Genomic DNA, 72,089 nt, shown 5'->3' on the forward strand with positions numbered 1-72,089 from the left:
CCTCTTTAATGTTTAAGGTGTATTGACCTCATAGGATGAGTGGTCTGCTGATGAGCTTGATAGTTGGGTGTTTTGTTTAGTATAAGTGCATGCAGGTCCATAAATGTACCGCATTTACACATTTGTAATATTAAATGTAGCTTAAATGTATGAGCCCTTGCAAGTTATTTTTGACTTGAGAACCTTCAGAAGATTAACTGGATGTCACTTGACAATCTCCCAAAAGTGAGGAAATGTGGAAAACAAGTTTTGTATAATTACTCTCATGGGCCAGACCCATTAATAAATTTGTATTCAACAAATGAAGAAAAATTCAAAAATCCAATTCCGACATAGTCCATCCATGGACTTGGGCCAACAACAATGAAGTGGTTAAGTGAAGAAAGAGTGCATAAACTAGTATGCATGATTGACATCACAGGCAATGTAATACTAAATATAAATGTCTTAGTCGGTTGAAACCCTTATCTTTATTGCTTTGTTAAATTCCTGGCACCTACAATCATACTTGTGTGGTTAAGTAAAAGTGTAATAGTAAAACAACTTCAACCAAAAACAATATCAAATCTAAGTAACTTCATTGAATCCATCCTCAAAATCAATAAGACAACCTCATATTGATAGAGAGAATAAACTAGGACGTTAAATTTAACATAGTCTTCCCCTAAAAACAGGAGTACATATATACCTATCTATACTTATAATTAAGAACTAAGAAAATAAAAAATTGAAATTCAGGAAAATTAAAAAAAATAAAAAATACAAAGAACGCCTCAAAAATTGTGTTTCTTCTTAGACATCGTGTATTGCAACAGCACTTCACAACCTCTAGAGAGACGATTTTGGATTCAAGAACTCAAAAAAAAAAAAATTTGATAGATTGAATTCGTAGGTTCATGTTGAACATTTGATTCAGTACGTACCTAAAAAAACATTATAAAAATGATTCAATAGATATCTATTATTAAACATTATAAAAAACAGTGTGTAGGAACATATCCAACAAAAAGAGTTGCCTGTACATATAATATGTCTCATTTACAATTCTTGTTCAATACATAAAGCATGTTTTACTCATGCAATGGCCAAAAGAACACGAGACTTCATACGATTACATATACCACACTCCTGTTTTAGTATCTCCCTTGCTTCTTTAAACAACTCAACAGCCTCATCAATCTTGTATACTTGTACACAAGCTAATCCCATCTGATTCAGTACAACCCCAAAGAATCTGGCTCTAAGCTTTGCTACAACACTTTCAAAAGAGCTCCGAGCCTCTCCATATCGTCCAACCATGTAAAGCATCACACCCATCTATGCTTCTATCCCTGCAATCGTGCTTCGTTGTCCCGGCATTGTAATTACCACCTTCCCAATAGCGGCAATAGTGCTTTCAACAGCATCAAGGGCATCAGTTCTTTCTCGAATTCTGTGTCTCATGCCTACCATCTTAGAAATGCATCTAGCATTGTCACTAATTGGATCATATGTATCAATGGCCAACCCGGTAGCTATGGTGCTCAGCATTCCAAGGGCAACTACTACAATACCATACATAATGACTCAATTACTTAATGACTAATTATAACATTTCATTTTATAGTGCAAAGATTAAAATTGATTATACATTTTATTTTATAGTGCAAATAAGTAGAAAGCCTAATTACTTAATGACTCAACTTCAATGCTATTGTAAACTCCTGAGAACTAAAATAGATATCCTAGCAAGATTGAGGATGTCATGTTTCATTCTAAGGGTATTTTTTATCAGTTTGAAAAGACTCGTAGAGAAGTGCAAAGTTGGTACCCAAAATGATTTCCATCAAAATAATATATTGTTCAGCGAAAAATTATTCTCAAACCAAAAAAAAATTAAAAATTGTTAAAGAAAAGGAGTAAAGTCTATCAACCAACTTACAAGAGGCATTAAAGTAATTGATCTGCTTTCAACTGCTCATTAGGTGCTCCACACATTGATACAAGATCCTTGAATTCTGAATGAATGCTTTCACACATCATACCTATCTTTTCAGATATGACACTTCTCAATTCCACAAGGATTGGGTTCTGAAGTTCAGACATCACCTGCCAAAAAAGTTGATAAGCTTTAGTTCAATAGGATATATGACAGATGTTCTCAAATATAATACTAAAACTGCTGCTGTAGCCAAATAATCTAATAACAAATACTAAATGCTGCATTATAAAATTATATACTTTGCCACAGTTTTTTGAAAGAAAGAGCTCTTAAAATCCATAAATAAATTGCACTCGCTTGCCTAGCTAAGCTCCTCAAGCACCTCAACCACGAAGGTAGCTAGATTCATTTACATGTATAGGGATTTTATCTCACACTTTTTTTTGAAGACAATATCTAAGGTACTGGCAGCAAAAACCTATGAGTCATATGCCAATCCCATACACATGAGAGAGCCATTCCAGTAGTCACATTAAGGAGATCTCCTACAGAAATTTGTGAATGATCATAACCCCCAATTTCTATAGATAATTAATTACATTTACACTATGTTCTCTATATTCTTGGAAGTCCAAGACATTTTGATGAATCAAAGTACAACAGATCCAATCAGAAAATTTTTACCAATTCCAGTCAAGTGGCATTCTTTATGGTTAAAAAAAACATAGATGGCATTAACAAGTACAAACAAGCTACCTTTAGGAAACCGAAGCCATTTTTACTTATAGCACAATTCATTCATTAAACAAACTTCGGATTTAGATGTTTTTAAACAAAAACTTCAAATTGAATTTCGTTAGAAAATGAATCATTTGCATCAATTATTGAATCTTAATCAAATACAAGTAGATTCAAGTAGACACAGTGAATAAGTCAGTATCCGATTTGAGAATATTTAAGGAAAAATCCTTAAATAAACACCATAATTTTGCACGATTAAGGGTAAAAAATCATCAAAATCGTAAATTTAAGAGTTTTAGTTCAGATAATATATGTAGATCAATAGAATCATCTAATAAAATATAGATCCCCAAATTGATAAAGAAATCAATGTATATCAAATGCATTAGCAAACGACATGGATCACTGAGAGAACAGATGCATCAAATAAACCCCAAATAACAATCGATTAAGAAGATTAGCGATTTTGATACTTGTTTCAGTGAAGAAATTGCAGAGAGAATACTTGTCTTCGTCGAGAGGGCGTTGTAGCCGTTTGTGTGTAGGAGATGGAGTTGTAGCAAGAGAGAGTGTTGCAGCCATTCGTGGGAGGGATATGCAACCATTCATGTTCATGCGAGAGAGAATGAGATAGGGTTTCAGCAAGTGTTTCAGGCGAGAGCAAGAGCGAGAGAGATTGAAAGAGTGAGAGAGAGGGCTTGACAGAACTTTCTATTATTTCGTTCGATCAGGTCTAAAGGGAAGAGGGAGGAAGCACTAAATATTTTGTTATTGAGGGACGACGTTGTAAATAAACATATAATTTATAACTTAATTCAGTTTGTCTGTTGTTTTTAATCTCGTCCGTCAGATCGCGTTTTATCGAATGGTCCCAAAACGTTTGGTAAACAGTGAGGCGCTGAACGCCTCACTAGATATATATCAACTGAAAATCGCTATATAGCGATTATTGATTTTTTCTGCAAAAATTCCTCTTCAATTTGACAATCTTCCACTCCTTTCTCTTTCTTCATGGCATTTTCACAATAGTTTGACTACCTTGAATGCTCATGGCTTTGGTCATATGAAAAAATGTCCAATTTCCAGATAAAAGATCTGTGAGTCTGTACACTTCTGTGGGTCTAACTTGATGTATAACAACAACAAAAATAACATCTTTTCCTGTGTATCCCGATGAAAAAGATCTAAGATTCTATGCCTTTGCCATATCAATCGTGTACCCAATTGCGTACATTCATCACTACTCAATAAATAAAACTTTATTTGCTTATTTTTTTTGTTTTATTTTTAAATATTTGTACTGTCATGGTTGATAGATCAATTTGAAGGTGATTCAGAAATTGCTTTCACGTCCTGAGCGTATGGTAGAGGAGGGTGTCAAATTATCATGATTTTTACCAGAACTCCATCAAATAAAATATTGAATCAATTTCCCTACATTTTAAAAATACATCACCAAATATTTCCTTGTTCCATATGTACACTCTAGAAATTAGCTTGATTTGTAATTTTTGATTATTGGATTTGAAAATTTTCTGTTATGGGGCTGGTGAACTAAGGTGAAAAGAAATGTAAAATAGAATTTCCAGCCCATGATATGAGAAATATTAAATCCAACACAAATCTTACCTATTTGGGCTTTCGTCCACACTCCACAAAGGGATTGGTGGGATGGATGTTGGAAGGTATTTTTCATAGGGGTGCAACTTGATTCGGTTTGAGGCCAAATCGGAACCGAACCAACCTACATTGGTTCCATTAAACAAGAATTGGAACTGAACCAAATCAACCCGAATTGAACTAAGGTCAGTTTGGTTCAGTTCAGTTCTATGGATTGCCAATACCTTCAAAATCTAATTGGATCAACATATTTTTAATAAAAATAAATAGATAGGAATATGAAATCTCATATAATATAATGAGTCATTAATATATTCATCAACAAAAAAAATCATTAAACTATCCATTCAAGAAACAAAAAGTCAATAGCTTTTTCATCAATTAAAGGAAATCATTTATCCCATCCATAAAAAAAATCTCATTAATCTATCCATAAAAATAAATAATCAATTTATCTATAAAAATGGGTAAAATTTATTAAATATATTAATAATATTTATTTATATTTTTATTAATATAGGGATTTGATTTTCAGTTTGGTTCAATTATTACAAGGCATGAACTAAAAATTGAATCAAATTGGTTGGTTTTGTATTTTGTTTAGCCGGAATTGAATCCAAGTTCATTATAAATCGAATCAAACTAATCCAAAGCTTTCGGTTTGGTTCGATTTTGGGTTTGAGCCAGATCTAATTTTTCACGTGAGATTTTTCAATGACCACCTCGTACATCGTGTCCACCAACGAGACGGGTTGACAAGCCGTTTCAAATCTGATGTGTCCCTCAAAAATCAGTCTATTTCGGTCATTGTTGAAGGAGACGAATAAATTGGATGACTCGTTCGAAACGAATCGGTCTCGTTCATGGACGGGACGAGACGAGACGTGAAAAGGAGTTTTAAAACCACGAGTTAAAGAAAGAGAGAGAGACATGAAATAATTAAAGTATCAAACCATTCTGTCGGATCGAAGGAATTTTCATGCATTTGAGTTGATCGACATGGGTATTTGCTAAATCTTCCCCAGAAGAATGGGTTATATTCTTTTTAGCTTATTTTGAACAATATTGGTTGAGATTTGGGTCTGAAAGTTGGGATTTTGTCATCAATGGAGAGAAATGGAGATGAGGTTATAACAGAGAATAAACCTCAACAAGAGATGCAGATGGATGGAGAAGGTTTGGTTTTGAATTCGAATTTGTTCTTGGATTATGTTGGAGAGGTTCTTCTTACTCTCAATTCGGATGGGTTGTCTTGGAAATTAATAGAAGCCATGGATGCTGTACGTTTACAAACTTTTAATGATTTTGTTAAATTTTTTTTTTTCATACATTGATAATTTCTTACTTCTCAGAGTAAACTTATGAGGCAAGTTAGATGATTAGTTTATTTTTATTTAATTTTTTTTCCTTATTTGTTGTTGTGATATATATAAAATTTTGGATGGGCTATGTAATGCTGTTATTGTTATTTTGAGATGCCGTAGAGGTGATGGTGACATGGCATGGAAATTTATTGAAATCATTTAAAAATATGTTATAACCAGGTTAGGAATATTAATTTCTTACATTCCTGTAAATTTTAATAGAAATTAAACAAAATTCAATCCTGGCTTGAGGCAAGGTCATGGTTTGAAGAATCCAGATTTTTGGGATCAGCATGGAAGGTGCCAAGCCTGGTTTGGATTGGCTGAGTCAATCCAACCCAAACCAATTTGATTCAACATCAATTGGTATAAATGAGTTAGATTTCAAAATATATATATTTTTCCTTTTACAAACTGGATTAATAGATGCTAAAATAACAAAATCTCATTTTTATCTGCATGAAAGGGATATTATGACTAGGAGGATGTTTCCCATGCAATTTAGGCGACCATATGTTTCGTCTATTTGTGCATAATAGGTGGATAAGGGAGTAGGGATTCACTTTTTGGTATAGAATTCAATTATTTTTTAGATCTGTTAACGTATGAAATTACCACAGTTTTGAGTTTCTGTTGCTTTGATGTCATTGGTTAAGTTTACTCATGTAAATCAACTAAATTGGGTTTGCGAGATATTCTCCAATTTAAAAAAGAAATATGCAAAATTCTTTGGTAGTGACTTGAAGTGGTAACAAAATAAGCTCCCATCAGGTCATGGATAAAGTATTAAAACTATTACTCTACAGCTTATACATTCAGAAGCTTTCAGTGCCAGCAATAGGTTTCCATCCAGTTGACCCGTTAAACAACTTGAGTACATAATGTTTTCTTTTTCTTCCACTTGTGATTGTAGATTGGCTTTGTGCAAATTTCAATTACATTTAAGATGCAATTGTTACAATTTTATTGAGCTCGTTTAGGTAATTTAATTTTCAATTTCTAATGGATTGTCTCTTTGACTAGGATCGGAATGAATCTTCTTGTTTTGGCATAAAGCTTTCCTCAAAATTTGAAACTGAAATCAAAATATCAGATATTTATGCTGTTGAGTTCATCAACTGGGGTTTGATTCATGAATCAGCTCTTCCAAACACTGGAGGATGTCTTTTGGGTCGTGAGTCAGAGGTTATAATCTTTTTTATTTCTTGGCTATGTACTTTATTCATCTTTCAGATCATTTGATGATTATAATTTTAGGTAGGTGTAACGTTCTGGGTTGATGCAGATGTATCGTTTTATGGTACATGGATACCGAAGGTCCAAAACCCGACGTTCTCAGTGGATCTTGGTTGCATACACTTTTGGTCACAAGAATTTGCAGACATGCCAAACTTGGGTTGATCAAATTAATGCTTTTATAAACATGGAACTCGGGAGGCCTAAGAACCTTTTGGTATGTTGTTTCATTGATTCAACATTTGGGGTTTTATTTTTTGTTTGTTTCTGGATATGGTTTTGGGATCATGATTAAATTACTTAACCTTTTCTAGAATTAGAATCTATTCTTGATTGTCTAGGTTTTTGTCCATCCATTGAGTGGGAAAGGCAATGGCTGTAGGATTTGGGAAACTGCGGCTCCTATATTTTCTCTGGCTAAAGTAAAAACGAAGGTGAGTTCAGGGGATTTATTAAATTTTTATGTTTTGTTTTTTTGTTTTATTCTGTTGTAGCTTGTGTAGAGGATATAACAAAGATTATATTCATTAAACTTTCAAAACATATCAGTATAGAAGGTCTGTCAATGGTCCAAATCTAAAAGGTAGAAGTTCTATAATGGTTGTCAATCATGGATTCATGCCTTTAGGATGACCCTACTTTTCTCTTTCTGATCGATAAGCTACAATTTACCAAGCCTAAAAGAAATGTTATAAATCTCACACCACACAAAGACAAGTAGGAGAGATTCTTACAAGATTCAAGCAGCAACCAACAAAGAAAGGAGGAAAAGAAAATCAACAAACAAGAATTTGGGTTAAGGTCTCATTTCAACAATTGTGCACTTTTAAATGCATGATTAATAGATCCCCAAGAGAAAACTGTGGGTTTCAACTTCATAATAATGGCTTAGTGTTGGACTAGTTTCCTTTGAAAATACAATTATTACATTCTTTCCATGGTCTCCCGAAAATCACATGAGGGGTTAGCCTCATAACAAGCGACTACGAGGATATGAAAATCTGTAGTGAACCGGCTCCCAAAAAGGTGGACACATCGTAAGGCTATACCCAGAAAATCATGAAGGGTTGAAGAAAATCTCCCAAACCTTGTGAGAAAAAGGGCAGTGGATGGTGAGAGTGTCCACCTATTATTCATCAATTTTGCATAGATGACGTCTATATGTAGTAGTCATCCCTTTAATTCAAATGAAGATGTGACTTTTGGAAGGAATAGGTTCATCGTAATCATCTTGCTGGCAAGGCTTTCTCACTTTCCCAATCTAAGAAAGGGATTGCACTATAGAACAATCGAGCCTAGAATTGGCCATTTTTAGACCATTTCCGACTCTCTCCCCGAATTCTATCTCCATAGTTGTTAAACCATCCAAAATGGATTTCACTACTTCATAACCGTGAAGATTTTATAACAATCTCTAATCACATTCTTTATTGCTAGCAATCAGATAGATATGTTGATATGCATCCTGAAGAGGAAAGGAGGATGAGATGATCTCCAAGAAAATTGCAACAAAAGATTAGCTACTACCATTACACACCAAATCCCATCTAAAGACGAAATCCTCAAAAAAGACACCTCTGAATTCCTTAAACAACTTAGACCAAACATAAATAAATAATATAAAACCCAATTGTACTTGCTCTATTCCCACATTGTTTTTAGTTTTTTTTTTGTTCTTCATTTTATTTGCTTAATTTTAATAGTTGTCTCAATTCCTTGGTCAGGTGATTGTAACACAAAGGTCGGGTCATGCTTCTGATGTGATGGCATCTATTACAGACAGAGAACTCAGTTCCTATGATGGTGTTGTTGCTGTTGTAAGTTATTAGCATCCGATTGTCATAAATAGTTGCTTGGTTAGTTGTTTTACAGATCATAGATTCTTGTGAAGCTAGTTTTAACAAATAAATCTTGTGAAGGGATCTAGCTGTATTTGGTTGGTGTTCTTAATGTGGAAAAGTTAAATCTTGTGAAGGGATCTAGCTGTATTTGGTTGGTGTTCTTAATGTGGAAAAGTTAAACTTATTTATGAAAGAACTTGTTTTAATTAATAAAATGATGAGATTTCAAATTTCTTCTTGATAAAAAAACTTAAATATTTTCTTTTGTACTTAAGAGGTAAGACAATATGAAAGAATTATCAAATGCTTTTCTAATGAGTTTGCAGATCAAGGTGCATGAGTTTGATGTATCCTCATAGTGCATGATAATTGATGAAGAGATAGTGACGTGCATTTTTGAGGATATTATAAAGTTATTAGTTATTACTATTTGTGGGAAGGGTTCTTCCTTGACTATTTGTGGTTGGTGTTCCTTGACTATTTGTGGGAAGGGTTATTTAGGAAACAGATCTGTGAATAGCTTTCCTGAATTAGGAGGTTTGTAATTAGGATGCATATAATGTTGTATAGTTATTTAGGAAACAGATCTGTAAATATCTTTCCTAAATTAGGAGATGCTGCAATTAGGATGCTTAATGTTAGGAGATGCTGTAATTAGGAGAAAAAGACTTCTATATAAGAAGAGGACCACTCAATTGAGGGTCATTGAGCAAATCTGACACCTTTGTCAAAGACTCATACAGTATAGGTTTGGTTTTAGAGCTTTCTGGAAAGCAATTATTGTGGTTCTACTGTGACAGCTCTCTATCAAGAGGATCTCTTTTCTGAAGGCTGTATCAGAATTTGGTTTTAGAGCTTTCTTTCATATTTGTTATTGCAGATGCTCATTCTCTTCTAGCTGTCTCATCTACTTGGGCTTGTTGTTACTATTTATTTATTTATTTTTGATAGGTATAAGGTTAGTGGTTAGGAAATTAAGCTGGGTTCAAGGTGGTTTGAACCTAGGATGTGGGAACAACACTCCACACATCCTACCACTTAGCTAAGTTGGCTTGCTGTTGCTATTGTTGTGACTACATCTCCTCTCTCATCTTATTTATACACTCTTGGAGTATGCATACTTGTGGGAAGGAGCCGGCAGAATTGGAAGCATCAGACCTTGGAAGGTTAGAGTTTTAAATCTTGATCGAGTTGTCTGAGCCATGGTTTAGAGATGATCAACTATCTTTATTTTTTGATCAGTAGAGATGATCAACTATTGCTCCCATAGATAACACAAATTGTGGCAACAAACATGATTTGAAGTTTCATTTCTGTAATCAAAATGTTTTGGAGGAACATTCAAGTTTTGGCCGTGACTGGAACAAAACAATGACCCTGAACATTGGATATTTATTTTAGAAATGTTTCAGATTGCCTCAAGATGTTTTGGAATGTGTCACGATCCCAATTTTTGGTACTGGAAGCCAATACTTCGATTGCGCGAGAGATTGTCACTTAGAACATTTAATAACAATACATGATCGCCAAGCCAACCAACAAGCTCACGTTACAGACACCATAAATAACATAGAGCATGATCTTATAGCATTCAATTTAGAATGAAGGTTAAACTTCTTCCTTTCCTTGCATGCCTTCCTCATCGGCTGATATAGAACGTCAGTGAGTGGTGTAGCCCAATAAATAATAATCCAAAGGTCCTAGTCAACAATTTAATAAATGGAACAGCATGCATAGCATAAACAATAGAGTCTTGTCTTTCATCTGGTCATGTTTGCGGAAGTTTTTCTTATCTCACCATTACATTTGTTCAAGGTTTTTAATCTTATGCGTCAATTCCATCTCTTAAACAGCTTTTAAACCGGGACAAATCCTTCCGTACATGGATATCCCTCTGGTTCACTATGGTCCTTATCCAAAGAGATCCACCCCTCAAGCATGGTCACCCTAGATCATTATTTCCACTTTTTTAACAAAATTCTGCAATCTAAGTTATATCTCTCAACTGGGCGCAGCTATAGAATTGTGTGAATTTTCTGCTTACAGTTGTCTAGCTATCTCAGGTGTATCACTCATGATTTAGGAGTGGTCTCAGAAATCCTGGGGTATCCACATCATGAGTCTTACATGAACTTGTATCGTGTCCTGTTTGGAAGAAATTCTGATTTAGCATACACAATAAGTCAATAACCATAAAGATACTGTCCTTGCCAAATTCCAATCCGTATTCACTGTAGGCTAAGTTTCTTTTAATTGTTATGTATGGCTTACCATTTTTTTCTAATTCACTTTATTTGGATTTGTTTCCAGGGTGGTGATGGTTTCTTCAATGAAATCCTGAATGGGCTACTCCGTTCAAGGCTTAAGGCCCCTTACCCACCATCCCCAACAGAAGTTACTCATTCTACTGGGAATACTTGCCCCGTCTCTGTTCATGATCCAAATGAAGCAGCACCTGAGACCTCTCGTCAAAATGAAGATGAGAATCCGCTCCTTCATAGTTCAATTCCTAATGAAAAATGCTTCTCAAATTTGAGTATGTATTAAAATAATAACGTCTTGATACAATTATTACTTTATATTTGATGCTAAGGTCAAATAGTTGGAAGCCTGACATATCACTCGATTTTTCTTGAATGACAGGAACTGAAGGTGGATCATGTAACACAGGTTAGTGTATACTCTATACCCATATCTTTGTGAATGAAGCAGAATCATCTTAATGGGGAACTAGGAATTTTTGTTTCATCATTTTTCTTAGTGGTTTTGTTTTTGGAAGCTATATCTTGGTGGTGTCTAACTTTGTCTAAATATCTGTTCTTTTGGAATTTCTTGCAGACCAAGATCCTATATTTCCCCTCCCAAATGAGCGGTTTAGATTCGGAATTATTCCTGCAGGTTCAACTGATGCAATTGTGATTTGGTACTTCCTTGCAATCTGCATTATTTGTCAGGGATATAATTTGTTTCATTCTTAAGTTCTTCTTAGTTTATACACGTTCTATCATATTAAAATAGTCTTTAAATGGATAACTTATAACTCCCAGAGTTTTATTTTCATCTAGATATCAAGAAGTATAGGTTTGATACTTTGATATGGTATAAAGTTTTACAAATTTTTTCGTAAACAACCGTTGTCCCTTATTTTTGTTTTTGATAATTAACTATCTCCTGTCTTTTAAATCAAAATATACAAGCTACAATGAGCTTACGTGCTTAACAATCCGCAATGGAGCTAGACTTTGTGCCAAAGTTATAATACGATCGTACTCTCCTCATATACATGTATATTTCATCATAAATAGCAAAAAAACGTTCATTTAACAATAACAAAACAATGTCCTAGTGAACAGTTTCCTATACAAGATAATTTTTTATTTGTACTCATGTTGAGTCTCAACAAGTCTCCCACTTTTCTTGATGCCCAAGGAAAGTGACGATATTTTATTATGTGACAAGATTTTTTGTTGATTGGATCTTATTATAGTTTTACTACATGGTTTGTAAGCAAGAATTTGTTGATTTCTCCTTTTGCAGTACTACTGGAGCTCGCGATCCTGTAACATCTGCTTTGCACATTGTTCTGGGAAGAAGGGTGTATCTTGATATAGCTCAAATTATTAGATGGAAAATGACAAAAGTGTCAAACCATGCACCTTTTGTACACTATGCAGCCTCTTTTGCAGGGTAATTTCTCACTTTTTTCTTTCTTTTTGGATCATTAATTTCTCACTATTCTTAGGAGGCGATTCTTCTAAAAGACAGAATCCAGAGTACATCTAAGGTAGACATAAGGACGGAGTGCTAGCATTGTAGCAGTGGCATCCATGATGCATGCCAGGGGTTGGGCGGTCCCACCTAGGAGACCTTCTAGGAATAAAAATGTCCTGATCGGATCACCATCCTAACCCTCACCCTTATTTGGAAGGTCAGAGTAAAATACTAAACTGTCCAAGAAGTGGTCAGCAGATTGGAAGGTTGGGATCATGCAATCTTTTTGTCATTAGGCCTTCCAAATCCTCTACTTGAGATCTGTAGTTTGTTCCACTACTTACATTTGAGTCAGATATATACTGCTTTCCCATTGGTAGCTTGCACTTTATGTGCACTCAAGGGTTATGATAGATTTCCTCTATTTTAGTGTTTGTTGGCATTCCCTTTAAAGTACATTCAGTTTGTATCTTTCTTGTAGGCAGGCCTCTTGGCCGCCTCCTTTTATTTTTTTGATGATGGGGGTTCCGGACCTATAGGCCCGACTAGCAGGGGTGAGGCAACTGGCCTCTTAGAGCACCATATCTCACCCAAATCCCCCAGGTACATGCAATACCCCACAAACCACACATACTAGGTAAGTAGGAATAAATCCCTGTTAGTGGCCAATGGGGGGGCTTGAACTCCAGACCTACCCCTTTTTGGAGGGATGCCTTGGCCACTGCCCAACGTTCGTTGGTTTTTAATAAATTTCTTGATCTATCAAAAAAAAAATAAAAAATTGTAACTGGATGTCTTCCTCGATACTCTCGCTTTCTTATGGATAAAGATTTTTGGTTCGTTTGTGTTTTAAATGTGCTAGATTGGAAATAGTTATAATTTTGTGCTTATGATTCAAATCAACATGGAAAATTTCTAGTTATTCAGCTTTTATCCTATTTGAAAAAAATTGTAGATGAGTCGGATATGTATTATACATCAAAAAAAAAAAAAAACTTGCAAGCATATTTTGATTATGTTTATATACATATTCAAAGAAGTGACTGTATTCTATCCTATTTATCATAGGTGGATAATCGTAAGAATGCTAAGCATAGGAGCAATTTCTTAGTACTTAGGGTCCACAAGGAGTGAATCAGCTAATTTTTCTCTGGATGATCTCCTAACCATTGAGATCATTGCATGGCAAATTTTGAAACTCTAATCTTTGAAAAATGGGTTCAAAGTTAATGTTGAAATTGATGTGGTCTGGAATGCTTCAACTTGTAAGCCTCCCAAATGGATTGGAAGTTCATAATTGTCTGCATATTGATATTGAGATCTTGGTGGCCAGGTGATCATCCTTACAAAAAATTAGCCCAAGACTCATTCCATGTGAGCCCCACCAAGTCATTATGTCTTTACCATATAACAAAAACGGACCTTTTTATGAAGTCTATACCATTTTAGGCACTTTCAAAAATTCCCTTTTAGTATCAACTCTAATGGTTAGGGTTGTTTTGTAATTTCTAAAGATATTTTTACGGCTGTTTCTAAGTTATTAAATTTACTATACTGTCAAGCTACTTTATTGCAACCAACCATAACTACCTAACGTGTCACTTTCTTTCCTCTCTTTAAAAGTTTTTTTTTGAGCTTTTCAAAATGCCATAACCTCCAATTCATAAGTTGTTTTTGCAATCAAATAGAACCATTAAAAGCGCTTAATGAGATCTTTAAAATATAGCCATATTAAATATAAATGTAATATTGTTTTTGCAATATTAACATTAATATGAAAATTTCTTATTATATTGTTAGAAACTTGATTTCTTGCGGCTAACATGGATATGTACAAATGTAATATTGTTATTCTACCTATCCATTTACCTTTTTAAATAAATTTTCTCGCTTTTATTTAAAGAACTTACTATTTATGAACATCTCTGGTATGTTTTCTAATTAAGTAAAGCAATGCTATTACCTAAGCAACATGTGCATTCCTCTTAGGGTATGTTTGACTGCATGGAAAGTCACTTTCCATGGAAAAATAGTTGTAGAAAATAGGTAGGGTGGGAAAATCAAATTCCATTGTTTGATTCTACTTGGATAAAATCATGGAAAAAATATGAGAAAAAAGAAGAAGAGGAGAAGGAGGAAGAAGATGAGAGGAGGGGGAGAGGAAGAAGAAGATGACGAGGAAGAGGGAGGGGGGAGGATGTGGCGACGGTGGCGGCGATGAAGGTAAGTGAGGAAGATGGGGGGAAAATGTGGTGGTGGTGGTAGTGGCGGAGGAGGTGAGGGATGGAGAAAAAGAAGAAGAAGAGAGAGAGAGAGAGAAGGTGGTCGGAGATGGAGCCGACGACGATGACGATGAAGACGACGGCGATGACGATGACGGCGAGGTTAGTGTAATGATGATGGTGGTGGTGGTGGTAGGGAATAATTGGGGATGGAAAATATGGGTGGATTTCATTTTCCCACCCATATGGGTGGGGAAAGTGAAATCCATGTTTTGATGGACTTTTTGATTGGGGTGGAAAATGAATTTCCATTTCCATGTGAAAAATGTCATTTTCCACCCTATTTTCCATGTGCAATCAAACATACCCTTAATATATTTATGTATATATACATGGTTTTGTACACCTTCATGTGAAGCCCACATGTAGATTAGTCTAGAGCTAATTTTTCGGCAAGATGGTCAACAACCCTGTGTTACTTCATCCAAACCGAAAATGTGTTACACATTTTTATAAATAAACAGTAAGTTGGTATAAGTTAATAATTGGATTTTCGAATACTACCAGATTAATCACTTGTGTATAAGGGACCTACTCATTGTGGGTGTATTATTGAGCAGAAATTCAACCATTTCACGAATGTCTTAGATTCGTGATGTTGATGACTACTTGAAGGAATGCCTTATATAGCAGTATTTACCTTTTTGATGCATTTTCATTGTTATATTTCTGGGAGTCATTTGTTTTGACTACTACTAGGTATGGATTTTATGGAGATGTCATCAAAGAGAGTGAAAATTACCGCTGGATGGGTCCCAAACGATATGATTATGCTGGAACAAAGGTGTTCTTGAGACACAGGTATCTTTTAAACTATGTTTAAGATTTGCTTCATGTATTGAGCTTTTTATCTTGTAGCGAATCATTAAGCATCCATGAGAAGATATTTTATTTTCCTTTTCCCATCCCACTATGTAATTAAATGATGGATTGATGACCACGCAGAGGACTAGTTTTAGTGGAAGGATTTTTCCTGGGAAAAGCACTTAAAATTTGCTTATTAGTTGAAGGTGCCAAGCTTTTTGAGTCGGCCCTCTTCTAAGTGATTGACGAGGAATTTGATTCTAACCAGAATTTTATTTAATCCTAAAATCAGCTATAAAAAATATTGATCAATTTGTCTTGGCAGTCATCATCATCATTGAAGCCTTATCCCAGGGGTTGGCTAAATGAGTCATGTTTCTCCATTCAATTATGTCGAAAGCCATGTCTTTACATTTGGCTCTCAAGATTGACTATTTTCAGGCTTAAGCATTGGAAATCCATAATTTTCTCCAAGTAGGCTCAAATTAATCTTGAAGATGTTAGGGCATGAAATGGGTTGGATTTTATCTGAAATCCAGGTAATCTGAATCCGAATTTATCGGGGTTTGGTTTCTTAGAGTACATCCGAATAAAAAAATGGGTCGGATATGGGTTGATGCCCCTTGATCTGAGTCAGAACCGGGTCGGATGTGGATCCATCCCTATATCTGCTTAGATCTGAATGATATATTATTTTGGAAATTATATTTTTATACTTTTCAAGATATTTTTCGTCAACAAACCAGTGTTGGGCGTAGTGGCTAAGGTCTCCCTCCAAAAAGGGAGAGGTCTTGAGTTCAGGCCTCCTTTTTTGGTCACCCTTAGGGATTTTCCTTGAAATAACCTGGTACGTGTGGGGGGGAGGGGAGTTGAATGGTTTGGAATTATCTAACCCGACCTACGTGAATCAATTAATTTGGTCGGATCGGATCTGGATATAGGTTTAGTGAAATCAAAATGCTTAAGATATGGTTTTAGTTAATAGGATCCAAGTCGGATTCAGATCCTACTAAAAATTCAGTTATGGATATAGATAGATATACTCATATCCTGCCTGAACCTGACCCATTTTAAGCGCTAGAAGCTATTCACACTCAAAGCAGTTTTTACACTTTTTTGGAGAAGTCAAACAAGCACTGGAACACTGCTCTTTTTTTTTTATTTCCATCACAGAGTTCTTTTAAATCTATTAAAATTCCAAGGCCTTGATATATTCAAGATTCGAGGAAGTCTTGGTTCAAATCCCCAAGTTGACAGGACTAAGCTCACCATTGAGAGTTTTGATTTTTCTCATTGCGTTATTTTGTTTCTTCAGGTCATACGAGGCAGAGATTGCTTATCTAGAAGTTGAAACAGAAACGGTAGATCCAACGGCCAAGAAAGGTCTTCTAGATAGTGGGACCCGACCACTGGGTAATCCACCAACTAAACCTGAAAGAGTGATTTGCCGGGTGAATTGCAGTGTTTGTAACCAGTCTAAGAAGCCCAGTGTGGCACACTATGTGAAACATGACAAATTGAGGTGGTTGCGATGTAAGGGGCGCTTTCTTAGTGTTGGTGCGGCAGTTATTTCCTGTCGTAATGAAAAAGCTCCTGATGGTTTGGTGGCTGATGCACACCTTGCAGATGGTTTTCTACATTTGATACTAATTAAAGATTGTCCTCGGTCTTTTTATTTATGGTAATTAGAAACTCTCTCACACACACTTTTAGATAGTATTTCGCTTGGACTCCAACTAGACTTACTAAGTTAGTACATTGCTAAGGGTCCTTGGGCTCACCTTGTGGCATCCAAAAACATGATCCGATGCTTCAAGGATGTAGAGGACAAAATTCTATGAACTTTGAAAAAAATAAAATTCCAAAAAAATATTATTTTTCACCATTGAATTTTAATTTTAAGTTTGGGAATTAGGTAGACGTTCAGTAGCCGTCCATTTTCATAACCTAGGATCAAGCTAAAAAAAAAATTGTTTTTTGATTTTTTTGGGATCTGAGTTTACGATCAAACTTATTGGGCTGTGGTGTTGGATTGCTGATGTGATAATCCATTTGAGCAAAACAACCCTTGGTAAGGCTTATCTTACTATGTTAGTAAGTAAAGTATGGTTTGCTATGCCATATAATTATTCATGTTTCGTGAAGGATCCAGGAAATCCTTAAAGTAGAAATAGAGATTTCTAATTTCTTTATTATTAATTTTTTTCGGTAATCATTGATTATACTTCATCTTCTGTTATTTCTCAAGTAATTAGTATAGATTGATATCTACAGGCATCTTACACAACTCGCAAGGAAGGGTGGTAACCCCCTAAATTTCCAGTTTGTGGAGCACTATAAAGTATGTTTAACATCATCTCTCTCTCTCTCTCTCGTTTTATCTTTAAAATCCTTGTAACCATCATTTGTTTTACGTACAGACCCCGGCTTTCACATTTACTTCTTCTGGTGATGATGGTGTCTGGAACTTGGATGGAGAACTAATCCAAGCACATCAACTCTCTGCGCAAGTATTCCGAGGTCTTGTTAGTTTATTTGCATCAGGACCTGAAATTTAAGAGTTACCAAAGACAATCACACTGGCTTCCTTGTAAGAATCTTACTTAAGTCTCCATATTTATTAAATCCCATGATAGACAGTTATGCATGTGATATAATTTAGTTGTTCAGGAGAACTATACATGGGATGCTTGTGCAGCCCTTCCCCCCCATCAGTTTTTATAATGAGGAATTTCGAGCAACAAAGCCTTACTATGAATGATTAAATTAAAAATGATCGAGTTTGTCTAAATTTAGAATTAGATCCAATAGATGATAAATTAAAGAGAGTTCAGTTGAGACGAACTAGTCAATTTTCTTGTATGAAATTTGACTATTTTGATCGGAAATTTGCGATTTTTTTTGTAAAATCATCTAATGTACTAGCAAACCTTAAATCAATGTTCATGTCAAGTGTTTCAACAAATTAATAACCGTATTGTGGAGCTATGATAACGAAATTTGCTTGATTAATAGATTAGTATGGAAAATTTGCTTGAACTATGAATTAGCATGAAATGAAGTACTTTGCAGTATGATTCGTTCTGCATGGAGGATCCAGCAATTACATGCCAACATATTTGTGAACTCAATCTACTGAATTTTTTTTTCCGGGTACTTTAGTATAACCTCTCTAAAACTGGGTTTGGTTTGGAACATATCTAATCTGTCGATATACAAATACAAAAACACTTTGTATTTGTTTCTTTCAGAATTCATGATATAACACAAGTACTATGTAACATTTTAAAGGACTGCAGTTTGGGAGATGGTTAATCCAGAACAGACCTGCTGGGTCTTTATCGAATCAGATCCTTATTAGAACCATATCACCTCAAGTGTCCTTATGATTGTAGGAGAATTTATTTTTCAGAAAATACATATTGTCGAAGTGCATTTTCCATGAAAATTTATTTCCTTCGACAATTATTTTCCCACCTGGATAGAAAATGATTTTCTAACTACTATCAGAGAGAAAATGGTTCATATTTTCTAGTGTCAAAGCATGGTTGAGCCTCTCCATCAACATAACTGTTACGATGAGAAGGAAAATGCAGATTTCCTAGAGATAAGTTCCCATCTTCTATGAGAAATTGTACATTTCTTTGAGAGCAGTTCCTATCTTTTTTACTTATTACTGGGGTGCATTTTCTCCGTAACTTGTCACTGATAAGGCTCACCCTTGTTGCCCTGCCCTTTCTCATCCCAATCAATAGCAAGTTATTGAGAAAAAAAAAAAATGAACCCACTTGACAACCTGTTAACAATTAGTTTAGTAAGAGGGGGCCGAATGGACCCATTAAGCATTTTTTTTTTTAAAGTGAGGTGCGTTTTGAGAACATGTGAAGGGCAATGAATGTGAGTCGAACCCCAATCCAAAAATTGAAGGGTTGGACTATTTGCACCCACTTTTTTGCTTGTCTCACCCACTTAAACACTATTTTCTAATAAATAGCAAAATTACTCACCAAATCCACTGAAAAAAAGACTAATTTTTTGTTCGTTAGGAAGCTAGTGAAAATTTTCATTGTGACTTGGTAGGCTCCTGGTGAATCCACCTAAAAGGATTCAGTATCGATTGGAACACTTTTGGAACTAATTGAATTCTTTTAGGTAGATTCGATAGGTACCTACCGAATCTATGCTGGTGAATTCGGTATTGACCTACTAAATGAAGCTTTGTTTGAACCTTTTTTTTTTTTTTTCCAGTGCAAGATTTTCTAACTACTAGATTAGGAGTTAAGGTTTCCATGATCATTGCTAACCTAGTTTGCAAGCTTTAAGGGTACTGTTTCTTTTACCACGATCATTTCCTGGGGTGTAACTATGGCAGCTAATCATGAGGAGGTTAATAGAAACAACATGAACTCAAATGTTTTCAAGGGGGAAAACATCACTACCACTAAAAAAAAAAAATTGGCAATCAATGCATTGCTTTTCTAGATCTGGTATGAGAGATGCAGAAGATTATTTCAAAATGGCTATAAACTAGTAAAAGTTTTTGAACGTATCACTATAATAGATGTGAGGCAGAAGTTGTCAGGACTTTATTTCGTTAGATTTGATTTCTATTTCTATTAGGATTCTATCGGTGGGATTTATTATTGATTTAGTAGGAGTAGAATTGGTAAATTATTAGGACTAGGACTCTTTATTTATAAAAGGATGTAATCCCTTTATCAATTAATAAGATGATATAGTTTAATCGTTTTTTTATACAATCCTTGGTGTGTTGAGCACTTGAGATCACCCTTTCTCTTGTTTGGGTGGGCACATTAGGAATTAGGTTCCTAACAGAAGGTGGTTGTAGCAGATTTAAAGGTGGAAAACACTAGATTCAATAGGGATCTTCTTCATTCATGAGGCTTGCAGTTTGAGATCTTCGACAAGTTTCCAATGAAGGTCTAGATCAGACCTTCAAATGCATTGACCTTATCAGACTCTCATGTGTCAATCTTCACTCTCCCGAACTCACTCCATAGGTTCTTAGAATGATGGTGATCATGTGGGAGGAGCCCATTGTCCTTGCGTGATAGTACTTGTCTCTGCTTCCCCTATGTAACTTGGGAGTCGTACCTTAACTCTTGCAAAAGTTCTCATTTAAAATCCCTTCAAGATGCCATTGTTCAGTAGGAAATTAAGTAGAAAACAAAGAAGAAAAAAAAGGAGAAAATAAAGAAAGAGAACAGAGAAAAGAGTGCTAGAGAGAAAATGAGATCATGAATTAACTCTCATGTCTCTAGGAAATTATTATTTATATTAAGATCAATTAGGAGTGAAAGAAATACGTACACGAAGACTGAAAATACTAATGTCTTAATAACGATAGAGCAAAAAACTAATCTACCCTTACAACACTCTCCTTCAAATTGGTGCATAGATATTCACCATGTCCAACTTGCCCAAAATATCATAAAATTGAGGAGTGTTAGTGCCTTTAGTGAAAATGTTTGCAAGTTAATCTTATGTTTGCGCAAATGGTGTGCAAACATTGTCAGCCATAATCTTCTCTTCTTTATGAAATGACGGTAACCTCTATATTTTTCGTATTGAATTGGATTGTGTTCAATACTGATTGTTATTTTGTTATAACAATACAACTTCATCGAGCCCTCTACAGGAAAACAAAGCTCTTCAACAATAGTCCTTAGCCATAACATCACACGCACTCTATATATGGTACCAGCTGGTTACCTACCACCATGGTATGATATCCTGATAAAGATTTTTATCATTTAGAGATCCTGCCCAGCATTTGTGTAAGTTTCTATCCTCGCGTGTCCATTAAGACTTACACTTGTTGCCCTCACCTTCTCAAAGTGAACCCCAATCGGTAATAAGTTTTCGAGAAAAGGTGAACCCCTCATTTAGTTTTGAATGGATTCAATAAGAAAAAAAGATGGTACCCCAAGAGTAAATTTTTTTTTTTTCAAGTGGAGTGTGTTTCGAGAACATGTGAGGGCAACTAGTGCGAGTCTATCCCCAATCCAGAAACTAAAACCAGCTAACTTTGATATTTTCGTACGTGTAACCCCACCCACTCAAAAATTTTTTTTTTTCTGAAAATCCATTTTTTTGAGATTGTTTTATAAAAAAAATTAATTTTCTTCAAAATGTTTTCTTAGAAATCATGCACATCCTTAAAATAATTTCTTTTCCGAGTCGTGTTACTTTGGGTTCAACACTGAATTTACCTGGCATAATCATAAATTTATTTCCTCGAGATACAAATTAGAAAGTCCACGGTTCTCACAGCCAGGTCAACTCATTGTTGAACGCAGAGCATTTTCCTTTTCTTAAATGTTCGGGCAGTGAGTGTTAAATAATGCTAAAGGGTGTTGCTGACCAAGTTAACTTGGCTCGAGAACCAGAAGAAAGTTTTGACGGTAACACTTCTGAAGATTGGAAATTAAAAATTGACTTTAGAAATTTCAACGTCCCCCCCCGCCCCATCATTAGTTCAAAATCTCTGAATTTCGATTCTAAAGTTTGAAATTTGAAACAAAATAAAACTTGTGAAGTCTGAATTTTAAAAGTGGACCACCTCCATTCAGACCTAAAAAGTGTTACAAAACACACATTAAGTGTTTCATAAATCATGACTTTAAGAGTTTGATCATGTCAATATGGAACTTGTATGATCCGATCGGATCATACTTTGACCCAGTCAAAATCTGGTTCAAATGGGTTGTTTTATTGAAAAACATATGCTGGTTTTTGAAAGAGGCAAGTTAGGATGCCTCGAAATAACATGATTGTCCCGACTGTATAACACTCGTCTCCACAAAAATTGTATATTAATTGAGACTGACTAGTTGCACACCAACCTTAAAAAATTCTTTATTTTTGTAACCTCTATTTTAATTTACCTTTTTATGCCTTAAAAGAGTGTATACCGAGGCAGAAAGATCTATTGTTTTCAAACTTGTCCACATCAGTGAGTCGATTGAGTATGCCACGAGTCATTTTATCATTACACTAAAAAATTCTTTATTTTTATAACCTCTATTTTAACAAATTGCCCGCACTCTAATACCTAACTTTTTAGGGTTTAAGCTTTATTTTAACTTGTATTTTCGTATTTTTCTTACACTCTTACTCTACTTTGATCGTATTTTGTGATTAATTTTGTTCGTGTTCTCTTTGACTCCAACTTAACTAAGACACTGATTTTTTAATCTTTATTTATAACTTAAATTGAACCTATGTATTTCAAGAGAGCATAACTTTGTAAACATGGTTCCAAAACGAAAAAATATTTCTTGGAAAAATTATCGAACTAGCAATAATTTCTTTGGGCATAGTTGAGGAAGAGCAGAAAAAGAAAAAGAGAGGAGTGCAACATTTTATTTTAATTATTTTTGAAATGTGCAATTAATAATCAGTGGTGTGCAACTAATCAGCCACTATTATTTTCTACACACATTTTTTTTAAAATTTTTTTTTTTAAATATATCATGGATGTCCCCACCCTTTGGATAGGACTGCTCTCATGGCCACACACACACACTGCCCTCTCAAAAAATCCTACATGTAACAGATTGAGTCAAGCGTCAACATGACCTTGGAGGTGACACCAAGAAATTCATAGCCACATGGGGTTTCTACATGAATAATGTTATTCTTTCTTAAATAAAAACATTTGCTTACATAATAGTCAAATTGGAGATTTTATAAAATTCCACACGAATCCACACATATTGATGACATCCTCAAAATTATAGAACTACCCTCATTAGGTTTCGCGTGATTGGTTATATGAGATTCTGTGAAACCCAGGATTGATTTTTATGTGAGCAAAAAATCTCTCATACTTTTAGTGTAATTTCAGGTTTCTCAAGCATTTTTCTTTCTGAATAGAAGCTGATTTCGGTTTTTTCTATAAATAGGAATTGGAGTAATATTGAAATTGACACCGTTTCACACATTAGTGTGCATAGAATCATAGAAGCTTCTCACTTCGATGAAAAGAATTTATGATTCTTACGCATATTCACATCATCAATGTGTGAAACGATGTCAATTTCAATGTTACTTCAGCATTTTCCATATGAAAAACTTAAGAATTGCAATGTTTGTGAGTGTTTTTTTTTTTTTTTTTTTTTTTGTTTTAACTTCGACATTAAAATTATATATATATATATATATTGTAGATGCAAGAAATTGCTCTACACTTTCCTTCTCTCTCAGCTCGGGCGGACCTGCAAATCAGCCCACTCCGACGATCAAGTTAGACAAATTGATCAGTGTAATTTAGTTATCTATTTTTTTTAGAGAAGAAGAGAATTATCTCCTTTTTTACCCATAGCCTTCCCTCTTTTATATGCATTTATCTGGTTCGGTTTCTGTGCCATCATTTGAAGTGACCTTGGGCAGTTTAGCTCACTCCCTGACATGTCAGCTGCAGGAGTTGCTATTACTGCCCTGCCGCTTCTGGGATGGCGTGAGTTGTTAATGCTGTCAATCCACTGTCGCATATGTCAGATCCGTACAACCGACCTATGCTGCCACTACCCGTACCATTTTACCTACCGGTGGCTAAGGTCCGAGCTCAATCATTTATTTGCACCCGAGGAGTTCAATCTGTCGGGCTTACTTTCCGTCAATCCGAGCTTTGGAGATACTTCCGTGCTCAAACTCATGCCACGTGTCCTATTCCAGAATTTCCCCCACATATATATATAAAACAAAACCCAATGTTATTTAAAGAAAATACAAAAGAGAGGAAAAGTGAAATTAGCAAGGGATGCCAACAGATTAGATCAAACCCAAAACCCGAATTGGTAACATTGAAGATTGGGGATTTGGGTTTGGATAAGGATCTGATTTGATAACCTATTGGATAGGTTTTGGATCAACTACATCCCATTCCAATAAAATGTGAGAAAATATGTAAATGATTAGGTTCTGTTGACACAAGAAACATGAGTCAAGAAGACAAAAGACCTTGATTGTGTAAACACTAAACCCAACGGTTGAGATTTTATACATATCTCAATTATATATATCTATCCCAATGATTTTTATCTTGAGGATAATTTTCAACTATTGGATTTTGTGTTTTTACAGTCAAGATCTTGTGTCAATCCTTTTGTCAATGAAACCCAATTACCTGTATGTAAAGTATATATCATTTTACTTAATTAAGCATATAAAGTTAATTATATTTTAAATATTTCATCATATTTGATCTGATCCACATTCAATTCAATTGTTATTGGACAGGAATTGGATCCCAGTATTGATGATACCTATCCGAAGGGTCTGATTGGATTCTTTGGACTTTTTATTTTTATTTTTTATAAGTAATTCGTCTGATTAGTAGTCTAGACCAACCTCGATCAAATCCGGACCTTGGGCTTTGACAACCTAATTAATTTAAGGGAAAGTTACTTAAAGGACCCTCACAAAAGGGTTTCTTTCTAAATAGTCTCTAAGTTTTTTGCGGTAGTTTAACAGGACTTTTAGTAAACTTTTTCTTTCTAAATGGTCTCTCGTACGATCGAGTTCACAAACTTTATTGTTGAACTCGACACTTTTTTATTTAGTGTCAAGTTCAAAATTTTTACTAAAATATATGGAAAGATCAACTAAAACTTGAGATAACGACTTGTTTAAATTATTTCAACCCAAAAGAACTATTCTTAATCGATTTTTATACAAAACTAAGAAAAAAAAAAGTGAAAATCCTAATTTTTTTACATACATCTGCAAAATATTTGAAAAAGCCATTTCAAATGACTTTTTCTTCTTTCTTAAATACTTTTTGATGGAATGGAGTCTCCTACATTTTATTGAGATGTCAAAAATCTAATTTTTGAATGAAAACGATGAGTTCGAATGATTAGAGCATTCAGTTGCGAGATATGTGGGAGATGAGGTCCAAGGACCATTTAAAAAGAAAAAAAATTACTAAATGTCCTGTCAAGAAACTGCTGAAAACTTAAGAATTATTAAAAAAAAATCCTTCTATGAGAGTCCTTTAAATAATTTTTCCTTAATTTAAACATTTATACTCAAGGACCCCTTAAGTGAAGTGTGGGGACCTAAAGCATGGTATTTGTCAAAGGTCATCTGAGCATAAGAAAGAGAAATCTTCCCATTCAATATCTCATTGACTTGTTTAGGATGGGGAGTTTCCTGGGCCACAACACAACACAGACCCAAGTCTTCTTTGGTTTCTCCAATTCCACAGTATGGACAAAAAAGTCATGGACTTATTTAATTTATATTAATTTCTGTATCTCCATTCCATTCCTCCTCCACCACCAGCACCATTGTCTCCAATGGCTACACCAGGAGAGTAAGCTCTCTCTAGATCTCTGTATGGTTTACTAATAATAATTTCTCTTTTCGTTATCTGACTTTGATGACTTGTTACATACTTTCTATATCTTTATGCAACAATTCCTTGGTTCCATCTTTGATTATGATCCTTTAATTTTTAACATATTATTAGCTTATATAGTTCATGTAATTTTTCATTTTTCTCCATCTTAATTTTTTGGGTTATGTAACATATTCTAACATGAAAGCCTTCACTCGGTGTATACTTGACTGACGTGTGTTACGGGCATAGAGCCAAAGATCTATTTTTTTGGGATACACAAATGCACATCTTTTATGGGGATTTGTATTTATGTATCCTAATGAAACAGATCTATGATTTTGTTTCCATAACACTGTCAGCCGAGTATTGATGGATTTAGAAAGTTTTCACTCGGCTGACGAGACAAGGACAAGACATCATAGTTCTTTTTTTTTCTTTGGATACACAATTGCATATATCTTTTATGGGGATGTGCAGTTGTGTATCTCTAAGAAAGAAATCCATGTTTTCATGTCCGTGACACATCATCTGAGTATTGACCGAGTGAAGATTTCCAGTTAGAAAATCAGGAGACTTCAATTTTTAAGGCTTACTATTTTAATTTTGAGAATTCTATAAGTTGCTGTTTTTGGGATTTTGTGATTACATATTATTATGTTATGATGTCCCATTGTTGTTGTTGTTGTTTTTTTTTTGAAGTAGATGGATTTCTTTATTAAAATAATTGTCAAATCAAAACTTGATGAGTAGTATGATTTCAGATACTATCGATCTCTGCCACCAGTGATCAAAGCTTATGGGGTGATCTGCCTGATGACCACCTCAGCTCAATATCTTGGACTTTGCAATCCATGGCAAACTTTATCGTTAGACTTCGCCTTCATCTTTAAAAGTTTTCAGGTACTCGCTCACTCCTTCACTGTTATCGTTATTGCTAGAGAAACACTTTTCTTACTCAATTAACATTATTTGAAATCTTGCTAATGATCATTGAGCTCAAATGGATTAAGTACAAATTGGTAATCCAACACCCTAACCCTCTAGATTCATGGAAAAACTCCAATCCCAATCCCAATTTTATTTTTTATTTTTTTTGAGACTTGATCCAAGGCTTTGAAAATTGATGACTACAAAACTCTCAAATTTAAAATTAAAATTTAATGATTCAAAATAACTTTTTTTTAAAGGATTTTTTTTATTCCCAATATATAAAATTTTGTCATCTACATCCCTGTGGTATAGGATCATGTTTTTAGATGCCACAAGGTGAGCTTAACGACTCTTAGTAAGATTTGAAATCTTATTAAGTTAGTAATGCTAGACTTACTCTTATTATTATTATTGTATTATCTCAATTTTACTTATCAACTTCAAATGGTATATAATTTTTTAGGCTGTTTTCACTGAAACGGGTATGAAGTATGGACTACGTCAAAACTATAGGATCAGGTGTGTGACAAACAAAAAAAACAAAAAAGGGACAGGCACACCAACACGACACTGTGGCACCCCAACTCTGAAGAAATATACTCGAAATTTCTAAAAAAAAATAAAAATTGAGAGCTGCTATTGGCACCCCAACTTTTACGTATTACAAGCCAATTAAAAATAAAGATAATAACTGAAGAGATAGTTACAAAAACATGCACAACTTTTGTTCTAATTACGGTTTCGTACACCATTTATTTTATTTAAAACATGCATGAGGTACACTATTCACTTTTACATATCTATGAACTCATAAATTCAAAAGTGACGAACTTATGAATTTGTAGATATTAAAAGTAATGAACTTACGAATTCATAGATGCGTAAAAAGTGATCAGTGGACCATGTGCATGTTATGGGAATTAAAATGAACAATTTATTGAAATTGAAATTTTGACATATTCGATACACGATTTGGAGATTCATCCATAATTGAATGGTTGAAAGTAAGTAAAAGTTGGGATGCCAATAAAAGCTCTCTTGTGTATTTTTATTTCTTGCTTGATTTCTAGTTTTGGGCTTAAGATTTATATGAGCCTAATTGTACTTTTAAACAAGTATGTACTAGCAAACTTAGTTGGTAAAGTATTTGAGTGATGATACTTGAGTCCTGGGTTCAAATCCTGTTAACACTGAGTTATTGAATTCATTAAAAATAGGTTTATTGATCAAAATTTTTTTTTTTTTTTTATACTGAAATCGTTTGAACGAGTATTATAATATTTTCTAATGTTGAGATTATAATCTATACCAGACCTTGATTATGTTTGAAGAGTGTATTTAATCATTAATTGGGGTGTGAGAAATAATTAAGTGATTTGGAGTGTGATAAGTAAAAGTTGGGGTGCCAATAGAAACTCTCTTTCTTATAAAAAAAATTATATTCTACCCCTCCTTATTGCACACCTCTATGCATAACGTTTCTCTATGTTTTTTTTTGTCGAAGATGTCTCTCTCTTTTAGAAACAAACAATAACAACATGGAAAAATTACTAAAAAAGATTAAATATTTACATAAAAAAATATATTTTTTCAAAAATTACCAAAAACGAATTAATTCGATAGACAATCCAACATTTTAATGTGTTAAAATACATTATTTTACCAAAAATGACATCCAAATGCTTAAAATGTTGGACTATTTAGTGTTTTAATAATTTTTTTTAACACCCCAAGAATTTAACCTCTATTTAAAACATTGGACAGTCTAGAGAGTTACTAAAATGTTTGACTGTCTAACAACTTAATTCGTTTTTAATAAATTTTATAAAAATAAATTTTCTTTTAAATATTAAAATATTTAACCCTCTTTTAATAATTTTTCCTAAGAAAAAAAAAGATGGAATAGGGTATTAGGTTTCTCTCTCACAAATAGGAAGAATCGGATTTTTGGTAAGGGATTTTCTATTTTAGAGAAAAAAGAAAAAAAAGGATTTTGGGAGATAAGAAGTTGAATTTTTGCCCAGAATGTGTTGGATATTAAACCAAGGAAAGAAAAAAGGAAAAGTTAGATTCGAGAAAGAGAGAAATAAATTTAGGGAAAGAAATGGTAATTAGATGAGGAAGAGTCGCATAAAAGATTATAAAATTAAAGCAGAGAGGGTATTTTGAGAGAAACAAAGATTTAACCAAATCACATTGAACCCATTTGTTTCTTACATGGTGATCAGGTGAGAGTGTGAGACATAGAGTTGGTTGTTCATGATGAAATACATTGTAATTCCTCTCTCTCTCTCTCTCTCTCTCTCTGTAGAATCGAAGAAGGAGAAACTCAATTTTAATTTTCTTTATGGAGTGCATTGATACTAAGGGAGCGCAAGGGGAGAAACTCAAGAGAAATTTACCATAACGGAGCACCAATTGGATTAATTCTCAAAAAGGAGCAATATTGATCTTATTTCAGAAAATGGCAATTTAACTTTTTGAAATTGTTATTTTTTACCGAAGTGATATAAAAAATATGACACTAAATTGGTAATTTTTTTTATATCAAAAATACCTTTTGACATGAGATTAAAATTTATTTTTGTACATTGTCAAGAGGATCTCATTGACAAATATATAATTTTTCTTTTTTTTTTTTAAATTACTCAATGTCAAGAAGATCATCTTGATATGAGATGCCAAAAGGATCCCATTAATAAATAATATTTTCTTAAAAAAAAATACTTACGGTGACTAAGATCCTTTTTGGGTGAGATCAAATTTTTTTTTTGTACAACGTCAAAAGGACCCCATTGACAAAGAGCATTTAAAAAAAAGAAAAAAAAAAGGTACTTTCGGTATAAAAAATTATCAATTTACCATTTATATTTTATTTTTACCTTTTTGGTAAAAAATATAATTCCGAAAATGATAAGTTACCATTTTTAGAATTAAGTTCAATAGTCTTCCGTTTTAGAAATTATTTGATTTTTAGTGTATGTTTTGGTAGATTTATCGAAACCCAATGTAAATAACAAAATTTTTTTTTTTGTTCGAAAATGGGTAAAATTGTGAGTTGTTTATTTAAAACTAAATTGGATGATTGTGAACTTTCGCCCAAAAAACTACTACAATCAAGTACTCAACGTTAGATTTTATATAATAAAAGACAAATGGAACCCAAATCAAAGCTTGTACCTTTATTAAGATGAGTGTTGGATTTTGTCTCTTTAAAATAAATAAAAAAGAAAAAGCAGTAAATGTACCGTTATACCTATTTTTATGCAAAATAATTATTTTATTTTATTTTTGTAATTTTCTTGATGATCAATTCTATCATTTTTGAAAAGTTATAGCTGTTTTTTGTAATTCTGTCTAAATTCTTGAAGAAGGATTTCGAACTAAATGTAGACATGAACACAATTTCTTTCCAAATATTTTGTTGATGCAGGTATGGAGGCTTCTCACAAACTTCTTCTTTCTTGGGCCATTCTCATTGCCCTTCGCGATTCGTCTTTTAATCATGTAAGATAACCTGCCCAAGCCTAACTGACTCATGTTCAGTGGCGAAACCAGGATTTTCTTGTATTGGGGGCAAATTATGACTAGTTATATAGTTGAAGAACTTGAAAATGAATGATTTTAAGGAGAAATTCAAAGGTTTTTTTTTATTAGAAATTAAAGAAAATGATATTGAGGTCATTTCTAATTAATATATGAGAAGGGTCATCAACAAAAATTGAAGGGGGTGCAAAAATTGGAGGGAGGTGAGGTTGTGGGGGCAAATGGGGAGAGAGGGGAGGGAGTGGGGACAAATGCGACATGTAATTAGTTGAAAATATACACCAGCTCCTTACTAGCTTCGTGTTCAATTTTTCCTCCTCACTACATTTTACTCATCAGTTGGGGAATGTTTTAGGAGTGTCCTTAAAATTTAGTTTTTAACTTTTTTGGCACTAAAAAATAAAATAATAAATACTTTCCAATGTATTTTGACAAAACCAAAAGTTGTAGAGGTTGCTTATGCCCCCTGAGATCTTGGGAATTAATGAAAACTAGAGTTTCATGATTTGGAGGGCTAAGAGATATTTGAGAAATCCCAAAATATAACTTCTTTCTCGAAGATAGTGAATCGCTCCCATCTCATCCATGAATGTTACCACTAACTAACCATATTAAGTCTTGCTTATCTATCTGTGCTCTTTGTTTTAATTTTATTGCCTTTCATGATTTTATCTAGGGTTTCACATTCATAACTCAACCGCAATAATCGATAGCAATAGAATTCTCCATGGTGACAAAACCCAAATTTGAAGGTAACCAAAAAAATGTCCTAAACAACACCAATGTTATACACAATCTCTAATAAAAATAATAGAACATGGTGGGCATCATCCCTTATGTTTGAGGATTCACTTCCTCTCTCAAACCTTGCTTTGGGAGCGAATCCTTCTTCAATCCCGGCTCTCAAAATGCTCGAGTTCTTCATAAAATATTTCAATTCATCTATCATATAAAATATCTTTTTTATTAAATAGTTATCAGTCATTTATATTGTTAAAAACAAATATCGTACTGAAATATTCCTTAGTATAGAAACAACACAGGTTTAATGATTATAAAATTTAAAATAATACTGTAGTAGTTACAATTTATTCGAATCCATCTATGTAAAAGAAGCTTCAATCATTAAAACATTTGTTTATTATTTAATTACTAAAAATAATATTCATCAAGGATGGTTTTTTCGTAACTAATTAGAAGTCAAGCTATAAAAATAGTACGAAAAACACAACCAAATTATAGATATAAAGTGATTGAAAATATAAGAGCTATGTACCATAATGGAGTCATCATTGTATTTTTTGAATAAAGAACTTACTACATTAAGTGTGTTTATTTTCTTAAAAATTACTGATTGTAAATTGTAAAGGAGACGTCTTTTGCAAAAGAGAGTAAGTAGTGATAGATTAAGTAATGAAGAATACACCAATAAAATTGATACTTGTGCTTATTACACAACTCAATACATGACGCTTTGGAGATATTTTTCAACTTAGAGCTCCCTTGGTCTTGTTCCCACTCTCTTACTTATAGAGGGTAGAGCTAGGATTTTCTTGTAGTGGGGCCAAACTATGGTTAATTGCATAGTTGAAGACGAATGATTTTAGAGAGAAATTCAAAGGTTTTTGGTTAGAAGTTGAAGAAAATGATATTTAGGTCATTTCCAATCAGTATTTGAGAAGGCCCAACAATGCCGTCAACAAAAAATTGAGGGGGAGGGGGGGCAAAAATTAAAGGGAGGTGAGAATGTGGGGGCAAATGAGGAGAGAGCTAAGGGAGTGGGGATAAACGGGACATGCAATTAGTTGAAAATATAAGGGTGTCTCAAAGTTCTGTAAGGGCAATTGCCCCCACCAGCTCCTTACTAGCTCCGCCACTGCTTACTTGCACTTATTCCATGATCTGATCACTAAGGTCTAGTCTAATAAAGTCAAGTGATACACTTTGATGTCCTTCCATACATCTTTCCAATTAGTTTTTTTTTTTTTTCCTTTCTTTTAATTAAGATTGCTCATATATATATAAGTTCTCCTGTTTTGAAGTACAAACTTGAAGCTTGCATTTGATATCTGATCCTTAATACACAGTGCAAGATATGGTGTTTTATTGGAAAAGGGACCCTTCGATAAGAGGACAGCAGACTTCCTCTGGATGATGATCTTCGGAGCTTTATCACTCCTGGTAAATCCAAACAAATCACTTTTCTTTAAGTCTTTGCACTGTAATTGTATCGTTTGATCTAACAATGCATATTTATTTTGAAACAAATAAGAATGCAATCAAGAAACACGAGGCTCACATAAATCTACAAGTCGCCCATGTCCACAGTGACTACAGGGGCGGAGCTAGTGGGGCAATTGCCCCCACAGAACTTTGAGACACCGCTATATTTTCAACTAATTACATGCCCCATTTGTCTCCACTCCCTCACCTCTCCCTCCAATTTTTGGCCCCATAACCTCACCTCCCTCCATTCATGTTCTTCAACTATACAACTAATCATAGTTTGCCCCCACTACAAGAAATCCTGGCTCCGACCCTAGCTGACTATGTGAAAAACAAGATTACAATATCTCAATCTCACTTTCTAAAACAATCTCCCTTAAAACAAGATGAGTATAAATTTATAATCCATATAAAAGACAAAATTATCTATAAGGAAAATGTTACCAAATAATTATGCACGGATGAGTTGGATCCGTAGAATCAATACTCTTGGTAAATATATAGTCCATTCTGCCAATATGATTATGATACGAGGTACAAACTTAATTGCTACAATATCCATTTGATAATATGCCAGGGACATAACGACGACCAGATCAGATGATCATAACCAGGGGCGGAGCTAGTAAGGAGCCAATGGGGGAAATTGTCCCCACTCAATTTTTTTGCCCTTGTATTTGTGTTTTAATTTGAGATACTCAGTTTTTTTCAACTAAAGACATGCCCCATTTGCACCTAGTCTCTCACTCCCTCCCTCCCTTAGTATCTCTCCTTGACTTTGGCCTTCTCTAATAGACTACTTTAAAATGACTTAAATACCTTTTTCTTCAACCTCTAATGCAAAAAAAAAAAAAAAAACCTTTGAATTTTTCCCCAAAACCATTCAACTTCAACCTTACTATTAATTATAGTTTGTCCCCACTACAAGAAAATCCTGGCTCCACCCCTGATCATAACTATCGACTTTATTGTGTAACATAGACAATAGCATATATGAAGTAATGTAATGTGATGTATGAGATTCACTGGATCATTATCATCAGTTTATCTAACATTGCATTGCATTACTTCACATTCTACACTATTACATCGCATTACATTACTTCACATCTTCTATTATCTCAATCATAGTGTTATTTTGGATTTCCAAGAAAAAAAAAGTATCACCAAGAAAGAAAGGTTACACAGTGGGCAATCAAACTCACCAAAATGAATCATTCACATAGAAGATTGGGTTCTTTACCAAAATGGCTGTGTTTCCAAAATTAATGGCACATGCTTTTGAAATGAGTTGTGATAATTTGTACCCCACGTGGCATATTCAATCGACTACCTGACGTGACAAGTTCGGAACCGTAGATTTGCACTCCTTGGGATACACGGTTCACTTGAGATACACTTTTTTATGGGGAAGTGCAGCTGTGTATCCCGAGGTGCACAGATCTACGATTTTCAAACTTGTCACGTCAATGTAGTCGATTGAGTTTGCCATGTGGGGTAGTCAGATTATCCCGATTCTTTTGAAATAGTTAGACAAAAAGAGCCATATGGTCATTTTGGTTATTTACTTATTTTTGCCAAAATAGCTATGTTTTGTATAGACGATTTGAATATACCTTTTTATCTGGTTGGTAAGGGGGAGAGATTTTTTGCTCACAGGGATTTTGCAGAACCCTAGAGGATAAATCCCACAAAGGCTAATGAGGGTAGTTTTATAAATTGGGGGTGCCCTTCATACATGCAGATCCATGTGATTGGTTGACATGAGATTTTGTGAAATCCCAGATTGATTTTTCTATGAGCAAAATTATTTTGGTAAGCTGGGGCTTTTAGGGGATCTCATTCCATTCTTTAGAAACAAAAAGAAGCAACAAATGAGAGAAATTACAGACAGAAACATTTAAAAGAATAGCACCCTCTCTACCTAAGAAATCCATCGCTCAATCTGTTTCTCTCTCTCAACAAAAAAAAAAAAAAAAAAAAATTCTTATTAGTAAAGACTCAAACGTCTTGGAAGGTCACACACATTTTACAAAGAGCTAAAAAATGTCTTTTTAATTGGACGTTAAAATGAAGGGTAAAAAATAAAATCACAATTTGAGAAAAATAAATAGATGACAAAATTGGAATATGGCTCTTGTGATAAATATTTTAAAAACATTGCTGGGCAAATTTTGGTACTTTTCCCTATATTGGTTCTAATGTAGGGGGTTGCATTAGGACATATGATGTTTGATTTGTTCCTCTCAAGTGTATTTGACACAGACTGGTCTTCTGTGTAGGTAATTGCTGCAGTTCCAATGTTATGGTCTCGCTTTATGGGGGTTTCTTTGGTGTTCATGCTCGTCTACGTTTGGAGTCGTGAGTTTCCAAATGCACGAATCAGCATCTACGGTCTTGTCTCATTGAAGGTATGTATTTTACCATGTTTGCATAATTAATTATACCTATATCAATCAATTAAATTAAAAAAGTAAAATTTTATAAGATAATAATAAGATCAACTATACTTTATGGAACAGAAGGTTAAGATGCCCATAAAGTACTGTCGAGGTTATTTTTGTGATCACCTCGAGATTTCCAACTTTTCGACTGCATGATCTGCAATTCCTCAAGATCTTTCATGTTCCCTGTCCCACAAAGCCTTGGATGCCAAAATTAGAAAAATAAAATAATTCTAGGATTTTTCTGAGTAGGAATTGCGTACCTTTAGTGTGGGGCTCCTCTTTTATTTATAGGGAAATCACCCTTCCTCTACACGTTTTTCCTTTTTTTATCTCCTTCTATTTTGATTGGAATCGTGTGAGACTTTTTATTTAGAGTCTTTCTAAGACTGTAGCACTCACATCCCAAGAATCGAGGGGTTATGAATATTTCTATTCATGGCACTTTGTTTTCTCGACCTACATCGGAGTCCCTTCCCTCGGTTATGTCTCGAGCATTATCACTCTAAAGGTCGAAATTCCATATCCTGTTAAACCTCTCATCTTCCACAAACACGTGTTGTCAGTCTAGAGGTCAGAGAATTTATCCCTCCATAAAGTATCATGTTAATAAATTAAGCATGTTGAGAATGATAAGTTACAAAGCTAAGAAAGTAAAATTAGAGTAGGAGTAGCTCCAATATACGATAAACTAAGAGAAAGTTTACTAAGTTGGTTTAGGCAGGTTCAATGAAGGTTAATTTAGCCTTATTTAGAAGAAGGGGCATGCTATTTACACCCACTTTTTTACTCACCACACTCATTTGAACGTTAAATGTCAATAATGTGTAAGTACGTAAATACCTTTTTGGATTTAATTATGTTTTACTACATACACCCACCTAACACTCACTAAACAAATGCAACTTTTCCCTCCTACTAATTCGAAGTATATCAAACTCTATCAAAACATCCATATCAAAAAATCTTATCAAAGTTTAGTCGAATCCACATAATCAACCGATTTTTTTTCAGAGATTCATCAAACGATCATGTTTTGATACAGTTGAAAAATAAGATAATAGAAAAAAGTAATTAATTACTAAGCCCTAATTAGGCTTTAAGGTGATTACATGATTTACTAAGTGAAAAGACTAAAAATGACAAAAGATCTGTAAAACTAATAAAATAAGAGTTATTCAACGCTCCCCTTCAAGTCGGTGCGTGGATGTCAGCAACGGCCAACTTGGATAAGACACCTTCAAAGGCGGCTTTGCTAATACCTTTAGTAAAAATATTAACAAGTTGCTGAGATGTAAGAACAAAAGGAGTACAAATCTGCCTAGAAATAATTTTTTCTTTAAGGAAATGTCATCAACTTCAATATGCTTCGTTCTATCATGCTGAACCGGATTTGCCGCTATGTTAATAGTTGGCTTATTATCACAATATAGTGAAAAATGGGCTATCACTAGAAGATACAAATCAGCTAGTAAGGTCTTGAGCCACAACAACTCACACACTCCAAGTGCCATAACTCGGTACTCTGACTCAGCACTAGACCAAGAAATCACATCCCACTTCTTATTGCGCCAAGTTACTAAGTTGCCACCAACCTTAGTACAATACTCAGAAGTGGACCGTCTATCAGTAACTGAACCATCATAATCTGCATTTGTCAATGCGTTAATGCGAAGATGACCATGATTACTGAACAAAATATCTCGACCATGACATCCTTTAAGGTATCTAAGAATACGATAAACAATAATAAGATGAGATGTTCGGGATAAGTGCATAAACTAACTTACAACACTAACAGCATAGGTAATGTTAGGGCGAATCATAGACAAATAGATCAATTTTCTCATAAGACGCTGATACTGGTCAATATCCTCCAAACATTCCCCCTTAGAATCAGTCAACCTGTGATTTTGCTCAATAAGAGTATCAGTGGGATGAGAACCAAGTTGACCCGAGTTACTAAGTAAATCAAGAACATACTTACGTTGAAAAATAAATATACCGGAATGGGACCGCGCAACCTCAATACCCAAAAAATAACGAAGATACCTAAGGTCCTTAATCTCAAATTAACATCCTAAATAAGTTTTTACCTCGGCAATACTAGTATCATCATCTCCAGTAAGAACAATATCATTCACATAAACAATTAGAGCGATAATTTTACCCTGGTAGTGACGTTAGAAAAGGGTGTGACCAGTAAAACTCTGATGAAAATCAAACTGATGCATGGCCTTAGTAAAACGTTCAGACCATGCGCGAGGAGACTGCTTCAGTTCATAAAAAGAATGGCGAAGACGATAGACATGTTCAGGAGAAGCAGATGTGAGAAACCTAGGAGGTTGGATCATATAGACTTCTTTTTGAAGATCACTATTGAGAAATGCATTTTTGACATCTAATTAAAAAAGAGACCACCCTCTGATAATGACAACAGAAAAGAGAACGTGAATGGTGGTCATCTTGACAACCGGAGCAAATGTCTCATGATAATCAATCCCATAAGTTTGAGCATAACCTTGGCAACCAAACGGGCCTTATAACGAGCAATAGAACCATCAAGATTATACTTAAGGGTGAAAACTCAACGACATCCCACATCTTTCCTTCTAGGTGGAGAAGGAACACGTTCTAAAGTCTAAGTCTTTTCAAAAGTATTCAATTCATCAATCATAGTTGATCGTCGCTCAAGATGGGTAATAATATCTAAAATAGTAGTAGGAAGAGAAACAACAGAAATAAAAACAAGAAAAATTCTATAGGAAGGTGAGAGGGCAGAATCAGATTTATAATTAAAAATAGGATAAGTATAAATGTGCTTAACCTTATGAGCGGTAATAAGACGATCATCACAGGGGACAGAAGGAAACAGAGCTAGAGGTGATGAGGTAAACTGGTCTAGCATGAGAGTGATGTTAGTATCGTGTAGACGCCGAGAGAAAATCTATAGTAGAGGAAGTGATGAATTGATAGAAGATGGAAAATGAGGAAAATGCATGAGGAGAAGAAATAAAAAAATAGAGGGATCATTAGGGGAATCTAGAAGAAACCGCTCAGATTGAATGCCAACGGCCCATTGTAGTATGGGGTATGCTCAAAAAATGAAATATTACAAGAAATGAAACGTCATTGAGAAAGAGAATGGTAACAACGATATTCTTTCTAAGTAGAGGAATAACCCAAAAAGATACATTTTACGGCCTTAGGGTCAAGTTTAATATGAGTTTGATTAAGAATTTGAACAAAATAGACACACCCAAATATACGTCGAGGAAGTGGAAATAAGGGACGATCTGGATAGAACTGAAAGATGGGCGTAACAAACTGAAGCACCCGGGAAGGGATCCAATTAATAAGGTAAACAACAGTAAGAACTACATCAGCTCAATAGGATTAGGGCACGTTCATGCCAATAGAGAGGGCATGGGCTAACTCTAGAATATGATGATTTTTTCGTTTTGATTGACCATTCTACTGAGGGGTCTTAACATTAGACATTTAATGTTTAATGTCAGACTCTAAACAAATTTTTAAAACCTCACTGTAAGTGTACTCAATACCATGATCAGAACGAAAGGTCTTTGATGGCACGACCAAACTGGACATGACTCATATTAAAAAATTGCTTAAAGATCTCATAAGCTTTATTCTTATGTTTCAGAAGATAGACCCAAGTGGTAAAATTGTGGTCATCGATGAACAAGACAAAATAGCGTAAATTAAGAGTTAATGTGACAGGGGAAGACCCCACACATCAAAATGGATTAGGTCAAACATAACATGTGCAGTAGTATTCATACTAATAGGATAAGAAGAACGCACATGTTTAGTTAATTGGCAAATTTTACAAAAAAAAAAATCAAGCAAATTGTTATTATTAAATAAAACAAAGAACATATGTTTCAAATATCCAAAAGAAATATGGTTTAATCGTAAATGCCAACGCATTACAAGAGCCTTATTAGATTGACTACTACTACTAAACTGGGAAGTAGAATGGGTGATAGGTAAACCGGGTATGTCCAAAAGATATAGGCCATTCACTTTACGTCTAGTGCCAATCGTCCTCTTCGACCCCAGATCTTGAAAGACATAATGAGAGGGATAAAAAATTACACTACGATTCAAATTTTTGGTAAAACTATTAACATATATAAGATTAATAGTAAATTGAGGAATATGTAGTGTATTAGTTAAAAATAAAAAAGATGTAATAGGAAAATAACCTTGACCAGCTACATAAGACAAAGAACCATCAGCTAGGCAAACTTTGCGATGACCAGAACAAACACTATAGGTTTTGAATAGGAATGACATACCGATCATGTTATCGGAGGTACTAAAATCAATGATCCATGATTAAGAAATGGTGAAAACACTGTGTGTAGATGCAAAGATACCTGAGTGAGTAAAAGTAGCGACTAACTGAGATGAAGTTTCCATCTGATTGAAAATTTTCTTGAACTTGTCAAGCTCAACCTAGGATAAAGATACCAAATTTGAAGAAAATGTAGTAGCTGAAGGAAGTGCTGAATCAATAGTCGACTGAGAAACTACATGAGTCGAAAATCATTGAGAGTATTGATGTTGTTGATTAGGAAGACCATAAAGTGCATAAAAATGAACCTTCACGTGATCCAACTTTCCACAATGATCATACTTATGTCGCTGATGGGTAGGACAAAGACCCACTAGGAGGCTGTAGAGAAGGTAAGCGAGCAAGCATAGCAGAGTAGTTTCCTGAAGAATGAGGTAGGACAGTTGCATAATGACTTTCATCAGCCAAGACATAAGAATACATAATCTATAGGAATGGAAAATGATCCGTACCCAATAAATGAACTCTCGCATACTCAAACTCATCTCATAGACCGACTAGAACCTAAACAAATTCAATTCCTATCTAGAATAGATGCATATAATGTCTCTTCAAGAAGGTCCTTCTAGGCGTAGGACGAGGAATAGAAGGTCAACTCTTTCATCGAACACGTAGTTGTGATATATTGGTGGTAACTAAAGAGTCACCTTACGAAAGACGAAAAATCTTACGTTCTAAGTTAAAGATCTGGACGTTGTGTTGATGTTGCGAGTAAATGTTTTTCACAAAGTCTCATATTTGTTTTGCTATCAAGGAGAACATAAACCCAGTCGCAATGTGTGGTTGTATAGATGTAACCAGCCTATAACGGATCATAAAATCATTAGCAAATCAGTGGGAGTAAGAAGTGTCAGTCTGTGCAGGTTGTTTGTCTGTTCTTGTGAAGTAATCGATCTTTCTTTTTCCAGTAATGAATAGTTTAACCGATCGTGTCCAAAGAAGATAATTAGGACCATCTAATTTCACGATGGTAATTTGAATTTTGGGAAAGTTGGTTGAGTGAAAAGGAAGACCACTCGAGCCATCACTATTATCGATGATCGAGGAAGAGGACGTCTCAGAGGCCATTAAAGAGTCTATGTACTTTGGTTTGAAGAGAGTTCAAAGAGGACGAGGGGACGGCTCTCAAGGAGAAAAAAGATCGCATGCAACCCCCAAATAATTGCCATAACCTTCAGCCAACACCCTTACTGTGATTATAGGCTCCAAACAACCCCTGTGCTGGTAGCAGCCCTCCAAACAGCTTCTGTGCTGGGATTGCAATAACCACTATACTATAAGTATAGGTTCCAAACAACCTCTGTGCTGATCCAAATAGCCTATGTGCTGATCGCAGCCTTCCAACCAGCTTGTGTTAGGATCACAACCTCTAAATAACATACCTGTGGTAGTTGCAGCCTTTAAACAGTGCACTTTTGTTGGTTGTAGCCTTCAACCAGTGCTCCTGCTGTGATCGCAGCCTCTCAATACCACACCTATGCTAATCGTAGCCCTTCAAACAGCTTCTGTGCTGATCACAGCCTTCAAACGATGCACCTGCTATAATCGTAGGTACCAAACAACAGTCCTACTGTGGTCGTGGGTTACCAACGATGCAAACAGTAGCCCTGCTGTGGTCGTGGATTCTGAAAAATGCACCTATTGTAGTCGTAGGTTCCAAAACAGCATCCTTGCTACGAGTTTATGTGGCAAATGACCTAGAACCTACTGCCGCAAGCTTCTAGAGCCATCGGTTGGCCTAAGAACAGCAACCCTACTATTGTCGTAAAACTTCAATGAGGTTTAACAACCCTAACGCATGTTGCGATTAGGGATGAAGTAAAACAACCCATGTAGGGGTGATGGTTTAAACTAGACCGATAGGTTGTGAGGTGGATTTAAGAAAGGGATTGTGCGATAAGGTTGTAGTAAGGAGGAAGGAGAGGAGATGAAGGTAGGCTTTGATACCAAGTTGAAAATAAGAGAATAGAAAAAAGTAATTAATTACTAAGTCCTTATTAGGTTTTAAGGTGATTACATAATTTAATAAGTGAGAAGACTAAAAATGACAAAAGATCTATAAAACTAATAAAATAAGAGTTATTCGACAGATACATTTTTGGGGACATTATTCATTAAAATCTATTTTTTTTATACAATTATTTAGTATAATTAAGTATTTTGATATATGGAGGTGAGGTTTTTATCATTTATTTTTATCATCTTTTGTTCTTGGAATTGTTTTTAATCGTTTTGCAAATGAACCATGTTAAAAATTGATTTTATCTTTATTGTTTGCATCAAATTTTTTTTATTTTTAAATTGTTAGTGTATACGGTAAGTTAGGACCGAACTCATCACCACTATGTTGGTAGGTACATACCGATTGCATTTTTTCACATGGGATTCCCATGTAAAGAGTTGTTCAGTATGTACCTATCATATGATAGTGAATTTTTTCAGTATGTTTCTATCGAATTTGCCATTCTTAGATCAATAGTTACATACTGAACAATTCCTTACACGAGAACCCATGTGAAAAGCATTTGTATGTTATTACCGAATCTTTTTAAAAATATTCAGTATGTATTTACAGAGAATTATTGAAAGGTTTTGTAGGTTATTGTTTGTATTAAAATAAATCGGTGGGTGAAACTCAATGTTTTAAAAATCAGACTAGTCATTGACCCATATGACTGACTGGATCGGTCCAAATTGGTCAGACCGGTAGGTCAGCTTGGTTGGACCCAAATGAGATATTAATTAAGTTTTAGGGTTCCTTCCCAAAATCTAGTTACTTAACTTTAAAAACCTGCTCCAATGCTGCAGGGATAAATTATAAGATTTTATTTATTTATAGGAATGTAGATATTTTAAGAATTTAACAAAGATAAGTTCTTACCATTGGAATTGAATTTGAAATTTAAGAGATACTTTTTCAATATTGGTTTTGAAATGAACTTTAAGAGTTGCATGGATCAAGCAAAATATAAATATATTTTTACCTTTTAGTTTATGTGTTTCGATTTGGTTTGGTCATGAAATTTAGATTATTGTAATACTATTTCTCTAATGAGGCAATCCATGTCGGTCAACAATTAAAATCTTATTAAGTTAGACTGTTTTCCATTAGTTTACAAGAGTGGACCTTAGGTAAAGGGGTGTGTCATGAATTTCAAAGCACAAAGGGCAACTCAAATAATCACCAAATTGTAGAGGAGTATGTTAAAAATCATCCAAAAATTGAATCAGTCCTTTCACAAACCATTTGGGCCACCGGTCCAACCGCTTGAACCAGTTGAACCAGGTGGATCAATTAATTTTTATAAAATTGGGTTTTTTCAATTGACTCAACTTGTAGAAACTAGCGGGTCTAATCTAACCTGGTCCGCTCTGATTTTTAAAACACTGGTGAAACTAGCAGACAATTTTTTACTGCATGCACCCACAAGTATAGTGGGTGTAGCAAGCAAAAAAGCACCCACACCTTAGCATAAATATTCAAATTGAAGATTCTAAAAGTAGGAGAGGAGTAAGATCCATGCCATCAATTAATAATGTTGGGTCTAAAACAAACAACAAACCTATAAGATTCACCAAATCTTCTATATCTCTTCATCTAAAATTGAATAGAAGAGCAAGTGTCATCGTTCATCTAGTCCCAAATTTTTAGGATAAGACTTTAATGACGATGATGATAACAATAACAACAATATGTTAAATTATATAATTCTCATTTATTTACATTCATCTAATGTGGGGTTAATTTGTAGGGATTTTATCTTCCTTGGGCGATGCTTGGACTTGATTTGATACTTGGAAATTCATTGAAACTCGATATTCTTGGAATGGTGGCGGGACATCTTTATTACTTCTTAACAGTGCTTTATCCTCTAGCTGGAGGAAGAAACATACTCAAGACTCCTCTCTGGGTGTATCCTTACTATTATTATTTACTTATTGGCTTTCTTGAAACCATGCAAACCTTAATTTTGTTTCTCATTATACCAAAAAAATTGATTTTAAACTAAAATCACATTCAAGCAATCATGTCCTAGATATCTATTTAAGCCACTATTAATGGGCTTAAAAACAGAGATCAAGCCCGGTTCAACCCCACCCCATTAGAGAACAATTTCTTTTCTGCAAAACAGCCTGAAAACTAATTCGGCTTGGTTATCTCGTCCAAGCCCATTCCATTGTACTTTTAAAAGTCGAAAACTGACAACTCACAAGTTGACTCGGAAGAGTGATTGATGATTTTTAACTTGACTCGGGAACTTTCCACCAAATTTAGGGGTCAAGTTGAGTCGAATGAGTTTTAAAACTGTGATTTAAAGTCTTGAGACATAAAATCAAGCTGCAAAGTAGTTAAATTTTCACTATTTTGAAAAATGTTTGTACACATTTGATGCGTTTATTAGAGGTTGTGTTGTTTCCTTAATGGGTGTTGCAGTCACAAGGTAGTTGCATTTTGGGGTGAAGGAACTCAAATAAACAGTCCAGTGCCGGCCAATCCTGCTGCTGGGGTTGCCTTCCGTGGAAGAGGTTACCGACTCGGTGGTCGTTAGGTGGTTTATTTTAATGGGTGTTTTACGAAAACTTCCCGATTTTATAATTTTATTTATCAAAATAGTTATATATATATATATACACGTTTGCTCTTTACTTATATTTATCCTTTCTGTGAACCTACATTCAACTTAAGGGAATAAAGATAAATTAATCAAACTGTGCATCCAAATCATTTTCTAAGAAAATAATCACAAATTCAGGTTACACGAACATTTTCATAATAAATTATAAGAAAAACTAGTTCAACAATTTCAGCAAAATACATAACTGTTTGGGTATTTTACAATTGATGTGCAATTGATGTAGTGTGTTTTTCATACCATTATCATCATTAACAATAGTTGGGCATGTAATGAGTTAATAAGTGATTATAATATATTTAGATTAGAAAATTTGTATGTGCAAAATGTCTCTACCATTAGCGAGAAAGACCCCATCTGATAAGGACCTCGTATAATATATTAGAAAATATCTAATAATTATTATTTTTTACATATAGTTTTGTAAATCATTAGAATTACTGCTCAGAATTTTTTTTTGGGTTGGACATTATGTTGGATTGGGTCTGAAACTTAAAAAAATGATATATAGATTTGATTGGGTTTGGGCCCCACAAACTTTTTATTGGATGGGTAACAATTTAATAGGAATATGATCCATACCTCATTCATCGACAGTCTTAGGATTGGAGATTAATTAGACAAATGTGAAGATGAATTAGGTCCTTATTGTTAGAATGATTAATTAGGAGACTAATTAATCAAGATTCATTATTTCCAAGAGCAATCAAGTCCAAATAGCATCTCAAAGAGGAATAGACGAACCTATGATTTACTCTGAACAAGGTTGGCCCATATTCTTTTTTGAAATGGGCAAGAGGGTTAGTGGGTAATTAGTCACTTTTTCTTTTTCTATATTTTTTTATTTTTATTTTATTGAAAATTAGTGGTGAGTATGTTGGCGGTGAAGGCATGAAGTTCCTGAAAAAAATTATTAACCTCTTAAGACATCCATGTTTGATTGATGTAGGTTTCAAAAGTAAACAAATGCTTAATCTTAAAGAGGTCTCCCATGGTAATTTTCACACACAAAAAGAAATCCCACATTAGAAATTCCTTTAAAAATAAGCCTTATTTAGAGCTTTCGACATAGACCTCAATTTGTATCGAACCAGCCTTACATGTTGTATTAGGGGTGTGAGAGTTTCACCGTCTATTGGTTTTTATCTATTTAGGTTCCCAATCGTTTGATTCCAAGAGACCTTATTCTAATTGGTTCCTATTAATGACTAAGTTACCTTAGTTGATTGATTCTCTTGGCACTAGAACATCCTTGGAGTATACCAACCATCTATAGTTAATTATTATCAACTATAGTATGCTTTTGAATAGAAATATATTCTGTAATTGAGAGAAAATCTCTCCTAAAATAAATCATTTTGTAATTGAGAGAAAATTACTCTCAGATCATTCCCACTGGTGTACTATATATCAATATAGAATCACCACAATATAACAAAGATGATTTTATCCAATATTCTATGATTTCTCATGGTATTAAAGCCATCAACTTGTCTCCTCTTTGGTCTTTTCCCTTTCAACTAATCTCATCTTCTCTTTCAAATGGCTATATCATCCTCACCTCTTTTCTTTGGGATTCCAAATCTCTCTTATGTAGTAATCAAGCTAGACCTATTCAACCATATTTCTTGGAAAAGTAAGTTTTTCCCAATTCTTTATGGAACATATATGTTATTAATGATGGATGACACAAATTCACCTCCAAATGAGATGATCACTATGGACTTTGAAAGCATTTCCAATCCTGTATATTTGGAATGGAAAAAAGAAGGATCAAATCCTTCTTAGTTGGTTGCATGCCACATTGACAACACCAATATTTGCCTAAGTCATAGGATACAAATCTACTCATGAAACTTGGGTAGCTCTTGATCCGGCATACCTGGCACAAACAAATGCTCGATATTATCAAATCAAGCATGACCTTGTCAATGTACGCAAAGGATCATCCAGTTGACTGATCTGATGGACCCTGCCGCACTGATCCGAACCTCTCCTCAGCGGTGTGGTACTTGCTAAAATCACTCCGACGTTCAAGTTAGAGAAGCAGAGGAATAGTCTAAGAAAACTGGTTAGACTCCTAATCCCTTCAAAAAGATTTTTACAATAGTGCTTACTATGCTACTTATACTTCTTAGCCGCAAATTAGGGTTTCTCATTTTTCTGGCTGCAATCTTGGGATATCCATGACTTTACATAGTTGTTTACCAAATGAAAATCTTTTGGATTGACTGTAATAAACTGCAAAGATCTCCTCCGAGATCTTTGTGATTGACGTACGCTTATTCTATGACCAGATCTACCTTGCTTAGCTGACCTGATTTCACTTAATGTTGTGTTGCCCTTCTAGCCAGGCTAGGGAGATCTTTGTTTTGACCTGCCTTGCTTGAAGGGTAGTGCCCATATGCTAACTTGTGCTTGGTACCACTTAACCAATTTAGACACGTGTACAGCTTATATTAGTGTGCAATTATTTCCCTATACAATTACCCCCTCTCGAGGAGGTGTAGAGCCTCTTTGTCTCCTCAATACACGTTTTTATTTTCATATTGGTTGCCTTAATCTCCATAATTGTGTCTGGTCTTTCCAAATCGACGCATTCAATGCAACATTGCTTCAAATCCCTTTTGATGACTGAGATGGATCACTACTTATCTGCATCTGTCCACGTGTCCCACTACTTTCTACACTACTCCAATCTGCGACGCTTAAGTTGGACTCAAGTTGTCCTCTCAAGCGTACGTACTCCACTATCTATCCTTATAAATAGATGACCTAATGATCATTTTTCTTCTTATTGTGCTAAAACTCTGAAATTCTATCTTTTTGCTTCCTGTGCAAAGCTCTCTCTCTCTCTCTCTCTCTCACTTCTTACTTCGCTGCTACTATTACCTCTCTTAAACAGAGGTAATCTTCTTTACTTGTCTTCTCTTTCGTATACATTTAGTTTTTTCATGGCTATTAGTGCAACCCAACTTCAGCGGAATTTCTATATTCCCACCTCTGTATCTATTTAGGTCTGCGAGGACTCTAACTCTCTTAGCGAATGCCTCTAGGGAGAAATCTTGGTCTATGCTAGCCAAATTAAGGCTGGCCCCAGTTTCCCTCCCTCTTTCTCTCTTCCTTCCTTAAAAAGGTGCTGAGTAAAATAAACTAGGCCCTAGGCCAAATGTCTAGAAACTTCTACTGTTTGGTGGAGGTTGTGAAGAAGATAGGCATATCCCCCAAAAACTTCTTCTCCAGATACAACCTGAAGGCTATTCCCCAATGCTTGGGGTATTACTCGCTATCTTCCAAGATTGTAGTAGTGGTATTGGTTATTTCTCTCCCCAACTCTAACAAAGGATGGCACAAGGACCTTATGTTTATCTCTGGGGGCTAGGAGTTTGCTCCTGGCGTTTCTCATGAGGGATTTAGGGTCCCTCAGACTTTTTAGGGTAAGGCTAACCTGTGATTGTTGGTTGTGTCTCACTCTTTTACGTGGTTTGCAACTTGTTCTACTTTTGACTATTACTTTACTTTCTGCACGAATTTTCCTATCCTTATTGTTGTCGAGGTTAGGAATGAGCAACGCAGAGCATCCAAAGATCGGAGGCTTGTGGTAGTAGACTTCCAAACCAGAGATGTTGATGGGGCAGTGGTGGAGGACAGCCTTTCTATTGTGTCGTGACCACCTACACAACGAGTTCCTTCTAGTCGGGTTGAGTGGAACGTGGAGGATCTTGATCCATTCCCCCTTGCCTCTACTCCCCTTCGGTCTCCTCCATAACGAGGGGTTTTATTTGGTTAGGTTTTTATTTGCTCAAGCCGAATAGGATTTGAAACGTTTCAATCCATTTTGTGCCTCTATTTTTCACCATCATTCATCTGCAACCTTGCCTGGGTCTTCCGACGTCATGAACATTGACCTTTTGGAGTTCTCGTTCTCGTGTTCCTCTGCCATCATGGTTGCTCTTCCCACTGACCCAACCAAGAGGAGGAAGAAAAAGAGGAGCCAAACCTCTCGAGGCTAGCCAGTTGGTTGTAGTGCTTGGGAGATTGACTGCCCTTATTTCTACCGCTGCTTCTGTTTCTTCTATGGTTGTTATTGATGCTACTATTGTAGTTGTTACTATCTTTACTGAGCTCCCTAAGGAGATTCAGACTCAGGCAAGGCGAAGTTTTGCCACCCTTAGGGAGCGTAGCCCTCATCTTAACTAACAGCCGTGAAAGAGGCGTCAATTGGTCAGGAAAAGTTTGAAGGGTCCTTACCTTCCAAAGGAGTCTGAGCACGAGGGCCCTGGACATCGCAAGACTCCTCTAGAGGCTGCCTTTTCCTAGATGGGTCGTGGGGCCCTCCTCTAGGATGGGAAGGAGAATAATGATTTTTGACACCTCTCCTACATTTATGATAAGAGCTGCGTGGTAAAGGACCATGTTGTTACTGCTACTCTGCTCTCCCAGTCCATTTCTCCCAAGGATTGAGATGTCATTGACCAGGCTAATGTTGACCTGGGCTTTGGTCAATTTACTCACGACCTTCACCAGGTAATTATCTGTTCTTTCTATCTTATTATCTACTTTGCACGTTTACTTACTTAAATGCTTTATTTTACTTCGTAGGCCCATGTTTAGGGAACCCTGACCTTCTTGAAGTAGTGTGAGACTGAGAACTAGGCGATTGTCCTAGCTAGGGAGCATGAAGAAAAATAACTTTGTTCCAAGTTGAGCTAGTCTCTTCTAACCAAATTTCTCGAAAGGCTAAAGAAGAGACAGAGGCTAATCTGACCCAATTTTCCAAGGCTAATCTAGTCTTGGATACCTCCAATAGGAAGTTGATAGATCTCCAAAGTGTTCTGTAATTGGAATTGGTCTGCTACAAAGAGAGAGTATAGATGAGAGATGTAGAGTTGTGAAGCTCCAAGTGAAAGTGCCTTCGATCCGCAGGGTGCGCGGATCCGTTTTTGACCCTTGAGGTTTGGGAGTCGCCACCTAGTTATTACGGTCTAGGAACCGATCAATGACTCTAAACGGATAAAGAACTAATCTATAACAGAAAAAACTGAATTCGGGGATCATGTTACGGGGTTGGAAGGTGTTAGGCACCAACCCCGCCCGGTCAAAGTCGGTCTCTACTAATTCCCAAATAAATTACATCGCGAAAAGACCTAAGTAATAATATAAAAAAAAATCAAGAAATTTATACCTTTTCGAAGACAACGTTCTCGTTCCCTTAGATCTGACAGAGTAATTCCTTGTACAATATTCCTCGCTTCGTTCTGTCTCCGGATCTGATTTCTGATCTCCGAGGCGAGGTCTCTTTTTCTTAGATCTGGGTTCTTCAGATTTTTTTTTATAGATTTTGGGGTGTTTTTGAAGGGTTTCTAGGTGTTTTTTGAGCTATAATCGAAGTATGGGTATTAGGTAAGGAGTTGGGACTTCAAAATTAGGATTTATGGGAGGCTATGGTAGCTTTTTAAACTACTTTTTCTAGGGTTTTTAATTTGATACGAAAATAGGGTGTGAGGACCTCTATTTATAGATTTTTTTAGGGGTTGATTTAGATAGAGTTAGTGTTTAATTAGAGTTGTGTTTTAGTTAGACTTGTTTTAGGTAGAGTTGTATTTTAATTAGAATTGTTTTAGATAGAATTGTATTTTAGTTAGAACTCTATTAAATAGAGTTATTATTTAATTAGAACTCTATTAGGGTTTTGACTTTTGGTCTTATTTAATTGACTTTAAGATTTTGACTTTAGTCTTAATTGATTGACTTTAATACCTTGACTTTAGTCTTGCTTAATTGACTCTAATTTTGACTTTAGTCTCACTTGATTGACTTTAATGCCTTGACCTTAGTCTTGTTTGATTGACTTTAATTTTTGGAGAACCCTCCTCTATTATATCGTTAATTCTTTGGACCCCCAAATGGAGGGGTCCTTAAAGAAATTTCTCACGAACCCTCAACAATTTTGCCTGAGAAGTCGATTGATCGATTTCTTTGGTTCAAAATTTTAAATTAATTTCATTAATGTTTCACTTTAATTATTTAATATTTATTTATTAATTTCGAATTTTTTAATTATGAAAATTGTGAAATTACCGTTTTACCCCCGGAGAGGACTTTTCACGTTTTAAGTTGGTTTTTAATGTTCTAGGATGTTTTAGAATCGATTTTTCGTAAGGAATTCAATAGAAATATTAGTTTATGTCATTTATGAAATTTTTTGTATGAAATGGTTATGAACTTTATGAGGGGCATTTTTGTAATTTTGTCAAATTCTGTTAAAATTGGTGAAATGATTTATTTGGTTTCGATTTGTTGTTTTATGTGTTCAAAAGGGTTTTTCTAATCGTAACGTAGGCTCTAGGGTTGTTTTGAGGTTAGGGGTATTTTGATAATTTGATCAATTTTTAGTGATTTTTATCGTGAAACTTCTTTTTGTCTGAAAAATGATGATTTCTATGTTTCTAGATTCGTGTTTTCCTAGCGTAGCGTGGTTTCTACAGTTTTGTCAGTTCGAAATACCTCATCCAGATTTCTGAAACATATCTGGTAACAAAATAAAATATTAGAATAATCATCCATCATTGGGAACCGTTGCAATCGGGTTGACGAGTTGATTAATCAAGCGAGTGCAAAAATAGGGTGTCTACACCAAGAGAAAATGCAGCAACAAGAACTTGAGCTAGGCTCCCTAAGAGTAGGTGTTGAATCAGCTAGGGCAACTTAGGCCAAAAAGGATGAGGCTGAGACCAAGAAGTTGTTGGGACAACTACAGGCCCAATATTCTCAGTTGGCAGAAGAGACTTCGACTAAAGCTTACCACAAAGGCTTTGAGGCTGCTCGGCTTTAGTATGAGGAAGAAGAGAAGAAAGGAAATGATGAAGAAGACATGGACGACACCCTTATGGTTTCCCTTATCAAGAACATACCTTGGACTGGGCGTTATGGGCATATCCCACCCTTCTAATTAGATGAGGAGGGGAACCATATGGCTGACCTAGAACGAGCCCCTAGTGAGCTCATGGAGGCTACGCTTACCTTAGAATTGAATCATGTCCAGGCAACAGATTCTTCGATTCAGACTAGCGATGTGCCCTTTGCTCTACCTTCTGACCTGCCTCTCATCCCTGCTATTGATGTGGATCAGGATAAAATAGTTGACCCTCTGAGTTATATTGCTGAAGCTGATCATCCTCTTTCTACTTTTGAGGCTGATCCTCTTATTCTTACTACTCAGACTTTGCCTTCTTTCAGCCAACCTTCCACTCTTGAATGAAGATTTGTTTTTAGTTTTTTGTTACTACATTTTGTACTATCCCAACTCTGGGATCTCCTTCTTGTACTTTTCCCTTTGCTATTAATGAAATATTTTTGCTTTTGCACATCTGTTGTTACATCTAAAACTTTATACCCTATTCTTTTATTGTTCTACTTAATCTGCTAATCTGCTTTCTAACTTAGTATAAATTTCAATATTATGTTTTGCTTGAGAATCCCAGTGAGTCTGGTCTGTCACATCGCTTGCTTTGCTCAAGCTAACTTAAGCCATTTGCTCACCCACTTCTAATGCTAACTCTATCGTACTGTTTGCACTTCCGCAATTCGTAATTGAACTGCAACGATGTTCACTCTGCTCATTTTACTACTACTCTACTTAAACTATTATTTTGCTTAAAATGCTCATGCTTACTGCTTAAACTGCTCATTCTTATGACGCTCTACTTATTACACTACTATTCTTCTTAAATCGCTGATGCTCATTGTACATTGCTATTTTGCTTAATTGGCTCATGCTTACTATACTCTATTTGTGCTTACACTGCTACTCTGTTTAATCGGCTCATGCTTACTACACTCTCCCCCCCGGTTCTACCTTAAGTAAACTCAGGTGGACCCTTTTAGTGGATGACTGTAACAAACTTAAGAAACACCTCTTGAGTTATTGTCCTTAAAAAAGACTCTAACTCTGCTTCAACTTTTGACTCTTTCAACGGCTAAATTTAGTGCTATTAAATTTGTAATAGGGTTAGACCCCGACAGCTTCTTACTTTGTTAATGAAGGCAGAGAAGACCCACATAGGTTTGCATCCAAGTGGGATAGTGCGTTTGTTACTCGTATCAGAGTTGGGCCTCGACCAGCTTCTTACTCTACCAACTAAGGCAGAGAAGACCCACGTAAGCCCGGATTTAGGTGAGATCCAACTTAAGTGTTCTTGAAACTCGTGACAGAATAGGACCCCGACCAGCTTCTTACCCTACCAATGAAGGTAGAGAAGATCTACGTAGGTCCAGATCCAAGTAGGATCCACATTAGTGCTATTGTTACTCGTATCAAAGTTGGGCCTTGACCAACTTCTTACTATGCCGATTAAGACAGAGGAGACCCACGTAGGCCTGAATCTAGGTGGGATCTCTCTACAATGCTAATTCCTGCACATAATTCAATAATGACAAAAGAAAAAATATTTATTGATAATACCTTTTTAGGTAACATGCATTCCCCAGTCTGGGTAGCTCTTAATCAGACATCGTTATCAAGTAATAGACTCCCTTCTGGCCTACCCTTGTTATTCTATATGACCCTTCCTAGTTAGCGCCCTACTTGCCACTGTTCTGTTATTTTATATTCTGGAATACTCTACGAAGTACTAGATTTCCTTCATTGAACTTCCTATGGTGGATTTTTTTGTTGAAATAGCTTTGCAGCTTCTTGTGATAATGTTTTAGTCTTATCAATGTTGCTTCTCATTTATCTTCCAACAAATCTAATTTCGCGATCATCTACTGATTATTCTGGTCAGTCTACACTACTCTGGACCTTAGGGAAGTTGTTTTTCGTAGGGATCACTACTTCCATGCTATAGGCCATAGCGAATAGTGATACCCTATGGAAGTTCTGGCAGTTGTCCTATAGGCCCATAACATGCCATGCAAGACTGTTGTCCACCTGCCCTTCATTTCTCCCAGTCTTTTCTTTAGAGTGTCTATTAACACCTTATTTGTAGCCTCTATCTATTCGTTGCCCTATGGATACTATGGTGTGGAGAATAACTATGTTATTCCATGTTCTTCATAAAAATCTCTTATTTCCGCTCCTACGAATTGTCTTCCATTATTAGAGACTATAGTGCGTGGCAAACCAAATTTATAGATAATGTTCTCCCACAGGAACTTCTAAACTTCCTACTGGCGTATTCTGGCTAGAGGGAGTGCTTCTATCCACTTGGTGAAATAATCTGTCACCACTAGCAAAAAAGTCAAATTACCTAGTGCCCTCAATAGCAAGCCTACTAGATCAATTCCCTATTATGCAAATGGCTAAGGACTGACTAGGGAATTGAGCTGTACTGTTGGCTGCCTAAGTCTCTTTCCATGTCTTTGGCAACTATCGCAGTGCTTGACATACAATGTTGCATTTTTCTGCACGTAAGGCCAAAAATGTCCTTGATATAATACTTTATGAGCCAAAGACCTTGCCCTTGAATGGTTCTCACAGTCTTCTTCGTGGATTTTGTTTAACACATCCTTTGCCTTCTCTGGCATTAGACGACGTAGGAGTGGCCCTCCAACAAACTTCCTGTACAAAACCCCATCTAAGACGATATACCTCTCTGTTCTATTTTTGACTTGTCTGACCTCCTTGGGATCTTTAGGCAGCTCCCCTTGTTATAGGAAGGCTAGGATTGGATTCATCCATCATTGGTCCCCTATGACCGCTACCACGTTGACCAACTCTGGTTCGTCTATTGCAGGATGTTCTTGGTAACCCAATGGTAATTTTTTTATACAATGCCTTGCCAGCATTAAAGTTATGTAGGCTAGGGTATCCGCATGTCTTCTATCTGTCCGAGATATGTGCTCTATTTTGATATCTTCAGCCCCATATATGACAAATCAGATTTTCTCCAGGTAAAATCTCATCATAAGATCTTGTGCCTCGAACGTTCCACTGACGTGATTGACTATTAACTATGAGTCGTTGTAGACTGTTGCCTCAGTTACCCTCAGGCCTACCAAAGAATTGAGGCCAATCAACATCGTCTCATATTCTACTTCATTGTTCGACGCCTTGAATCCCAGTCTGACCACTTTCTCTATCCTGGACTCGTCTGTAGTAATCAATATTACTCCTATTCTTGACCCTTCCAAGTTTGATGATCCATTCATGTAAACTTTCCATCCTAAGCTACTGTGCAGTTCTTGTTCTTCTTCCACATGTTCCAACTCATCTACCAGTAGATTTGCCTTCTCTTCTACCGGAAAATCTACTAAGAAATCAGCTACTATTGACCTTCTAATGAGACTCTAGGCTTGAATTCGAGCCCAAACTCTACCAACTGCACAGCCCACTTCGCCAACTAGCCTGGTCCTTCTGTCTTCCATAAGACAGACTTCAGAAGGTATTTTGTAATGACCTATACTCTATGTACCTGGAAGTACTGCCTTAGGCGTAATGCTGTATAGACTAATGCTAACCCCATATTCTCAGGCCTAGAGTAACGTGTCTTCGACTCAATGAAAGTCTTGTTTAAGAAATAAATGAACTGCTCTACTGCTATTCCAGCCTTGACCAAGAATGAACTCAGTGCATGCTTTGAGATAGCCAAGTACAACCCTAATTCCTTTCCCACTTCCAATTTGGAAAGTATAGGTGGTCTGCCCAAGTACTTCTTTAGTTCTGCGAAGGCTCGCTCACACTCTTTTATCCATTCGGGCCTAATATATTTTTTTTGTAGCAATTGGTACAAAGGTTTGCACTTATCAAAAGACCTGAAAATGAAACGATTTAGAGCTCCCACTCTTCCTGCCAACTTCTGAATTTGCTTCTGTATTTTCGGGGATGGCATCTCTAACAATGCTCTAATCTAATCCGAATTAGCTTCTATCCCCTTTTTCATGACCAGTAGCTTAAGAATTTCTCCAAAGTTAATGCGAAAGTACACTTCTCAGGGTTGAGCTTTATCCCCACTTTTCTTACTCGAGAAAAGACTTCTTCTAAATCAACAACGTGATCTTTTTTCCTTTTGCTTTTGACTAACAAATCGTCGATGTAGACTTCTACGATATTTCCCAGCAGATCCCCGAAGAGCTCTGTTACCAATCTCTAATAGGTAACCCCCTCATTCTTTAATCCAAAATGTATGACGCTATACCAATATAACCCCTGGTCTGTGATGAAGTTGTCTTCTCTTGATCTATTGGGTTGAGTGTAGACACCCCATTTTCGCATTTGCCTGATTAATCAACTCATCAATCTAATTGCAACAGTTTCCAATGATGGATGAATATTTCAATATTTTTTATTTGTTACTAGATATGTTTCAGAAATTGAGATAAGGTATCTTAAGCAAACAAAACTTTAGAAACCACGCTACGCTAAAAAAATGTGATGCAACAACATAGAAATCATCATTTTCAAATAAAAAAGAAACTTTACGAGAAAAATCACTAAAAATGATTAAATTACCAAAATAACCCTAACATCAAAACATCCCTAGAGCCTATATTACACTTAGGAAAATCCTTTCGAATACATAAAACATCAAATTAAAATCAAATAAACTGTTTCGCTAATTTTTATCAAATTCGACAAAATTATGAAAATACCCCTCGTAGGGTCCACTATTATTTCACGTCAAAAACCCATAAATGACACAAACTGATACTCACATTGAATTCCTTATGAAAAATTGATTTCAAAACATCTCAAAATATCAAAAAACGACTTTGAAACCCAAAAGTCCTTTTTGAGGGCAAAAAGATAATTTTCCAACCCTAAAAATTCAAAATTTTAAAATTAATAATTAAAATATTAATGAACGTATAAAGAAATCTTAATAAATTAAATTTAATATTTTAAACAAATAAAATCAATTAATTAAGCCCACATGCCAAATTGTAAGTTGTGGGATACTTATTCAAGTAGGGTCCACCTGATATTTATTAAAAGACCCCTCCATCTGGGGTCCAAAGAATTAAAAATATAATCAGGGGGTTCTCCCAAAAAAATAAAAAAATATTCTTTCATTGTGGTAAGAATGGAAATCCTAATTCAAAATCCTAATTAACTTTATCTTAAAGAAACTTGGTCAGATTGAAAGACTTTCAAAAAAATCTATAAATAGGAGTCTCCACAACCGAATCTAGCAAGTTAAGAGAAACCCTAAGAAAGAGATGTCAGAAACACCCATCAGCCTTCCCAAAACCCTAAATCCGAAGCCCCAACTCCCTACCTAACATTCAAATCCCAATTTTTGCTCAAAAAACACCTAGAAACCCTTTAAAAATACTTAGAAACCATCCAAAAAATACTCAAATCTAGGAGGAGGATACCACATCTTGGAGATCAAAAACGGATTCAGTGACGAATAAAAAGTAAGAAAACTCACACAAGGACACTCTCTGTCGACTTTGAGAGAACTAGTTGTCGCAATCAACCAGGTAATTTTTTTATTTATTTATTTTTAGGTATGTTTAGCAATGTAATTCTTTTCGAGAAAAAATAGAGACTGGCATTTACCGAGCGAGGTTATTGCGTAACACCTTTTGACCCCGTAATATGATCTCCAGACTCGTTCTTTTTATAGACAAATATTTTCTTATCTTTTCAGATTCAATATTTCGGTTCCTAGACCATAATAATTAGGTGACGACTCCCAAACCCTAAAAGAGCGGATCCACAACCCACAGATCGAGGACGCTTTCAGTGATGACTCCGTTGGGGATATTTTGATGATCAAATTTGAAAAAAATCTCAAATTTTGGTGCATTGCCAAATCGACCTAGTTTTTTTTATTTTATTTATTTATTTATTTTTATTCTTTTGACATGATTGTGGATCATTTGGTTGGATTTTGAGTATGGTTTATTTATTATTATTATTTTTCTATGATTTAATCAAGTGTCACTTAGGATGACCTAAATAATTCTAGAGGTTAGTTTCATTGAAGATGGAATGATGGTTGTTAAATCATGAAAATTTATAAAAATAAATAAATAAAAAATATTTTTATTTATTATTTTTTAAAATTATTTTTGAGGTATGTGTGTCTGATTTTTGAAAAAAAAAAAACAAAACAAAACAAAACATTTTTTTGCTTGCTGTTAGCAACAAATAACTAGTTTTATACGTGGTATGCCGTTAGAAGATAACGATTCTTTTTATTTTCATCTTCTTCTCATATGAGAAAGAAGAAACAGTAAGAAAGGGACACCTCATGCCCTCTCTCTCTCTCTCTCTCTCCTTCATATCTCTTTTTCTCCCTTTTCTTTGCTGATTGTCTCCAACGAATTCAAACTCATTTTCTTAGATTTCTTTAACTCAAAGACCAATGTTTCTCACCTTTAAAAGATCTCACTAAAGGGCCAAGTATCCTTCGATTTTTCTCTTAATCAAGAGTGTTTGTGTGTACGATTCTCAAGTATTAGAAGAAATTGGTGACCTCTATTTTTAAAGGCATTTTTCTAGAGAATCATCTTGAATCAGTCGTTGGTTTTGTTGTCATGACAATAGTAATCAAATTTCTACTGCTGATCTTCCTCCTCTTTGAAATGTTTGTCATAGTAATTTTGTTTCGTTTGAAAATTTGGTACGACTTGCAGAGAAGAGGAATTTCGTGGCCACAACAAATGCAATCGATTTTTTTTCTTTCTATGGTTAAATTCCTCTTGAAACCACACGTTGCAGTCGAAATTTGTCGCTGCACCTTGGAAGTTTTGCAAAATTCTGTTGTTGTAGTCGAATTTATTTGTCAGTTGGAATATTGATTTGCCGATGGGGTTGATGACGATGAAGACGAAAAGGGCAGAAATAGTTATCATTTTTTATTTCCCTCTAATCTCTATTCTTCATCATCAAAACCAACTCGGTTGATCTGATGATCGAAAATAGAGACGATGATGATGCTTGTCCCGTCAAGAGCTTTAACAATTTTTTTTATATATATAAAAAAACAACCTTCTTCGATTAAACTCGTCTGTGTCACTGATCATTACCACTCAGGTATCGGAATTGTAACACATTGGGTACCAACTCAATTCGGAAAGTTACTCGAACAAGGAAGTGGGATTTAAAAACCTTTTGGAAAATTATTGGAGATTTTAGGATCGAAACGAGGAGATTGGATGAAAAATCACAGTTAAATAAACGTATTTTTATGTAATCTTTGTTTAATTTAATTAGTGAAAATCATGGTTACTCGGTTCATCTCATCTTGAGCTATTATTAACACACCAATTTTTACTTGTAACACACCAATCCATATGTAAACAATTATTTATTTTCTAAAAGAATTGGTGTGTTGTAAGTAAACAATGGGTTGCTAATAATATCTCATTTTTTTTATCTCAATTGTTGTAAAGGACTATTGACAACCCTCTCTGTGGCTAAAGAGAATTTTTTTTGGCACACCAATTTTTCCTAGTGTTACCTCCATTATAGGCAATTACTTAGTGATTTACATAAAAATTGGGGTGGTATTAGTAAAAGGTGGTATGGCAATAACGACTCGCTTGTTGATTACAAAATTTTTTTAGTTTTTATTTTTTTAGTAGTATTTTAAAAAAAATCACCCTTTATTTCCAAAACTCTTATTCTATCATCAATTTAATATTGGTTGAAGTCTTGATTTATTGTGCGTTGCCCAAAAGCGATCCTTGATTGAGCCATAGATTATTAAAAAAATAATATATATATATATATATATATATATATATATATATATATATATATATATATATATATATATATATATATATATATATATATATAGGAAATTTGTTGTACCTATTTCAATGTTGGATCAAATCAATTATTCTTTAGTTATAGTCATTGATTACCCATCTAATATGCCTTGATATCTATATTTTGATGTGCATGCTTTAATATTAATCTTGATGTGATGAATTGTGTGGGTAATATTCATGTTTTGATAGTTTGATCTGGCCCACGGGCCCATTTATTTGAAAAATGCCCTGGACACACCCCACCCTGTTTTGTACACACCACTAACACGTTTATTTTGTTGCATTGTCTGCTTGCATGTCCCTTATAGCTAACGTGGCACTAGTGTATGGCCCGATCTTTTCGTGAGATGCGACGTCATCCATGAAAACTACAACTACAGTCACGTACCTTTATGGTATATAAAACTGGGGCATCATTACCATTCGATCAGGTGACATTGAAAGGTATATCGTTGCACCCAAGCTGGAGCGACCTAAGCCTTTGTCCTATTGTAAGCCGCAAAGTCACATGTCCTGACTGCCAATGTAGTACTAGTACGTGGTCGATCCCCTCGTTGATGTTAAATCATTTATAAAAACTACAACCCTAAACTCGTACCTATACAGTATATCAAAGTTAATCTAAGTTCACCAACTGCTTTTTGATCAAAATCAGTACGTAAGCGAGATCTTGCCCTACTGTACTTTGTGTATTAGGGGGATAAACTACGTTTATTCTAGACGAGAGGCGACTTAAGAGTGCCCTTACTCATTATCGTGCACTACCTCTCAATTGGGGATTAAATTGACTACTTTTGACTTCGAAGATTTGAGTTGGAATCTTAGATTATCACCTATACGGTATATCAAACCAAGTTACCACATGTCGTTTGATTGAGTACGCTTGAAAGGTATATGGGTGCACTTGGGTAAAGGTGGCCAAATAAATTGCATTGCACGTGATGAACCTAGAGTCTAGAAACCTCCTTATAGGTCATGACTCGAACTTATCGTGGGTGTTCCCGATTTTTTTTTTGTTTTTTGAAATGGACATTTCAAATGTTGAGATTATGAAGTTACAGTTTTGTCCTCAAGATAGCCAAACTTTTGTTTAATCTAATTCAAGGCTATCATATCACTGGGTGTATCAATCTAATAAAGAATCCATTTTAAATGTGGTAATGATTCATAATGACCCGGTTCATCCTGATCCAATAATCACGATGGGTTGGATCATTCAAATCAAAGTGGTATTCAATTTTTTTTCCTAATTCGGATCCCTACCCATTTCAAAATAAGAAAAATATTTTTCAAAGGAAAAAATGATTTGCAAAAAAAAATTTGAATCAGATTTGTTGAAAGTTGTTATTAAATGAAAATATTATTTGTCAATGATTTTCAATAATTCAATAAAATTATTTTTCCTTTTAAAATAATCATTGTATGAATGAACTGTTTAATGGATTGGTGCACAGAATTCAATAAAATCTCATGATTCATTAAAATATTATCAAAAGGGTAACACTAAACTTGATAAAATACCCTTGATGGGATTACTAGGTTATCATTGAACCTAAGCTCAATCGTTCACCGTTTTGTTAGGGTCACTAGTCCAGTCAATTAAAATGAACATCAACACCAAGTGAATCATCGGAAATGACCTCAAAATCTCTCAACAATACATAGTTGTTCCCTGAGGATCATAGTGCCTCAGTCATGCTGGTTGTAAGCAATGTCCTGAGTCCTCAGTCCATAGTCAAGCCCGTTGTGGGTACTTGTTTTGAGTTTTCATGAGTCATTTTGGTTTCTCGGGTATTCAGTTTTTTTTATCAATTCAGCAAGATCATGTTTCCTTTAGATCGAGTCTATCCATCTTTTTCTATTGAGTCAAGTTAGTTTGTTAAGTTTATAGAGGCGTCTATCGTCCCATCTAAATTTGATTAGATAAATAAAATTTTTGAATACCTCGAGCGCATTAACAGATTAACTAATAATCTGACTTCAAGGATATATATTTTTTTGAATAAGAAGATAATGGTTGGGTTCAACCTTTAGGTCATTAACCTCGGAACAAAAAAATTCCTAAGAAATTCAAATAGAAACCATCTTATCCCTAAAATAACACGAGGGTATAATGAATTTACTCAGAAATTTCAAAAGACTTTTTTATGTGATCTTATGAGGATATGTTAGGTACAAGCTTGGGTGTTGCTCAACATGGAATTGATACTTGCCCGATAAGATGAAAGTATTGATAGAGATGAATCAACGCTATCCTCATTGCATCTTGAGTTGCAAAGTTCATTTAAGCATATATTACCAGTCGATATGAGGGTACCTTTTGGGCTGATCTCTAATAATGGGTCGTACTTCAAAGCTTAGGTCATTACTTTGTGTTCGAAGTTAAAGATCTGGCATTACAAATTATTTCTCTATTGTCCTCAGACTAATAGAGTGGTTGAAGAAGCTAATACGAGTCTCAAAATAATCATCGTGAAAATATGGCAATCACATCAGTATTGATCAGAGAAGCTGGGCATATCGTACTTCAATACAATCTTCCACTGGAGTTATTCTCTACTCTCTAGTGTATGATAAGGAAGTTGTCTTACCAGTTAAAATGAAATCCCGTATCTCAAGGTCTTGATGGGAAGTCAATTGTTAGAAACAAACTAAATCCGTCATGAGTACAAAAAACTAAACTTGATTGAAGAAAAATAACTTGGAGTTCTGTACCACATGTAAACTTATCAAAGATGAGTCACTCGCACGTTTGACAAGAAGGTTGAAATTCGTCACTTATAAGTCAAAGATATAACCATCAAACTTAAAAAAATTTTGAGCACCTCTCATCGATCAGAAGAATTCTGAATTTAAATGGAGAAATTCATTCATCAGTAAGGAAACACTACTTTGGAAAACCATCAAACTTCAAAGAAAATTGAGCACTCCTCCTCGACTATATGAGGACGTTTAAACCCAATTAGAGAGGTTTATTCATTAAGGAAATACTGCGTAGAAAAACTGTTAAAACTTCAAGATCATGATAGAATCGAACCATTAGAACCAACCAATCTTGACCAAATCAAGTACTACATTTAAGGATGCCACCTTTGGCAAATCAATTTTTTGTTATCCAGTTCCATATCTCATTTCTCAACCCTTTGTAATCTTTTGGAATTTATTTTTCTTTTTCAACCCGATCACCCAACCTAGGGGAGGGAAAATTCAAACTACGTTTTGGTTTGATCCCAAAATTTTGGGGTACATAGGCAACCTGAGAAGTTACTTCATGCCCGATCATATCAAAATAAAAACAATAGATTCCATCATAGAAAAAGTTTTAAAAATTCAAAAGACAAAAAAAAAAAAAATTGTCAGAATTGGAAAGAAAATTCAAAGAAAAAGAAAACAATTTAAAAGAAATGCCACACAAGGGATATGCGAGTTTTTGAGCCTCAAAATTCTTTTTTTTTTATGCCCAATCTTAAGCTTACCCATGAAAGTCCTTCTAAGTACTGTGCGAAAAAAGTCAAGAAAGGTAAAAAAACATGATCAGACAGTAACTCCAGAAGTTCAAAAGGGAAGAAAAAGAAAAATGGGGCCTACTAGGTTGAAAATCCGAAAAGGTGACTTAAGCAAAAATTAAGGTAAGCTCGCAAGGTTGAAAATTTGAAAGGACGGTCTTGACAACAATTAGAGCAAAGAAAAAAGTCTGCTAAGTTGAAAATCAAAAGGGCAATTTAGGCAAAACTTAAGACAAACTCGCAAGGTTAAAAATCCAAAAGGATAGCCTTGGCAACAATCAGAGCAAAGAAAAAAGAAAAAATTGTAAGCTCGCTAGATTGAAAATCTGAAAAGACAATCTAGACAAAAGTTAGAGCATGCTCGTTAAATTGAAAACCTAAAAGGAAAATCTAGGTAGAAGTTAGAGCAACAAAAAAATCAAAAGAAAAGCTCCGTTGAGTTGAAAAGTTAAGAGGCAGTTTGAGCTGAAATATCAGAAGTTCGAATGATTAAGTTTCAATACCCAACTTTAATCAAGCGAAGACTCAAAAGCCACAAGTTTCTTGTCTATGATTTATCTGCAAATTTTGATTCCCCAAGTGAACCAAGAGGGAGAAGGGTAGATTCTACGATGAATCTTAAAAGTAAATATCTTGTTCTTTTGAGTCTGACTCAAAATCTTCAATATGAAAAATCAAAATTAAAAGTTGAATCTTTATTGCGTTTGTGATAATCAAATATTTCAAACCTTCAGAACAAAGGGCACTTTTTTTTTATATAACATGTAGTTTTCCCCCTTACACTTGGGGCATTTTTTTCAATTATCTCACATGCAATGTTTCTTGTCAAACTAAGGGCATTTTGTTCTCAAGCTTTATCAATATTAATCCTAAAGGATAATGGAGACCCCGAATTTAAGATTACCCTCTTGATAACAATTTCAGGGGTCCAAATGAAGTTTTAAATGATTGTGTTTATATCTTTGACCGTTTTGATTTTTGCATAAAGGATCAATGCACGGGAAAACTCTTCCTTCACGAGCCGAGTAAAGGTTTCCTTTTTTCTCTTCGTGCTCACATCAACCGTGGTTCCTCTTTACTTCTCTTTGCTTATATGGTACGACAAACATCTACTTTTGCAACTTGGCACAACGTCTTGGGCATCCTACCCTCATATTCTTACTAAACTCGTTAGAAATAAGAGCTTACAAGTTGTTGGCAACTCAAAAATTCCACGATGTTTAGCTTGTTCTTTGAATAAAAGTTGTTGTTTACATTTCTTTTTGTCTACTTTAAGGTCTCCTACACATTTACCTCTCATTCACTCAGACTTATGGGGTCTCGCTCCTGAATTATCATGTGGAGATTTCCAATATTATCTTATTTTTGTTGATGATTTCTCCAAATACATGTGGATTTATTCTCTCATTCAAAAAAAATGAAATTTTTAGTTATTTTTGCAAATTTAAAATGGCTATTGAAAATCAATTTGGCACCAATATAAAATTCCTTCAATATGATGGTGGAAAGGAGTATGTGAATAAACCTTTTGAAATTTTCCTCACCAATAATGGCATTCAACATCGCATTTCTTACTCACACACCCCTCAACAAAATGGTATTGTGGCACATTGTTGAGACGAGTCTTTCCCTCTTTTGTGAAGCTTTCATGCCATGCCATTTTGGATGGAAGAATTTTCTACAGTTGTGTTTCTTATTAACAGACTCCCTTCTTCTACATTGGGTTACAAGTCTCCATATGAACTTCTATTTTAGCAACCACCAAATTATATGACTTTACGTTGCTTTGGTAGCCAATGTTTTCCATTCTTTGGGGCTTATAAACAGGACAAATTATCTTTGAAATCAATCCCTTGTGTTTTCTTGGGATATGGCACACGTCACAAAGGCTATCATTTTTTGATCCTAAAATAAGGTGCATTCATCTATCTAGTTATGTTCGATTTAGTGAGGACTTGTTTCCCTTTGCTAGCATACTCTCTAATGGGCCCTTATGGTCTACAACTTCAAAAGACTTGTGATTCTATCCACCTATTGAAGATGAAGCACCTACATATTCAACATTTATTGAGTTACCATTGATAACTCAAGCATCTACTACACCATTTGATCAAACATCTCAAAGGACATTGGTTTTTCCATCTAGCACAACTTCTTTGTGTTCAACCCCATCAAATAATGTTGCTGAAATGACTTAACCAGTCACTGATTTACAAGCTACCATGCCACTCCAACCCAATTCTCCTATCATGACTCATACTACTTCTAATGAGGTTATGACAATCTTAAACTAGCCTGTACCATTGATTTCAAATATCAATAGACATCATATGACCACTTATTTGCATGATGGTATTCTTCGCCCCAAAGAACCATACATTGGTCTTGCAACTTGCCATTCTTTGCCATTATGCTTACAAGTTGTACTAAGTGCTGCTAGTGAAGAACCCACATGTTACACCACTACTTCTAAACACCCACAATAGCATGCAGCAATGCTCGATGAATTTAATGCCTGAATCAAACAACAAGTATGGTCCCTTATACTTGCTTTCCATACTTCGAATGTTGTGGATTGTAAATAGATCTTCAAGGTTAAACAACGAGTTGATGGGACTATTGAACATCATAAAGCCTACCTTGTTGCAAAAGGTTATAATCAGTGATATGAAATTGATTCCGAAGAAACCTTTAGTCCTGTGGTTAAACCTCCTACAATACGACCCATTCTTTCAATTGCAGTCAATCGTGGTTGGTGCATTCGACAATTTGATGTTAAGATTGCTTTCTTACATGGAATACTTCCTGAAGCTATTTATATGAAGCAACCACCAAAACTTATTAATCCTTCACTCCCCCCATCATGTGTGTCATCTTCACAAATCAATTTATGGACCACGTCAGGCACCATGCACTTGGTTTGATGGGTTTAGTAATGTTTTGTTTGAATTTGGTTTTATTCGTAGCCCCAATGATACATTCATGTTCTTGCATCATGCTTCCCATGGTCTCACTATTCTCCTATTATATGTGGACAACAATATTCTTACCAGTGCCAATACAGATTTTATCACCAAGCTCGTTGCTCAACTCAATGATCGATTTGAAGTTAAAGATTTGGGGCCTTTACACTATTTTCTTGGGATTGAAGTACATCGTCACATTGATGGTATGGACTTTTGCCAAACAAAATTTGTTCCTGACTTGCTCAAAAATGCCAATTTACTTGACGTCAAGCCTTGCTCATCACCTATTTCAGCTGGTTCAAAACTTTCTCATGATGATGGAGATGTTATTGTCGATGTCACCAATTATAGAAGTATTGTGGGCACCCTCCAATACTTACAATGACAAGACCTAACATCACATATTTTGTGAATCAAGTTTGCCAATTCATGCATCAACCACATCGTCCACATCTTATTGCCATCAAATGCATTTTGCATTACCTTAAAGAGACACCAAACTTTGACCTTCATCTCACAAAATCAAAGGATGAACATCTTTGTGGATTCTCAGATGTTAATTGGGCTGGATGCCTTGACGATTGTCACTCTACAACAGGCTTATGCGTTAATTTTGGTTTATGTGGGCTACCAAAAAGTTACCGATAATTTCTAGGTCAAGTGCCAAGGCTGAATATAGGGCTTTGGCCCATACCGCCTCGGATATTCAATGATTATTATTTCTTCTTTCTGCTTTGGATATTCCACTCTCACATCCACCACTTTTATATTATGATAATGTTAATGCCACCTACTTGGCCCCAAATCTCATCATACATGCTCGTACTAAACATATAGAGGTGGACTACCATTTTCTTAGAGAATGTGTGCTACGTGGTGCTCTTCGCGTTGTCTTTGTCCCAAGTTTGGCTTGTATTGCTGACATATTTACAAAAGGGTTAAGTATGGTTCAGTTTAAAATGTTACGTGATAAGCTAATGGTTTGCTCTTGTTCACCCATCAACTTGAGGGGGGATGTTAAGATGACTAAGTTACCTTAGTTGATTGATTATCTTGGCACTAGAATATCCTTAGAATATACCAACAATTTATAGTTAATTATTATCATATATAGTTAGCTTTTGATTAGAAATATATTTTGTAATTGAGAGAAAATCTCTCTCAAAATAAATCCTTCTGTAATTGAGAGAAAATCTCTCTCAAATCATTCTCACTGTTGTACTATAAATCAATATAGAATCACTTCAAGATAACAAAGAGGATTTTATCTAATACTCTGTGATTTCTTAGTTCCAATAAAATGGGATCTTGAAAATAGGGTATCGATTCCAATTAAATGGGTACCCATTAAGTCTCAGGCCTAGTTGAGTCATAAGGCAAGTTAGGCCATTGCCTAAGGCTCCCTTTTTAGATAAGAACCCCAAAAAATAAAAATAAAAAATCTTTATAAATCCCACTATAGATAAGACCTAAAAGAAAAATCCTAATCAGAGTGTTGACAATTTGATGTACTTTTGGCGTACACAACTGGCGCACCCTGACATGGAAGTATATAACTTATTAAAATAAATAAAAAAAAAAAAATCAAAAAGAAAGTTTATTTCTCTTGCCTTTGGTGAAAAAAATAACTTTCAGATCTGATCACCTTGTGACATTCAAAATCATGATCCGATGAAATGGAGTTGTAGAGGATAAAATTATATGAACTTCAAAAAATAAAAAAGCAGTAATTTTTCATCATTGAATTTTATTTTTAAATTTAGGTACTCAGTAATCATCCATTTTAAGCACCATGGATCAAGCTCAAAAAATAATTTTTTTTCTTAATATGAATATTTTCATGAAATCTAGATGGCTGTGTTGTTGGATTGACAATGTGATAATCAATATGGGCCCAACGATCCTTTTTAAGATTTGAAATCTAAAAAAAAAAATATGTGGGTAGAGAACGGGTGAGAGAGAGAAATTTACTCTTTTTTATTTATTTATTAATAAATTATGTGCTTCCATGTCAGTCTGCGTAAGGTGTGTGCGTCAAACATATGTCTATTTATCAACACCCTCTTAACAAATCCCGATCTAAATAAAACTAAAAAATAGAGATAGAAAAAATTCTTTATAAAATCCATCAAGATAAGGTCCCAAAAATAACTCCAAGGGGTTGGCCTAGTGGAAAGCCGAACCTTGATAAACTCCTCAAGAAGAGTAGGTCAAGTGTTTAAAACCTCATAAAGCAATGAATTCTTTGGGGCCACCCTCTAGGGTCCAGTTGACCCCCAACTCAACCAGATGCACATAGGAATTTTCGAGGAGCTGGTGCATGTGACCATGGGATTAGTCTCACTCGAAGGGTGGAGATACCCACAGTAGGCCAAAAAAAAAAAAAAAACGTCTCAAAAATTAGAAAAAGAAAGTCTTTATGGGATTTAAAAAATAAAATAAAATAAAAATCTTTTAGTGTATTTCCCATCTCTTGTTTAACTTTTTCCAAAGATTTTTTATTTTATTTTTGTTAATATACCCCTATGCTTGTATTGGAGATACCTCTTTGTCAAACCATGCCTCAACGTTTTAGTAACGTATATAGATACCCTGTTTTTCAAGCTGACCTCATGCCTCCTTCATGTCAATATTCTTAGTAGACTAATAGAAAAAAAGATATAAATACCCTTGTTGTCAATTTCAAGTCAAACCCTTGACTTTTTCTCAAAATAGGTCATCTTCGATCAAGCTCTTCAATTTCTATCGTATATTATTTTAGAGTTTTGCTGGAGTAATATTGAAATTGACATTGTTTCAGACATTGATGTGCACAAAACCATAGATACTTCTCACACATATCTCTATGAAAAGCATCTATGATTACCTACACACATCCACATCAGCAATGTGTGAAACAATGTTACTTCAGCATTTTCCATATTTTTAACATAATCAATCTTATCCTTAGTTCTTGTTTTCAAGCTCACACTAACCCTTAAAGAAAGATTAATGTTGGAGTGACCTTAGTGGGACATCTTGACGTGGTGACGCATGCATGCCCATAATGTATTTTCTTCGAGATAGATTGAAATTACTGAGGTCACTCTAGTATGACTCTTAAAGCAGATCATAGATTTTTTACGCAAAAATCTTGATTATTCTACCTACTTTATTTTCTTTCAAAATTCATTCATCTCCTTGCTCTTCAATTTTTATGGTAAATTAATTTCAATCTATTCAACATCCTTTTCACTCCATCATTTTGCTTCACTTCCCCTTAATTAACAATTGTACAAAATCCTAGATTTTTCTATCAAATTCTACGATTTTATATTATTGCAAAAATCTTATTTGAGTTTGAGTTTGAAGGTTGAAGAGAAAGAATCTTAACGTTCAAGATGAGGGTGAACAGTTTTACCAAAAGAAGTTATACATGATTGGTTTTGAGAAGAAAAATCAAGGGTTTTTGGCTAAATGTTGGAAAAAAAAAAAAAAGTGATTTGAGTCCTTTTGCATTGATCTATTAATAGGGCTGAAGCCAATGCAGTATGTCATCAATTTTAAAATGCAAGTGCATCTCTAATATTCATCAAAACATAGGAGTATGTCTAAATTCACACAAGAGAAAAAAAAATCTTAATAGACCCCATGCTTGAATTCCATGGAAGGTTCAAAAAATATATATGTTTAGCATATTTGAATCTCAAAAATGTGAAGGAGTGGATAAGTAGATTTTAAATAAATTTTTATTGTTATATAAAAAGTTATTTAATATTATTTATGCAATATATAAGATAAACAAAAGGTCCTCATTTCTAATTTTCACCAGCCTCAATTTCTAGGGGTGCAAGTTCGGTTTGAGGTTAGATGGAAATGAACCGACATAGGTCAGTTCCACCAAATAAGAATGAACCAAACCAAATTCCATTGGAATCAAAGCAACCCAATCGAACTAAAGTCGATTCTGTTCTATGGGTTTCCAATATTTTATAAATTGTAAGTAACATTTTTCAATGAAAAAGCTAACATATAATAAACAAAAATTCCATACAATAAATCATTAATCTATTCATAAAAAGTCATTAATATATCCATAAAAGATCATTAATCTATGTCCCAAATCCTAAAATAATTCACCATAATTATATATATATATATATATATATATATATATATTTATTTATTTATTTATTTATTTATTGCATAAGGGTTCGATTATGGGTTTGGTTGGTTCTATACAAGCTTGATTCGAGAACCGAACCAAATTGATCGGTTCTCAATTTTCATAACCCGGAACTGAACCGTAACTTGTTCCAAACCACCCCAAAGCTTCTGGTTTGGTTTGGTTTTTGATTTTAACTGGACCAAGTTGCACCCGTATCAACTTCTATTGATCTGGCCTTGCCATTGATCATCGCTGTTTTGTACCAGTGAAGGAAGATATGAGTCGGAATGGATTGACAGGTTCAAATCAGACTTAACGGTACCAATTAGATCCAAATCCGATTCTTAAACCCCTTAAATTGTAGAAACTGCTCATGGAACCATGGATGGAAGTGGGCGGATATTATAAGATAATTTCATTGGTCCGGTAATTGGATATCCATCTGGTCTTACATTTCTTTAATTTGAGTACAAACTTTTTATTTTTATTTTTATTTGACCAAAACTAACCAAATGATCCCTAACGTCAAAGTGGATTGGTGTCTTATGTGCAAGTGGATGTAAATTTTTTGAGATGGACATATTAAGATTCTTGGAATTTATTTTCAAATTACTGATAAGTTGACTCTTAAAAGGAATAGTAAAAGATGGGGTTTTACCAAAACGTATCGAAATTACCAACCCAACTTCATTTTTGAAATATTTGTTAAAATGACCATATACTCTTTTTATTTATTTATGTTTACCAAAATGGATATCTAATGCTCAAAACGGTCATCGTCCACTTTGGTCCTTATTTATTTTTATCAAAATGGGCATCTAATGTAGTCTCATTAAACTGAATTATCTTTATACCTTTTAGAGATATTTACCAAAATGTGATCAACTTTTGACGTGTTTACTATTCTGGCTTATTGTTCATTTTAATTACTAAAGCACGAACGGTAACGATATCAAGGGTTTTAAAGTGGTAATTTTGCAGGTTTAAAGTGACAATCTCGTTAGTATCAAATGACTATCTCGTAGGTTTGGTTATTTTTAGCGAGATCGTGACTATCAAGGGCAGAGCTAGTACGGAGCTGGTAGGGGCAATTGCCCCCACAGAACTTTGAGACAACCCTATATTTTTCAACTAATTACATTCCCCATTTGTCCCCACTCCCTCACCTCTCTCCCCATTTGTCCCCACACCCTCACCTCCCTCCAATTACCCCCGCCCCCTTCCCCTTTCAAGTTTTTGTTGATGACATTATATCCTGACCGGGACTTCTCAAATATTAATTGAAAATGACCTAAATATCATTTTCTTCTACTTCTAACTAAAAAACTCTTAATTTCTTCCTAAAACTATTCATTTTCACTATACAACTAACCATAGTTTGCCCCCACTATAAGAAAATCCCGGCTCCGCCCCAGGTCACTATACAAACCAGTGTGATTGTCACTTTAAACCTGCGATCTCGTCACTTTAAAAACCTGTGATTTCACAAGTTCACGTTTTGATAATTAAAATAAAGAATTAACCAAAATCATACATTCATCATCAAATTTAGCTAATGAAATGGTAATTTATCCTACCTTTTATTTTCCTGAAAAGTATTCGTTTAGAAGAGTCCACCTTTATTATATTCATTCTTTATTTAAAGCCTGAAATAAACCTAAACTCTAAGGTTGGGTTTGGTATTTTGGAAACCCCTGACAATTTTTCCTAAGCAAGTGGACTTAGCACATGGATTTAATCCGTTTCAATTGGTGCCCATGTCAAGGGCAGTTTAGGGAGCCTTGAATGTAATTACCTAGACAAGAGTGGGCATTAGTAGAGGGGCTAGCTCTAGTGGTCTTTATTAGGGGTGCGCACTGGATTAGGTAAATCTGATAACCAAACCAATCCGAAGTCTTTTGGATTGGATTGGCTTGGATTGAACATGGTTTGGTTTGGGTACAGATTGTAAAAAAAAAAAAAAAATAAAAAATAAAAACTAATTGATTTGGCTCAATTCCGGATTAAGGGTATATTATATATATAAGGTAAAAACATTCAAACAATACTCAAAGTCTCAAACCCCTTTCTTAGTTTCTTTCATCTATTTTCTTTTCTTCAAGTTCTTTGAAGAAAACCTAGCCGTTCATCTCCCTCACCTCGTCACTCGCTAACTTTCTTAGTTTCTTTCATCTATTTTCTATATTATTTTTTTCATGATTTTCATTTTTTATGTATTATGTGTGATGCTTTGTTTATATTGAAATAACAAGTGTGTTGATGTTTTGTTTATGCATGTTCTGTGTTTTGGGTGATGCTTTGTTTAATTTTATTTTGCTTAGTTTTAAGTTTAAACTATTTTAATTTTACTATTGAAAATAATAAGTATGAGAACCAAGAACCAGTTTGAACCAATTCGAAACAAAGGTTGGTTTGGTTCTATAAGGTAATTTGATTAGTTTGGTTCCAAATTTATAGAACCGATCATGTTTGATTCAATTCCAATTTGAGTACAAATCCAAACCAATCTGAATAATGTGCACCCCTAGTCTTCATGCAATCATGAAGAAATTGGTAAGATCTTGGGTGCCATTTTTGGAAGGCAAAAGAAATCCTTTCCTTTTCCTTATTTAGTATTTCAATTATAAAATTCAAATTATTTCTATTCTAATGCTTAGGTGACATCTAATAGTGATGAATATTAGGTGGAA

The 72,089-nt window shown here is 34.8% G+C and overlaps 3 protein-coding genes across 4 annotated transcripts; 2 read left to right on the plus strand and 1 right to left on the minus strand.

Annotated features, from left to right (window-relative positions):
• The first annotated feature begins 5,208 nt into the window (after positions 1–5,208).
• ACD5 (Diacylglycerol kinase family protein) lies at positions 5,209–18,177 on the plus strand. The gene is made up of 13 exons (XM_086458936.1): positions 5,209–5,562; positions 6,670–6,831; positions 6,932–7,099; positions 7,224–7,316; positions 8,607–8,699; positions 11,034–11,259; positions 11,367–11,393; positions 11,562–11,646; positions 12,261–12,410; positions 15,416–15,517; positions 16,836–17,201; positions 17,795–17,861; positions 17,941–18,177. Exons 1-13 carry the CDS (start codon positions 5,389–5,391, stop codon positions 18,076–18,078), a joined length of 1,851 nt encoding a protein of 616 aa, XP_086315062.1. The 5' UTR covers positions 5,209–5,388; the 3' UTR covers positions 18,079–18,177.
• A 7,565-nt stretch (positions 18,178–25,742) lies between these two features.
• On the plus strand, positions 25,743–44,097 carry LOC147391272 (derlin-1.1-like). 2 transcript variants are annotated; one of them, XM_086459828.1, is made up of 7 exons: positions 25,743–25,862; positions 26,651–26,789; positions 30,253–30,326; positions 32,453–32,546; positions 34,874–35,002; positions 43,169–43,329; positions 43,852–44,097. In XM_086459828.1, exons 1-7 carry the CDS (start codon positions 25,846–25,848, stop codon positions 43,964–43,966), a joined length of 729 nt encoding a protein of 242 aa, XP_086315954.1. In that variant the 5' UTR covers positions 25,743–25,845; the 3' UTR covers positions 43,967–44,097. The 2 variants fall into 2 exon arrangements, with proteins under 2 accessions (XP_086315954.1, XP_086315955.1); XM_086459829.1 differs by having other exon boundaries at positions 25,823–25,883.
• Positions 44,098–54,004: 9,907 nt separating this feature from the next.
• Positions 54,005–54,882, minus strand: LOC147391273 (uncharacterized). Its single transcript, XM_086459042.1, has 2 exons — positions 54,466–54,882; positions 54,005–54,340 (listed from the first exon to the last, which is right to left on the minus strand). Exons 1-2 carry the CDS (start codon positions 54,880–54,882, stop codon positions 54,005–54,007), a joined length of 753 nt encoding a protein of 250 aa, XP_086315168.1.
• Positions 54,883–72,089: the final 17,207 nt, after the last annotated feature.

Source organism: Akebia trifoliata, chromosome 11 (genome assembly GCF_017979445.1).
Source record: "Akebia trifoliata isolate Shusen 1 chromosome 11, ASM1797944v1, whole genome shotgun sequence".
Lineage (NCBI taxonomy): Eukaryota > Viridiplantae > Streptophyta > Magnoliopsida > Ranunculales > Lardizabalaceae > Akebia > Akebia trifoliata.

Coding starts and splice junctions, on each gene's coding strand:
- ACD5 (XM_086458936.1), top strand. CDS start 5,389: ATGGAGAGAAATGGAGATGAGGTTATAACAGAGAATAAACCTCAACAA. Junction 11,394..11,561: donor AGGTGGATCATGTAACACAG/GTTAGTGTATAC, acceptor AATTTCTTGCAG/ACCAAGATCCTATATTTCCC. Junction 17,202..17,794: donor CCTCGGTCTTTTTATTTATG/GTAATTAGAAAC, acceptor TGATATCTACAG/GCATCTTACACAACTCGCAA.
- LOC147391272 (XM_086459828.1), top strand. Junction 30,327..32,452: donor GCGATTCGTCTTTTAATCAT/GTAAGATAACCT, acceptor CTTAATACACAG/TGCAAGATATGGTGTTTTAT. Junction 43,330..43,851: donor CTCAAGACTCCTCTCTGGGT/GTATCCTTACTA, acceptor TGGGTGTTGCAG/TCACAAGGTAGTTGCATTTT.
- LOC147391273 (XM_086459042.1), bottom strand. CDS start 54,882: ATGCCATCCCCGAAAATACAGAAGCAAATTCAGAAGTTGGCAGGAAGA. Junction 54,341..54,465: donor GCCTAAGGCAGTACTTCCAG/GTACATAGAGTA, acceptor ATTCAAGCCTAG/AGTCTCATTAGAAGGTCAAT.